This window comes from Castanea sativa, chromosome 7, assembly GCF_040712315.1.
Source record: "Castanea sativa cultivar Marrone di Chiusa Pesio chromosome 7, ASM4071231v1".
NCBI lineage: Eukaryota > Viridiplantae > Streptophyta > Magnoliopsida > Fagales > Fagaceae > Castanea > Castanea sativa.
In genome coordinates, this window is record NC_134019.1 from 5,798,188 (window position 1) to 5,859,135 (window position 60,948).

Genomic DNA, 60,948 nt, shown 5'->3' on the forward strand with positions numbered 1-60,948 from the left:
TAGTGTTCAAATCTCCATCCTCTATTGTTGTAACTTTTAAATTATCCTAAAAAAAAGGTTACATAAGGAGATCAATTTAATTTTTTGAATAAGATCACATAAATTAATCCCCAAAATCATTTATAAAATGAGGCATCTCAAGTTCCTCAGATGTCATTATTTTGTCACAAACCCATTTTATAACTTTTAACTTTTCGTATTTTACCGTGTAATCACTCTATGAATGTTTGATGTAAAATGATTGTCCCAATGTTGACTCTTTGTTATATAATAACCGACCTCTATTGTTGATTTCTGAAGGTGAATAAAAATGAACATGACAGATCTAGGTGGTTGATGTGACGGTACGAGGGTGACAGATTGATAATGACAGCCAAGGAGGTCGGATCCACAGTGGACGGACATATACAACGCGGTAGCCATTGGTTCCAAGAACCCCTAAATAGGATTTACACTTTATGATTATGTCTAATGTGGCTTTGATTGATCTCCACGCAAACGTGTATGAGAAGAATTCTTGCGTCACACGTTTGACCTTGTTCAAAGGATTCCTATAAGGAAAAGAACTCTAGAAGGTATGTAAAAGGAAAGAGTTCCAATTTTATAAGGAAAAGACTTCATGATCAAGACACGGATGTTAATCCTACACTACTATAAATACCCTAAAACCCTCATGAATCAAGGTATGCATTATTGACTTAACTCTGGTACTCTAGGGTTGTGAAAAATTCTAACTTGACCTTCGGAGGGTTTTTGGCCGGCACCATACCGGTGCTCTCTGTTAGGTCTTCTTTTTTCGTTTTGTAGGTATTGTTTCGATTTGAGAGTGCGTGTAGCTTATTGGGGATTTTTCGGCATCATCAATTTCCAAGAATCCAATTTGGTTAAGACATCTAATTCTAGGTAAGATTTAGAGAGTATAGGAGTTTGTTATAAAATTTTGATGGATGACATGCACAAAGTGATATTTTGTATATTTCTAAGGGCAAAACTTAGATACAATACACTTAGGTGTTGTTCATTAGGTTCCCATCTTAAAATTTAGTCACGTGACTGTACTTAACTAAAAATACACTTTCATCACATGAGAAAAAAGCCACATAACTAAATTTTAAAAGAAGAACTTAAGAAATAACACCTAAGTATTGTACCTAAATTTTCTCTTATTTCTAAATATATGTAATTTGTAATGTTTATGCTAGTAAATGGTGATAGAACCTATATTTTAGTCTTGAGGTAGAATTTTTATTTTTATTTTTATTGTTAAAAAGATAGAGCAAATATTTTTTTTTAAAAGAAAATTTATTTCATAACAAGAAGTGGGGGAGGGGTTTTTTAAATATCAGCATTAAATTACAAACTTTTTAGACTAATAAAATCTCTCGTCTTTGAGTAAAGTAAGAAAATAATAAAATAATAAAACAGCAAATCATAATGTGTGACTGTGAGTGAATGTTGAGTGTAAATTGAAAGACCTAGTAAGGCATAGAAGAAGGCTTAAAAAAGGAAGAAGCAGAAAGTGAAAACAAATATTTCTTTATTTTTTTTTTTGTTGAAAGTAAAATAAATAAAACTCAAAGTTAGCTGAAATAATACAATAAGACCTATGAATAGTACTAAATGTGCAATGAGATTTATAAATAGTAGTAAAAATAAGCTAAGTACCCGTTTGGGTACAGCTAAAATAGACCCAGCGTCTGCGTTTTGACGTTTCTTTTTTTTTTTTTTTTTTTTTTTTTGAGAACATGCACTGGCATTTTTTTGCTTTTCTAGTGAACCCGTACACTGTTCACGGGACGCACAAACTTTATTTTTTAACAAAAATTTCATTAAAAATGGGTTTCACGACACTATTCACACATTTAAAATTTATTTTGCTACAGTATTTTCAATTTTCAGTAAAATAAGCGGTATCCAAACACACCCTAAATAGTAAAAAAAAATTGCCCAAAATAAACTTGTGCCAAACGTAGCCTAAAAAGAAATTAACCATGATGTTCTTGTTGACCCAACCCGACCCATCACCTACTCATTCAATGAGTTGAGTACAAGTTTGACCCATTTTTCTTGGAGTCTAAATCTAGACCCATATCTATAATTTTTCCTTTGGGTTCAAAAAGCGAGTTAATGGATCTGGGTCCAATTTTGTCAGAGAGGAAAGAAATATTTGCTCCCAAGTCCCACCTCATTAAAGCACTTGCCTAGAGGTGAATTTTTTTTTTTATATTTTACAATTTACAATTGGATTAGGGAAAGAGCATTTACAGTGTGGATTTTAAATTTTAATTGGCCTCTGCAAATACAAGATTTAGTAAGCTCAAAGCATTCTATTGGGCCAAGTCTTAAAATTTCTAGGCATTGAGAGATTGCAAGTGATTTTATGCACAAATTATGCTTTTGATTTACGGTTCAACCGTTTGATAAAATGCTTCTTTGGAATATGCATGATAAATGTTTAATATGTGTGCGCTTTGGTGCATGTGTTTTGTCAACATTTCTTTGTCATCTTTTTGTTCCTTATCCTTGAGATCTATGTGAACAGATTTTTTTAGATGTTCCTAAAAAAACAGCCGTATAATGCTGAAATTCTAATTACAAAACCCTTATAAAATGATCCTCAAGCTGGTCTGCATTCCACCTAAATGAAACAATTGGACCTACACTTGGAATGGTGTCCTTTTGATTAACCAACATGCTACTTAAAATTTCGAGAGAAAAAAAAGAAAAAAAGAAAGCCCTTTCACACTTTGGTGTAACTCACAAAAACACTTAAATCATGTTACATCAGATTGAGTTAAACTTAGCTCACTAGTCGTAGAGTTTGGATACTTTTAACATTCTGTGTAGTCTAAAACTTAAGAGACTGATAATTTGCGACTTCGTATACCATTATACTTGATTGGCATAACTCTTACGTGTATGCGCATGCCATAAACAACAAATGCTGAAAATTTGAAGGTGTAGAGAAACCTAACCCAAGAAGAGGGCTGAAAATTTTGCACCAGAAGAAACCTTGCACAATGGGGACAGCATGGGCAAAGACTATTTGCCAGCAAAGAGTGTGGGGATGTGTGCATTACTATTAGACAGATTCATCATTCAAGACACCAGATGCTGATGAGTGGAGGCAACCTGGTGCCATTTTGCTTCCAGACTTGATGGCAGCAAAAGATTTGCTTACTTCAGAAAATTCAACTTGCTGAGAGGCATCTACCTCTCCCATTCATGATGTGCATATACAAGTTCTTCCCCATCATGTAGTTTAGAGTTTAGTGACAAATCTTTTTCAGCTGGTGTGCCCCCTAAATTTTGTTTCTGTAGCATGTTTTCACACACTACTATCATTTTTTTTGGGGGGGGCGGGGGGGGGGTGGGGCAGATTTGATGGGGGAGAAGTTAACACCAGTTACAAAGTTATATAATGAGCTCAATCATAAAAGACGAAAGATTTTATGTTTTCTACACTTTGTAGTGTTTTGCTTGTAATCTCCATCAACTTTTTCTTTTCTTTGATGATTATTGATTGATAGTTTTTTATTTTTTATTTTTTTTGTAGCTGCTAGTGCTGGCTGTGTTTTCTACGGAATACTCATTATATGTATCACTTTTGGATTGAATATAATTTTGCTTCATCCAATAAAATATATTTTGAGTGAATATAATTTCGGTTCATCCAATAAAAATATTTCGAGGATTTATTACATATGTTTGTATGAAGGTGTTAACAGGGACTGCTGTAAGTAGATATTCAGGTAGGCTTGCCTCAACATTCATAAAATAGCCCTGCGTTTTATGGTTTGATCAGGTTGGTCTCTCTGAAACTTAGTTTTGATTTGTAATATATTATGAATACAAATCTGAGTCCAATGTCTTTAGTCAAAAGTTTACATTTTCTTAAGTGAATAGACACTGAATTCAGAATACTAAGCTTAAGCATTGGCATGCAGGAATATATGTCTTGGTTGCTTTCTTCTGCTTCAAGTAAGTCAATGACAACATGATCATTGCCATTTTTTTTTTCTCCTTGATATATATGTGATCTAATCTGTTTTAGATGTTCCTAAATTCAACACTCAAACTATTCAAACAGCCTTAACAGCTCAAATTTTAATCTTGCAACAATGATCCCCAATACTCTTCCTGCTGAATGAACTTACTGTTAAATTACCGACTCTTTCAAAAGCTTAGAACTCAGGATCTCTTGCTCTGATACCATGTTCAATTACTGACTCTCCCAAAAGCTTAAGCTATCAGGAAATAATGAATTTAATCACTCAACCATAAGTCTAACACTTACTATAATGGCGTAGTTTAACAAAGAAGTGACATGAGTCTCCAATTTCTCTTTCCCACTAATTATATGTTAAATATTGCTTCTTTGCTGAGTTTCTATACCTACATTTCTAGGCCTAGTGTTTTTGCTGAACAACACCTCCATCTCTAAAATGATCCTTGATATTTTCGTGCATCATCAGTCCTCAAACTGGTCTACGTGACCAATTTCTACTGTAGTGCTAAATCTTAGAGAACTAATGCATCATGGGCTCTTCTTTTAAAGGTAGGGCAGATTGATGAACAACTAAGCAAGCTTTTCTTTATTAAAGAAATAAGCTGGTGCTGATTCAATTTTCATTTGAAAAGGAAATCAAATAGTTCCTTATAAATAAGGACAATGTTATTGTTTCCCATAAAGAAACAATTGAACCTATTTTCTCCTTCATGAGAACTTACATAAACCATTTTGCTTTATTAATTAAACCTATACCTGGACTATTGGAGTGGTGTCCTACTGATTCACTAATATGCCTTTCAAACCTTCCAGTAAAAAAGGAAAAAAAGAAGAAGCTCCTTTCACGCTCTGATGGAATTCACAAAACATTTAAATCTTGGGACATAAGATTGATTCTCAACTTAGTTCATAGTAGTAGAGTTTGGATACTTTAACATTCTGTATACTCTTATATTGAAGAGACTGATTTGCAACTTATTATACCAACATTCTTGATTAACATAACTAATATCTTTTAATGCTTCATTGCATTTTTAGAATATCCAAAACTCTTATCAGAAGTAGAGTCTGGATGCTTTTACATTCTATGTACTCTGATATTTAAGAGACTGATAATGTGCTACTTTGTATACCAACATTCTTGAGTGACACAACTTGTGTTTTTAATGCTTCATTGCATTTTTAGGACATCCAAAACTTTTGATCCAAATTTAGAACTATTAAATCCTTTGCTGACTATTAACACCACTGTAAGGATTGTAATCTCTCTCTCTATCTCTGGTTTAGGTTTCCACATAGATTTATATTTCTCAAGCCAAAGAATTCTAACTTAATGATGATACTATATTTAGTTTTAAATAACAGAATATGATTGAAAATGTAGACATTTTTAAGTGATGCTATTCTAATTTCATGGTAAAAGATATTAATAAAATGACAAATAAAATAGGCATGAATGAATTGATTGCAACTTTCCCATTTGTCATTGTAACGCAAAAGTTTTGGCCACCATTTGATAAATTTTGCGTTACATTCTTAATGGTGGACAGGTAGCATAGGCTGAGAACCAGTGATTGAAAACCAACTGGACTCAGGCATGCGTTTATCTCTATGACTAGCGTTGCAGAAATGTCTTAGGCAGGTATTATCACCTAAGTCTGTCGGTTACATGCAGCTTGCAGGGCTGTTTTGAACTGATGATTGAGACTGTAGACCAGACTCAGTCACGTGTTATCGCCATGTTTACTTTATAGAAACGTCTTTGGCTTGTGCTATCTCCTATGCCTGTCTGTTACATGATGCTTCCAGGGTCACCTCTATATAAAGTCAATTTGTTTTTGAATCTCTTCATAAATTCATCCATTGCAACTCAATCCTGCTGCTTTAGTTTCCTCTTCATTTTATCAAAACTATTTTTTTCCAGTACTCCTAGAAGTAGAAGCTCTCAATAGGAATGCAATTATTGTGAAAGATATCAGCTTGATTGATTAAGATGGAATGCTGTCCTCATCAGAGTGCCAAAAACAGAGAATTTATGGCTTTCTCGGTAAGTCATAGATACCAAAGCTACATAATAGGACCTCTATTTGATAAGGTTTCCTTTTCCTGAAGAATCTTCATTTTCACTATTAGTTGACAAATCAAGTTGCCTTTGAATTTTCGTCGTAAACATCATTATATGCTTAATTTCCTTCTTAAGTAGGCTGCATATTTTAATTTTGTCTAAAGGACTCAAGTTGCCATGCCTATTGTATGGATCTCTAGTTAATTTCGTGTGGTATTGAAATACTTTTGCATGCTAACATCATAAATAGATTATATCTAATGATAAGTCCTACAAACATGAGTTTCGTTTGGAACAAAAGCTTTATAAGGAAAATAAAGACTCAAAAAGAGAAGGAAAATAAAGGAGGTAAAAGAAAAACATATGGCCATGATTTTCACCCCTTCTGAAGTGAAAATGCGCGCAAAAGTATTCTGTTTGAAACTTAAAAGCATGCAAGATTTAATGGCAGCAGTGGCTTAGTTTTGTTTTGTAGGTACGCATAATGCAAAATTAAGTAGAGATGCAAGTTTACACCTTAGGAAGAGTAATTGCACAATGGCCAAGATCTTGACCCCATGTTTATTTGATGGAAATATTCGCTCATTTCAACTTATGGGCTTAATCGAAAAGCTGTGCATTTTTCTGTTGTTAGTTCTCACCTTAAGGGGCTGGTTCCTAATACATCTGCTTAAAGATCTAATATTAGGCTAACAATACAAGGAAAATGGTATTGTTGTCATTTCTCCCCCTGTAGCTCTCTCTCTGGCACAAGTGAAGATGGTTGTACCTCTTTTAATTTCTATTAATGATATGTTTATGCAATTTAGTTCTAATCACATTATTTCTTTATATTTCAAACTTCAAGCCCATGCTTCTAAAAGGGGCCAACTATATTCCTCCTTTAGCACTAAACCTGAAACTATATAATAAGGTCTCTGTGTAATTACATCAGAGAATCACCACCGACTTTTGATTAAAGATACACTTCTGGTTTTGCTTGTTGGTCTTTTGCTAAGCATGATTTATATATAACTTCCCATAATCCTATCAATTGTTTCCTTATATATGTGCATATGCATGTATTCACACTCTATATTGTGGACTATCATGATTATATATACAGCACTCTATTTTTTTTTTTCAAATGTTAACAAAGAGATGTGCTTTTGCAGGATGTACTAATGGAGAGCATCTTTGATCCTCATGTGGTTCAAACCAATAAGCCAATCACCATTGAAACACAAATTTCATCAATTGCAGCCTCTCGTATTTACTCACATTCCAAACATTACGAACCTCTTTTACTCACATTCCAAACATTATGCAAACCAAAATTCAAAACCTTTATATCACAAATTTTTTACCTCACAAAAAAAAAAGCAGCTTAGTTTTAATAAATTAAAACAAAGAAATTATGTTACTAAATTAAAATTAAATAAGCACAAGTCTGCCACACTTGATCCACAGGGGCTCAAAGTCTCTCTCACAAACACTCCCACCTTCATTAGTATTCTCACACTGATTCCCACCATCGAGAGCTATGCTCTTCCCCCATTTGTCCACTCTTAACCCTTCCCTCCTATCACTTTTTCTCGCTGCCACCCTCTTGGTTGATGAGTTTCCATGCCTGACCTATATATGCTATGTAGAGTAGCAACATTCCATCACCCACAACATTATAGTAATTTAGATATTTATTTATTATGTTGTTAAAATTAACACCAATCGAATTTGTTGTCACGCCAATTTATAAGTATTTTTTAGTAAAATTTGCAACGCATTTAACATTTTCTCTCATTTATTTGGCTGAAAATAAACGCTTGCAACCAACACAACTATGCCTCTCAACCATCACAACCTCTCCTTGGTTTGTCTTGACAATTGGGAGATCTTCTTCACTCCCATATACAACATATGAGGATCATTTACCAGCTGAGGCAATCAAACATGGATAATCCAAAAAATGGATAGTCTTGCAAGGCCAAACATCATGGCACTCTGCTGCTTGAACCACTGGTATCATCTTTTCACCCGAATAGACACAATAACCATTAACCTCTTTATTATACAAAACAGGATAAGCAACAAAAAACCAAACAATCAAGTTAGTAATTTTCTGTATTAGGCATAAATTATGTACAAGTCTATAACAGAGTAGAATCTAAATAAAAGGTAAGTATAGTTATTGTGGGCTCAATACTCCCAAAGTAGAGAAACCATGTTTTCTCATTCAACAACTATTAAATCGCACCATAAATGTACTTGTTAGTCAAACAATTACCAACTAATGTTACAAGTAAAAAACCAAGGAGTTTTGTAGAGTTTTATTTATCTTTTTTCCTTTAACATTCTCCTACATAAGTTTTATGATACCATACCACGTTATGTATTAAAAGTTCAGATTTGTTAAATTAATTTTATTTCAATTATAAGTTGAATTGACATCTCTCTATATACAGAGTGCTTGGGGGTCTAGTGGGGAAAGAGTTCGAATTGCGAGATTAGTAGCACGTTGTAATTATTTCTCAAAAAAAAAAAAAAAAAAGCTGAGCTTGAACACATCACCAAATAAGATTATATGTTCAAACTTAGCTTATTTTCTTGTCGAATAAACTTGAGTTTATTCACGAACTACGTAATTAACTTATTTTTTTTTTTCCTATAAAAAAAAAAACTTATTTTTTTCATATATATAAAGTAAAACAATGATTAAAATGTTTTTCTCCTGAACAAATCTATGAATTCGAGCAAAAATCGAGCTCTAAAAAAAAGGCTACATAACTAAATAACATGCTAAAGTGACTTTTCAATTATAAAATTCTGGAAAAGTTTTTCTTTAGCTAAAGAGGCCCATGAAATCATATTGAACTATATCCACGACTCAATGAAATTCGTAGCCCAAAGACCTTTGCGATAGGAAAAGAACATACAATATAATATTTTGTGGGTTTTTAATGGTGAATGGCATTTCGAAATGGTGGATATGAGAGGAGAATATAGAAGCGCTAAATTTACCACAATTATGGACAAATGTTTGAAGAGAAAGCCAACTATTGTAGTTTTTTTCTTTCATCCATATAGAAATATAAATGAATAAAATACGAAGAATCTCTCAAACGCCTAATTTGATTAATTATTTTTGATAATAGAGAAACATAAAATATTATGTTGATCCACATTATTCTAACGTAGTTATTGTTGTGGCCATTAGTCAAATGTAGTACATGAGTACATGTTGCCAAGAGAATCAATTAGGAGGACAATTCGGGGCAACCCAGTCACAAACACACTGACTAGGAATTCCAGGTGGAGGGAAAACAGTACAGTCTCCTATTCCTTTATGTCGTTTAGTGCATTCGGTGCCGCAACGGAGCCTAGTCGTGCAGGGCCAAGCAGTACGACACTCTGCTGCTTCGACCATGGGTATAACTTTCTCACCTGAACAAACACAACAACCACTAATTAATCGCTATATTATACAAAATTAGCCCAAAAAAACTATACGTAAATAATATGAAACAGTGCATTTATAATAATAATAAAAAAAAATAATCCTCAAAATCACTTGAATATTTTGTGTGTGTGTGTGTGGATTTTTTATAATAAATAATATAAATTATGAATATCTCCTTAAAAATACTTAAAGGTGTTGGTTGAGATACAAGGTTCCTGTTGGATATTTAAAGTGTCTTAAGCATGAATTTTGGTACAAGTCAATTGCAAAGAATTTTTTTTTTTTTTTGGTAGTCTACTATTCTTATTTCTTTAGAATGGAAAAAAAATTTAAATCAAAGGCACGTAAAGTAATCTGATAAGTAGGTTCAAAACTTCAAATTGAGAAACCATGTTTTCTGATTCAACAACTATTAAATCGCACCATAAATCAACTAGTTATTACTCAAACATTTACACACTTATATTACGAATGAAAACCAAAAAAATATCTAGCTTTTATTTATTTATTTATATACATCCACTAGCAAAAAAATATTGTGCTATCATACATAATCGAGAATCAAACACAGAATATCAAGTGAGATTCAAAAAGAAAATAACCAATTTAACTTAGGGTACAATATTCCTATTGTAACTATATAATAAGGACATTAGCCAACAACAATCTAGTGTTTTTTTTGTACAACAAGTGAAAGAGGAGGAATAAGAATCCAAATTCTCCTTAAAGAGATAGGAATAAAAAAAAAAAATTGATATGATTACCGCAGTTGATCACAAGGAAAGCAAGAAAGAAGCAAAGGATAGAAAGTTTGGCCATCTTTGCTATATGGCACCAATGTGCTGCCTATTCTCCTTTTAAAGGGGAATTTGTTTACAAGCCAAATTTATTTGAATTAGTGTTGGATGAATAATGGTAAAGATATATTTTATTTATAAAAATAAATTCGTTTTGATTAGGATTAGTTAGATTAGTTTGGATTAGGATTATTTTTTATTGATAGATTAGATGAAGTTAGAATTTATCTCAATTTACTTTTTATGTCTGTCTTGGATAAATTCAAATGATGACAATAAATAATAGACAACCATAATTCAATTTAAAACCCCCAAATAAATTATCAAATAGATCATTTAAAATACAAATACAATCATAATAAATGTTTATGAATAATTATCATAATTATCAAGATTCTTATTTAATATTTCATAAATAAAAAATAAAAGACAAACAAGATTTTATTTTAATTTAAAACCCCAAATAAATTATCAAATATATAGCTTAATATACAAATACAATCATTATAAATGTGGATTAATAATTATCAAGTTTTATATTTAATATTTCAAATAAAAATAAAAGATAGCCATAATTATGAAGTTATTGTGCCCAAAATAAGTATCTTTTACAAATCATTGTGTGACATTTAAAACCATTACAAAAAAATAATTAAGAAATTTATTTAATATTTTTTATTGTGGAACTGATCTTATATATTGTCACGTCAATTTCTATTGTTTTGTAGAAAATTGATACTTGTTTTATTTATTTTTTGGCGATGCTATATGTTCAAAACAAAAAAAAAAAGAAGTTAAAAGCCTCTCATAAATTAAACATCATTGAGACTTTTTTTTTTTGAGAAAAAAAAAACACATAATATCCACCACCTAAATACTCTAATGAAATTAATTAGAACGGGAGGAGAGATGTATGTGTGTGTGTTGATCTCACAAAACTAAACATTAATATAAATTAGTAAGTTTCCCGTGCAATGCACGGATAATGTTATAATGTTTTATGTAAATTTGTTTTTGGAAAATATTATACATATTATAGTATATTTATTATAAAATTTTGTTAGTAATGAGTTCATCATAAAAAGTAACAATTATAAATTACACACATATATCTATTATAATTATTTTGTTCAAGTAAAAGTAATAATGAAAACAACTTGGAGTATTATTGTATAATAAAAGTGGATAAAAGCATATTAATCCATTATATATTATTGATTTTTATTATGCGATTTTTTCTTCTTCAATGCTTTGTTATTGTGGTATGGTGACGCTTGTTGTCATTATCAGTTTCTCCATCTTCAACATTTGAAATTTAGTCTGTCCATATTTGTTCAATTTTTGAGCTTTCATCATTTTTTCCTTTTGTTGCATCATTTATGTTAATTACTAATGAATTGACACTGAGAGATTCTTGATTAGATCTTACAAAGTTTGGAATTTGTCACTAAGATTTTTCATTGGTATTTGCGTTTATATTAAATTTCAATGATGTGATAGTTGTTTGTAATTTTTTTTTTTTTTGTTAATTTTGGAATAGTGTAGCAAAAAGAATTAACATAGCATGTTATATTGTGTTTTTTTTTTCTTCCATACCTTTTTATCATTTGAATGCACATCAAAAATCTTAGCAACTATGTAATTTTCAAAACCATCTTTTAGATTGAATTCATTCAAATGAAGTAGAGAAATCCATTTTTTTCCACATTTTTTTTTCAAATCACGTGGGATTCCTTCTCCAATATCAATATTTTTACAATAATTTAAATAAGTTGTACCTTAGTTTATTTTTCAGCAAGATCTTGATCTTGTAGATTTATTTAGGATTTTCTCGGCATCTCGATCAAATATCTCAAACTTTGTTTTGTTAGTCGCATTAAAAACTTCAGTTTGAGTTTTGTATCTAAAGTAGTTTGTAATTGTATATATATACTAATTATAGTGAGATAAATATATTATAAATATTTGGAGAGTATGTAATTAATGTGAGTGCCTCTAACTTTGGGATAGAAAGATTTATTTTTGTTTTACATTTTGCACACCAAAATGATCATGTTTGTAATTTGACATTCCTTTCACAAAGTACGCACAAAATGTAATACCAACCCATTGTTATATCAATGTTACTTATTATTGCAATACCCTAACAATTCACATCTTGCAATAAACTTTAAAATTAATATGTATTAGTTTTTTAATGTAAATAATATGATCTATTATTATTTTTTTACATAAATTAATATGTATTAACAAACATTTTTTGTAGGATCTCATTCAATGCATTTTATCTTTACTGTCTTCATATTATTTAAAGATAAATCCTCCTATGAAAATTGTTTTGCATGTATTTTTGGTATTTCTTGTATAGGATCATGTTTTTAACCATTCCTATCATTGAATTTTTTAAAATAAAATATTAAGTTAATGACATTTTGTGAGATAGTATATGCTATTTATTATACTTTTTTGTTATTATAAATTTTAGAAATATGCACTTGTCAATTATTTCAGCAACTTAAGGGATCTCAAGATTTATATATATTTTTGTTGCATTGGTCGATGATAGAGAATTTGTCTGCATAAATTGCATAGAATATTATTAATAGACCAAAACATATTGAATTGAAATTGGGGAAAAATGAAGAGATATTTCATGAGAATGAGATTTTCTATAAGTATCATCTATACGTGGGGGAGGAAGAAGAGAGTTTGTAAGAGGGTAAGAGTTTTTGCTTTGATTTACATGTGGAAATTGTCAAACTTGGGTTATAATATGTAAGGTAAGAACCGAGCATGAGTTTTTCATAAGGTTTGGTCTACTTTTAAAAGGTAATCAATTTTATAGTGAATAAATTTTGGTTTAATTGGTCTAATTGTCAAGAACAGCTCATATCAATATAATAGTAAAAATAAGTTACTATGATCTATTGGGTAACAGTAAAAAAAACTTAATAAAAAGAGGTAAAAAATGCTAAATTTATATAATAATAAAAATAAGTTACTATAATTTATTGAGTAACTGTAAAAAAAACTTAATGAAAAAAGGTAAAAAATGTTAAATGCAATAAGTTACTATGATCTATAGAGTAATAGTAAAAAAAACTTAATAAAATGAGGTAAAAAATGCTAAATTTATATAATAGTAAAAATAAGTTACTATGATCTATTGGGTAACAGTAAAAAAAACTTAATAAAAAGAGGTAAAAAATGCTAAATTTATATAATAGTAAAAATAAGTTACCATAATTTATTGGGTAACAGTAAAAAAAACTTAATGAAAAAAGATAAAAAATGTTAAATGTAATAAGTTACTATGATCTATAGAGTAATAGTAAAAAAGAAAACTTAATAAAAAGAGGTAAAAAAAATGCTAAATTTATATAATAGTAAAAATAAGTTACTATGATTTATTGGGTAACAATAAAAAAACTTAATGAAAAAGGTAAAAAATGTTAAATGCAATATTAGAGTGCCACGTGGCAGGATCTCATGCACTCTCACATAGGTCTTTGCTTTTATATATATATATATATATATATATATATATATATATATATATATATATATATATATATTGATTCTTATGCACAAATGAGCAATCTCCTCCATTATTTAGACAACCAAAAAGTATGCTACAAAAAATTATCAACCCTTAATCTCAAAACTCGCCCAACGACGTAGCCATTTTTAGAGCATTCATATTAGTTCGTGCAAAATTTTATGTTTATTTTAGCATGAGAATTAAAAACCACATTTTTTTTCTTCTATTTTACATACTCACTTTATGTCTACACAACATTTTATTAAAATTTCAAAATTTCTTGATGTTTTTAATTGTTCTCTTCCTTTATATACAAAAATCACTATTCAATCTCTTTCTTCTTCCTCAAGATACATAATGAAAGAATACAAAACAAAATGCAAAATGAATAGTGCTATATATATATTTAAACTATTACTATAGTAATTTTGTATTTTCACACAAATTTACATGGCCTGATGTGGGTAATTCTTGGGTTGGTTGGCTAAATATGATATTTTTCTATTTTACAGACATTGACAGTTGTAAACTTATGGACTTAAAAAGCAAATCATGTAAAACACCTAGTAAAGAGAAAAAAGTAAAAAAATATGATAGAAGCAAAATACAGGAAGTTTTGCCATCTTTGACATATGACCACAGTGTTGTGCTTTATTCTCCTTTTATAGGAGATTTTTTTTTGGGAATAAGTTTCTTTCCTACCAAGATTTGAAATTAATGTATGGAATTAAAAAGCAAATTAAGTAAAACATCTAATAAAGAGATATTAGTAAGAAATCAAGAAATAAGCAAAAGACAGGAAGTTTTGCTATCTTTGACACATGACCACAATGTGGTGCTCTATTCTCCTTTTATGGGGGATTTTTTTATAGTAAGTTTCCTTTCTGCCAAGATTGTAAATTAATGTATTGATTTAAAAAGTAAATCAAGTAAGACATCTAAAAAAGAGATATTAGTCAAAGAGAAATGTTTTGCTGCATTCTTGTATGAAAGAAGCAAAAGACAAGAAGTTTTGCGATCTTTGATACATGACCACAATGTAGTGCTCTATTCTCCTTTTATAGGGGATTTAAAAAAATCATTGTTTGACATTTAAAAATATTACAAAAAAATAATTAAGAAAATTATTTAATATTTTCTTTTATTGTGGAACTAATCTTATATATTGTCACATCAATTTCTATTGTTTTGTAGAAAATTGATAGTTGTTTTATCTGTTTTTGTTTTTTTTAGTGATGCTATATATTAAAAAAAAAAAATGTTAAAAGCCTCTCATAAATTAACATCATTGAGACTTGAATGGCAGAGTTTCTTGCAAGAACAAAACACATAATATCCACCGCCTAAATACTCTAATGAAATTAATCAGAACGGGAGGAGAGATGTATGTTTGTGTGTTGATCTCACAAAACCACATGTTAATAAAAATTCTTATGCACAAATGAGCAATTTCCTCCTATATATAGACAACCGAAAAGTATGCCACAAAATATTATCAACACTTAATCTCAAAAGCTTGCTCAACTGCGTAGCCCTTTTTATAGCATTGGTATTAGTTCGTGCAAAATTTTATGTCTATTTTAGCATAAGAATTAAGAACTTCATTTTTTTTTCTTATTTTACATACTCACTTTTCTAATCATTCCGCGTCAATTTTATCTATTTTACACTACATTTTATTAAAATCAAATTTTCTTTATATAAAACAACCACTGTTCACTCTCTTTATTCTTCCTTGGGATACATAATGAAAGAATACAAATCAAAATGCAAAATGAATAGTGCCATATAAAGTTAAATTGTTACTAGGGGTGTCAATTTGATTTAGCTTGTCGGGTTCGTGTCAAGGTAGGGGTATTCATGGTGCAAAATTGTTATTAGGGGTATTCACCAAGCATGTTTACAATTATAGAAATTATTGGACAAATTTTACAAGGCTCGATCGATCGAAAATTAGATTTGATCGATCGAGGATCGTGCAGATTGTTTTTTCTAAAGAATTTCCAACTCAGGCCAAGCTTGTTTGATGTGTAGGGTTTTATGTTTTATGTCTCATATAAAAAGAAAAACCATAGCTACGTTTTAGAGGCTTTTGATATGCTATGTGTTTGAATCTCTTGTGAGATTTAGAGGTGTTTATCTTCATACACACTTAGGGTTATCAAGATCGAGATTGATATCAAGAGCTTGGTAATCGTTTTAGTTGCTGCACAAAGAACATTCAAGAAGATCAAGATTCACAAGTAGGAGAACTTGTGGTTGTAGTGGATAAAAGAAAGAAGTAGTCTGTGGATTCGGAGCTGTCACGTGGTCGTGGTAGTAAGTTTTCTACTCAAGGTAGCAATAGGATGTTAGTGGTCTAAGTCTTATTGTACAAACTTTAATTCTTTCATAGTGGATCTGTTTTAACTTGAGGATAGTTAGGTTTTTTTACCAGTTTAGTTTTCCTGGGTTATCAAATCTGTGTTCTTTATATTTTCCGCATTATATTTATGTTACACATATTGATTTAACCTAGTGTTTATTAACAAACCTGTTAATCAACTTGACTTAATATTATGTTAAACATATTGTGTTAAGGGGTCTAAAACTTTAGATTCATGACTCGGTGAAATTTGCAGCTCAAAGATCTTCACAAAAAGAAAAGAACATACAATACAATATTGTCTGGATTTTTAATGATGAATGACTTTTCAAAATGGTGGTTATGAGAAGAGAACATAGAAGAGCTAAATTGGTCAGCGAAATTTACGACAATAATGGACAAATGTTAGAAGTGAAAGCTAATTATTATCGTTTTGTTCTTTCATTGATCCAATTAGAAATATAAATGAATAAAATACAAAAATCTCTCAAATGTCTATTTTGAGTAATTATTTTTGTTAATAGAGAAACATAAAATATTATGCTGGCCCACATTATTCTAACGTAGTAGTTGTTGTGGCCATTATTCTAATGTAGTACATATTGCCAAGTGAATCAATTAGGAGGACAAATAGAGGCAGTCCAATCACAAACACACTGACTAGGAATTCCAGGTGGTGGGAAAACAGTACAGTCTCCTATTCCATTGTGTCGTTTTGTGCAATCGATGCCGCAACGAAGCCTAGTCGTGCAAGGCCAAGCAGTACGACACTCTGCAGCTTCGACCATGGGTATAACTTTCTCACCTGAACAAACACAACAGGCATTAACCACTATATTTCTAATAATGAAAATTATCATTAAAATCACGCTGTTAATTTCTCTATTAGGTTTGAATTTTTGTACAAGTCTATGACAAAGTTGAATCTAAATCAAAGGTAAGTATAGTTCTTGTGAGTTCAATACTTCAAGTAGAGAAACCATTTTAACAACTATTAAATCGATTAGTTATAGTCAAACAATTACAAACTAATGTTACAAGTAAAAACCAAAGAGTTTTGTAGCGTTTTTTTTTTCCTTTAACATTCTCCTGCATGAGTTTTGCGCTATCATACCAAAACAAGAATTAATATTCATAACGAAACAAAAATTTATCCTAATTAAGGTACAAATATTCATATTGTAACTACATAATTAGGACCTTAGCTACTAACAACCTTTTTTATTTTTATTTTTTTGACTTACAACAAGAGAGAGAGAGAGAGGAGGGATTTGAATCAAAATTCTCATTGGAGGAGACTAGATAATGACAATAAAGTCACAAAAGCTCCACCAACAACGTAGCACTCTTATGGACTTAGCAAATCAAGTAAAACACTTATAAAAGAGAAAGTAGTAAGAAAATATTAATATAATTACCGCAGTTGATCACAAGGAGGACAAGAAAGAAGAAGAAGACAGTAGGTTTTGCCATTGTCGATATATGATCGAGCACAATGTGGTGCCCTATTCTCCTTTTATAGGGGACTTGTTTTATTTTGGGGAGCAAGTTTTCTTTTCCACCAAGTTTAGAACGTAATTTATGCTACAAAAATTTAATTATAAATCAATTAAGTTATTGTATTTTGGGTTCATATGGAAAAAAAGAGTAATTGTATTTGTCGGTCACTAATGACGATGTAAGCTACGTACGAATATTTAGTTACATGCTTGTAAGCAACAAATATTTTACATACGAATATATATATTTTTTTGAGAAAGAATTTGGTGACTGAGAGTTGAAAAGGAAATATCATTGTAAATATACGTACCATAGATACATATATGCCTGTATATATAAATGTATTTTTACCAAATGGGGGAAGGAAAAAAGTCTTCTTTATAGTATGAAACTCAAATAATAATATTCCTATAATTTAGGAGTGTTTGGATTCTATTCTCTAAAGTTTTGGAGTGTTTAGATTTTATACTCTAAAGTTTCAAAATTTGGTTTGGGGGTGTAAAATCCAAACACCCCAAACTTCAGGGAGTAAAATCCAAATTCTAAAACTTCAGGATGTAAAATCCAATCACCTCCAAACTTTAGGGGTGTAATTTGTAATTTACCCTAATAATAATAATCACATTGTTTTATATATTTTAAATATAAAACACATTAAAAATGTTTTCTTGTATATGGCTTTATAAAAATACTAAAATATAAATCAACTTTATTTAAATTTCATAGACACAATAATTTATTTTGTCACATACTCACATTTTACACTTGTGAATTTGTTTTGAATTTTCTGCATTATGGCTTATCGTGGTACAATTTCAAAAAGGAACAATGATTGGTGCCTTACAAAACATCACAACAATGATTGGTCGAGAATCGAGATTCACCGATAAAGTTAGTATCTCGAATCACTTTCCAGCTTAAGAACTTTCCATTTTGGGGCAAGCATTATGAGGAATTCTCGAGCTTTTAATTGAGTAAACGAGCTGTCTTTGGAAAGCTTGAAACACAATTTTTTTTGTTGTTGAACTTTGAATTGATCAAAATGGCTTCTGTTCAAGGAGTTACAATCGCGAGAACATGCCCACATGCATATGTTCTAATGTTTTATTTTCATTATTTCGGGCACATTCTTTATAATTTTCTTGTACATGACCTCTTAGAATGAAGCTTGTTGTAAGTGCACAATTGCGCCTGGACCCAAAAACATACGTGAGCCCAATGAGCCTTAAACAATGAAATTTGTAGAGTGTGGGCTCGCAATCTAGTTCAAGGATATTTGAAGCTTGATGAACAGGCTAGTTGGTAACAGTATTTGCGAACAATGGATAGATAAGGCAAATGAGCCTCCTCGGACATAAGCCGATGACGATTTATGTATTATTTTTCTTTGTTTTCTCTCAAAGGTTACAGTTCTTAGGGTTTGTTTTGCCACCCCTTTTCCTTACTCTCTTCCCTCCTTAAATACCTCTCCTTCCTCTCTCTTTTTCCACGTGTAATGCAAATCACCCTATTAGACACCTGTCCAATCCACCACCCTCTAGAAGTCTTCAAATGATAGCAAGAAGGCTGACTTCTACTATTCAGGGGTCACTTCCCCATTAATGCGGCCAGGGAGGTAGGTGCAGGGCCTTTAATGTGGAGGTAGCAGCCTTTTTCTAAAATATTTTCCTTACATCGTTGCGTATGGAGGGTGCTTAAATCCCCCTCTTAACCAACGGTTTTTCCAAAACTTTGCCTTGATCTTTTTGGCGAATCCCAGGGTTATCGTGAGTCTTTCCGAGGAGGTATTCGTCCTCGGACGAATCCTCGGACTCTCAGCTCATGGGCCGAGCTACAGTTCTAAGAGGCTTTTAGTCTAAAACAAACTAGTGCCCATCAACAAAGCCCGAGGCCCAAATACTTACTTAGGTCCTTTTAGTCCCCACACTTGTCACACAAGCTTTCCAATGAGATGAGCGATTTTGATGTTGTTTTACCAAAGGTGGTTAAAATGGTGTGTTTGGATACCGCCTATTTGCTGAAAACTGTTAACTTATTGCTGAAAACACTAGCAAAATAATTTTTAAATATGTGAATAGTGCTGTGGAACCTAAAAAGAGAGAGCAAACTGTATTTTGCTTACTTTTGTGGGTCTGTGAACAGTATTCATGGACTCACAAATAAAACGCAGCCGCACGGATTTGCTGAAAAACGCCAATCCAAACGCATACTTAATCAAACTTTCCAACACTCAAAGCAAAATCAGTTTGCAAGTTGTGAAATTATATGTAATTTTGTGATATGAAATAAATACGTGTAGGTCGAATGTTCACTTCGATCAAACAATCAAATATTTTTGCTGAACTTGGGTTAAATTTCATATTTTGCAATAAAACTTCGGGGTTTAGCCTACAATCATATTTTACCTAGACACAATCATTTGTGACCTTGACTTACATTCCAATGTGACAAGGTCACAAAAGATTGTTCTGACACATTATTGTAACTATTGAATAATAGAAATAGAAGGGCTTAAATTTGTTTTTGATGGACTACAAGTTTGCTTTAAATGTTGCTGAAGTAGTTTTGAATTGAAGCCGCACATGGCACAAAATTAAAAATGTAAAATCTAACTGAACTAACACTTATAAAAAAAAAATAGAGTAAATTTAATATTTATAAATTAATTTTTTATTAAGTCCTCATTTTAAAATAATACAAATCGTTGTTTGTCATATCTCATATGGTATTTGTCAAATGATTGAAGCTCCAAATTTGACAAATAGCAAAGCCTCAAGAGAAAATTATTTTTTAACTATATATTTAATATGATGGAAGCTCCAAATTTGACAAATAGCAGAGTCCCAGGAGAAGATTATTTTTTAACTATATATATTTTAGATTTTAAATAAATAAATAAATAAATAAATAAATAAATAAATAAATAAATATATATATATATATATATATATATATATATATATATATATATATATATATATAGATTAGAATCCAGTTTAAATCTTTGGACCTTGCAACAAATAAACAAAGCCTTTGGACTTTTTTCTCAACCAACAAAAAAAAAAAAAAAAGAGCCTTTGGACCTTTCACTTCAACATACTATACAGATTCGGAGCCCTGCTCCACCTTTTCATTCTTATATGACTTCATTAATCTAGTTTTAAAAGCTCTACTTTTTGTTGGACCAAAGGAACCATTTTATTCTCCAATTTGCTGCTCATTAATTTTTTCAACTCTTGGCCCAAACAAAAAAATTGCCAAAGCATTGTCCAAATAAAGGCAATGTCAACCACAAGGTGTTGTTGAATAGTCTTTAAATATATGCAATCCTGTCATCAAACATAAGCTAATTACCAGAATGATCCCAAAGAATTGAAGAAGAAAAAATTCATGATAAAAGATTTTTTTTTCTTTGTCAATATATGTTGTTGAGGGATTTGTTTTTCTTATAAAATAAAGTGTAATTGAATTTTATGTGTTGATTTTCTTTGTTGTGCAGTGTAATAGATTTTTTGTGTGATTTTGTTGGTTGATACTTTTTTTTTTGAGAGAGTTTCAATCCATGGCCATAGACGGAGCTGTTGTTGGACTAGGGGGACAATGCCCCCCCTAAATTTAAAAAAAAAATTATATTAATAAGTATTAATTTTAGTAATTTTGTTCAATAAAATTACACTTTGCTCCTTTTAATAATGCCATCAATTTTTTGAGAGTAATATTATAGCCACAAACGTTTTTATAACGTTTGTACAAACTATTGAGGTAGCAAATTCTTATTGGTTCATACACTTGCATCACTTTTTACTTATCAATAACCACTTACAACATTACCAATTTGTACAAATTTTGTAGTTTTAGAATTTTTCACCTTTTAGAGAACATAAAAAAAATTAATAGATTAAATTTAAAACAAAATATACAAGCCCAAAAAAATTAGGTCAACAACAAAAATTACCAATAATAAAACAAAAAAATTAAGCCTAATCAATTTATTTTACCCAAAACAAACAACTTAGCCATTTAAAAAATTTTAAACAAAAATCTTTAGTAGTGAAGCAGCAAACTCAAAGGCCGGAGTCGCTGCATACAGCTAGTAGCAAAGTCACCCTCCTAACTCCAAGTCCTGGCTCCATCCCTACTTATAGTGTCTGCTTTATTGATTGTGACACTTGATAGTTGATACCCAACCGTGACCCATCCCAAATTTGCTCAATAATGTAATAAACCTTTGAAAGTTGAAACTGGTTTAAAAGAAGATAATGTAATATTATTAGAAGAGGTAAAAAAAAATGTCTTTGGTAAGTTTTTACTAATTTCTGAATTCGAATTAAAGTCCCAAGAAATTTTAAGTCCGGGATTTAGTGATCATATTTAGTGGTTACAATTGCAACTTTGCATAAATCAAACTTCCCAAAAAAAAAAAAAAAGCAGTTTTCCCACAAATAAAAAATAATAATAAAAATAAAGCATATATCCTTCACCAAACCCAACACGTGCTCAGTTCTACTTCAAAGTTCTAACATCTAATAGTCAATCTAACATTCAACGAGGCATCCTCAGCCTACCTCTTCCATGTCACCTCTTTGAAACGTTTATCTGCATAATGGTGATGAGACAAAAGGAGCAGAGCATTAGTAGCTATCTGCAGAGCTATTTAACACCAAGAACGAAAAATAAAAATGAAAAAAGAGGAAGAAGAAGAACATTGGTAGGCATTTAGAGAAAGAAGGATGGAGATTACAAGGTGTTTATTGACGGGGTTTGAGGCAAGCAAGGCATACTTGTTCCTGGCCTTGAACGAACTCTTCCTTGCTGTGTTCATGATTTTAATAGAATCAGTTACCTCAAGTGGAGTCAGTGCTCTTGTCATTGTGGTCTACGAGCATGTCATTGCCACCATTCTCTTGGCACTTCTCGCTTTCTTCCTTGAAAGGTCAGTGCTGCTTTCATCTTCATCTCTATGGAGACTGCCTCGAGAGATTTTGGTTAGAATTGTGTTTATTACATGCATAATTGTTTTGGTTCATCATAGAAATATGGTGTTTATGCAGTCACAATTTATACAGTTTTGGTTAAAATGGTGCTTAATTGTGTTTATACAGTTTTCCTCATGTCTCAAAAAGGCACAATTTAAACAATTTTGGTTCATCATAGAAATTAGAAATGGTATAACCCCTTTTCATTTCCTCACTCCAGAATGGGTCATCGGTGGACCTAGGCAGGTAGCATTGGAGACCCATTTGAATTGGGCCATGGGCTTGGCTACTTTGACGACCCTGCCCAATTTTGGTCATTGCCATTTGACCACATAAAAAGATTATATATATATATATATATATATATATATATATATATATATATATATATATATATATATATTCTTCTTTAGTGCTTACTGCTAGGAGCCTTTTTTTTTTTTTTTAAGAATAGGATAGAACCACAAAATAATGAAACTTGTATTATAGCAGTAATAATAAAATAAATATATAAGGTTTTTTTTTATTTTTTATTTTATAGAAAATAAATGAATAACTTAAAGATAAAAAATTAAGCCCAAAGTGCCTAGCTATTAAATTAAAAAAATGATGAGTAATTGTTCCACATTACTTAAGAGAGTGTGTTGTGTGTTATGATTCTCAATAAATAAATATATATATATATATATATATATATATATATATATATATATATGTTATACCCTCTAATTTCATAATTTTTTTATAAAAAAATTAGCCCAAAAGGTAGGAATTAAAATATAATTTTCCTTTATTTTTAATCTTTTATTTTCCTTGTGAAAAACATATTTAATCCATATCCAAAATTTATGCCTGGAGTTGTCCTTGGTTGCAGGAACGAAAGGCCTCCTCTCTCCTTCAAGATACTATGCTATGCATTCCTGTTGGGGTTGTTACAGTTAAGTATAAAGTTTCTTCTTGTTATAGAAACTTGAAGTAAATTCTCAATTCTCAAATTGGACTTGTTCAGAGGCACTTGATAATTTTTAAATTCTCGGTAAAGCCTAATTGTTCCATATATATAGATTCAGTTTAAACCAAGTCTATTCGACAATTTTTTTTATTTTATTTTTTATATTATATTAATTTTTGTAAATTGTTATGTAGGATTACACTTTGTCAGCTGCTAATGACAATAGCCCTGCAATTTGTATCATCGGGTTATGAAAGCATTGGAATCAACTTGGTCCCCTCTGTAGTGTTTGTAATGGCCCTCTTTTTCCGTCAAGAAAAACTCAAGTTTTGGAGCATCAATGGGCAGGGCAAGATATGGGGTCTAGTCCTATCGGCAGCTGGAGCATTGGTTTTAGTGTTGTGGGAGGGTCCAGTTTTGCTAACCTCTAGGTTGTCTAACATTCAAGCAATTAGTGATGGTGTTATTGGCCTCATAATGATCGTTGTTGGAGTGCTTGCAACAAGCTTTTGGAATATTATGGTGGTAAGAAAATTTCTCAAAAGTTTATCAATGATTTAACATGAACTTGGTATTGAGCCTATTGACTATAGAGCATTCATATAATAAGCCTGAGATTGTCATCCACAATGATCATGTCCATATTAGACTATTATTGTGTGTTCGAGTTTGCTAAAGTAGCCTAGTCTTTTACCTTTCAATAAAGGGATTGGCTTTGAATCTCATTCATATCAAAAACGAAATTTATTGCTGTTTTGGCTTAATGATATAATTATTATAATGCTGAATAGGATCGGCTTGGGATTGAGTTTGAATCTCATTCATATAAAAAAGAAAAATATTGTTGTTTTGGCTTGATAATATAATTATTATAGTGCTGAATAAGGTCGGCTTAGTATAATTTGTAACATGAGACGATAAATATTAAATGAACATTTTATTATTATTAATTATTAATTTTTCATCTCATTAGTCAATACAATATTTAAATGTTTATTGCTTCTTGAGAGTTGAGATACAAATTTATTAATTAAGCTGTTGCGATATAAATTTTTATCAACATTCCTTTTAATTTCAATTGATAATATGGCATTATGGCCACTCAATTAATCAATTTAAAGTAGGATTTTATCGATTTTAGTTAATAAAAATTATCTCTACCAAAAAAATTATAAGGAGGGTGCCTTTTTGAATTGAGATTGGACTTATTTTTTTTCCAAAAAAATTATTCAGCTACAAGATGGTCATTGATTTTTTTTTTTTAACTGGGAGCCTTTTTGGGGCCTTAAGCTGTCCTGAAGTGGACCTGATAAGTTTATCTATATATCAAAAATGTATATATATTGGACCATAATTTGGATGACATATTCATGTAATCTTGCAGAAGCATGTCACTCAATTTTACCCAGCAGAACTATCCTTAAGCGCAATGATGAGCTTCTTTGGCACCATCCAAACTGCTATAGTAACTGTATTTGTGATATCGTGGTCATCTTGGGAGCTAAAGTGGGATGGAGGGCTTGTCTTGGTTACCATATTACTTGGAGTAAGCCTAAATTTTATATCATCCCAAAAATCCAACACAAGTTTCATTCTTTCTCACAAATCACTGATCCATGTGTTGTGGAATTGCAGGGAATTGTGGTGACAGGATTATCATATTATGTGATGACTTGGTCCATTAAGAAGAATGGTCCTGTGTTCACATCGGCATTTAACCCACTTCTAGTCGTTTTCTCGTTTTTGTTACAAACATTTGTATTGGGAGATTCTGCACATTTGGGCAGGTATGTCTATATTCATATATTGATCCTATTTGGCATTAGCTTTTGCTCTTAGTTTTTATATACAACTTTTTTTAACCTCATTTTTTCTTGTTTTTTTTCACATTTTCAAAAAAAATTTAAGGTACATGTATATTTTAGCACACTTTTAGCAAAAAATTAGATAAATTATTTTCAAACGGACACAACGTGTCTCAAAAAAAAAAAAAAAAAAAATATATATATATATATATATATATATTTATATTGATGGCTACCCAGCACCCGCCATGCATGATGGATGGAGTTGGCCCATTAAACCCATGGGCCAGGGCCTTCACATATATCTCTTCTACTTTAACATGGTGCTAAATGCTAATTGAAGAATAAAGTCTAAAAAGGAAGTAATTCATGAAGAATGGTGCTCTTTTTTTTTTTTACATTTATAGTGAAGTTCACTTGTTAAATTCATAGTAATATCCACCACAAATATGAAGGGAAAGAGAACACTTTCTCTATACTCCAAAAGGAACGAAGAATTTTTAGAAAACCTTAGACTAATCTAAACCAAATATCTCACTAAAAATTACAAAATACCAATTAACTTGCTCCAAGACTACAAAGTCCAATCCCAATTAAAATAAAGGCATTATCCCTATTGACTTGCTTGGCGATAAAAGATGAATCTAGTTTTGACAAAGTACGTTGAGTAAGAAACTCTAAGGTGAAGACCATCTCTTATTTAACTTGTTTTGCTTATTCCTTGATCTGTAGCATTGTGGGAGCAGTTTCGGTTATATTTGGCCTGTACCTAATCTTATGGGCAAAAGCCAACGACATGGAGAAGAAAGAGATTGTTGCTGATGATTCTGTTTACCCTCCATTGATTCAAGCCTGAAAGAGGGAGGCAAGAATTCAATAAGAACTGTAATTCACATGGCAATTCTTCAGCTAAAAGTGACTCAAATCACTTGGCAATTTAAATGTCAAACAGTAGTATTGTTCCATTCATTCAGTCTAATAGTTGATGGGCTTCTTTGACTCCAAACAAAGCTAATTTTAGATTTTGGTTGAGCAATTCTGTTAAATAATGTCATGTAAATAATTTTTGATGTCAACGCATTGATATACTATGGTTTGACTGAATTAAGACTATATATGAATACATTTATTTTTTATGAAATGAATCATTTTTGGCTTTTTGCTTTATTGTATGCTAAATGGTTTGGAAATTTGTTTCACTCCTGTCCTTTATACGCTACATATATAACATTGTTAAATATTAGCATTTATACACCATGTTAAATATGCTAGTATAGATCCGAAAGTGAAAGCATAAAGTATAGAATACTATAACACACGAGGGTTACGTGGTTCAGCCTAACGGACTACATCCACAGAGGAAATCCTAAAGGGCTACATTAATAATGTATTAGAGTATAATACAAATCCTGTGTTACAATGAACCATAATATGTGTATATATAATAAACTAAACCCTAAACTAATAGACTTCTAGTATAAGTAGGAGACTTGTATTGCACACAAAGTAGAATTAGGCTTGGACTTATGCTAATTGGCTAATATATCTCTAACAAACACCATTCTTGTTTTAGACCTTTGGTCCAAGAAAGCAAGACAACAATCAAAGCAGTGAAACTGATATGGTGTTAAAAAGTATAGTAATACCTGGAATGTTATATACACCCGTCAATTGTATACCCATGAATTGAAAGCAGTGAATTAATTTTGCTTTTACCCATGAAAACAATTGACGGGTGAAGGTTCTAAAAATGATCCTAGAAAGAATGTCTTTATAAATGCATAGAATTTTACAAATGACTTTACAAATGCATAATTGGGCCAATACCTTAGTACTATTTTGCTTCTTTTTTTTAGTGAACCTAGTGCTATTTTGCTTATATTGTTTAATCCTAAAATAAATTCAAGTGATTATCTAAGTACATGAGGTGTTAAAAGTATAGTAATACCTGGAATCTTATATACAGTCTAGCTCCCTGCTTTGATTGTTTTTTTAAAAATTATGTATAATTCTTTTTCTATTCTTCCAACTATTTACATTTTAAGTTCATAGCAAAAATCAAAAGCTTGAAACAGCGAACAAGTCGAAATACTGAAGGAAAAAAGATTAGTGAAGACATTAAGGTAAGAATTTAGTGCCATAAGACATAACGGTTTTTTTTTTTTTTAATTAAAATTTTATTATTATTATTATTATTTTTTTAAGTTTAGCCAACTACTGTGAGTTAAAATGCCAAGAGAAAAATGAATTTGATTTGAACTTAAAAAGTGTCGAAATATGGGAAAATTGCATATTAAAAGAGAGAGTCACCCAAGAATGGAGCCAAAACTCCGAATTAAGGGGACAGTAGTGTTAGAGATATATTAGACATATTAGCCCAATGTAGTAGGCCCAAGCCCACTTCTATTTGTACTAATAATCTAGGGTTTAGTCACCTATATATGCTCATATTAAGATTTACTGTAACACAGGTTATTGTACTATACTCTTACATAATAAAGATGTAGCTATTAAGGGATTCCTTCGTAGATGTAGGTCGACAAGGCTGAATTGAATCACATAACCCTTGTGTTCTTGGTGTTTTCCCTTCCTCATCAACTCTAGCATATACAACATGGAATAATACATTACTTGTTACTAATATATTTAATAGGTAGTATAAAAAAATTATAAAATTCCAAATAAGCATTCATTTAGTATTAATGGACAGCCAACAAAGACAAAGACACAACTACTCACTATACTATTTATATATTTTGTATCATTTGTCACCTAAACAAATTCAATTTATATAGACATATTATGATAATAAAAAATCACCCACTATATAATCCTCACATTCAAACAAAACTTAAACAACTCTTAGAGCAACCACATCAGTGATTGCAAAAGATTCCTTCTATTTTACACAAAAAACCTACTTTTTCTATTTTGCACAGCCAATTTTACAAAACACCCACATCAATCCATCTATTATACACTATATTTTATATAAATAATATTTTTAATATTATTTTATCTACCCGTTTCTTTTTCCAATACTTCCTCTTCTTTCTTCTTTTTCTTTTTCTTTCTTTTTCCTTATCTCTGCCGTTTCCTCTTTCTTTTCTTCTTCTTTGGCTGCGTTTGTTTCGACGGTAAACGGTTTCAGGAAATGGTTTTCCGCGTTTTCGGGTGTTTGGCAGATGCTGAAAATATGGTCAAACAGAAAATATTTTCTGTTGACTGTAAAACTTAGGCCTCTGACCCGGAAATTCGTTTCCACTTGTATTTTACCTTCAAATGGGAATTTTCCAGAAAATTGAGAGACAGAGCACGAAGAGAGAGAGAGAGAGAGAGAGAGAGAGAGAGAGAGAGCACGAAGAGAGAGTAGAGAGAGCGAGTCACGCCCCAACCCGCGCCGGCGAGTCGCGCCGTCGCTTCTCTCTTCGTCGAACCCAGTCCCGGCGAGATCGCGCCTTCGCCTTTCTCTTCGTTGAACCCAGTCGCCATCGCCGATCACGATCTCGCCTTCGCCATCGCCGATCACGATCTCGCCTTCGCCTTCCCCGCGCCGCGCCGCGCCGGCACGATCTCCCCTTCGCCATCGCCAGTCGCCTCTCTCTCTCTCTGTCTTCGTTCTTCGTAGATCACCGATTTGGGTTTTGTTGATTTGTTAGAGAAAAATTGATGATGAGATTTTTTTATTTTTGGGTTTTGTTGAGCTGTATCGTAAGAATTTGATGAGTTTTTTTTTGTTTTGGGTTTTGTTGTTCATGATATTTGTTTGGAAGCCGAGAAAATGTGAGAAAATGTGAGCAACAAATACAAAATGCATTTTCTATAATATTTTCAAGATGACAACCAAACACCAGAAAATATTTTCCAAAATATTTTTTAAAATGTTACCAAACACCTAAAAATATTTTCTTTTCCCGAAAATATTTTCTTTTCCTGAAAACATTTTCCAGAATTGCTTTACTGTTGAAACAAACGCACCCTTTATCTCACAATCAATACCCAGAAGCACCAGAGCAAGAACTTCATCAATACCACAACCATCACAAGCACCACAACGCATCTCCAATCCACCGATCTCTGTCAACCCAAAAGCACCATCACAAGCACTCTATCAACACCGATCTCCGTCAACCCACAAAACTAATCTCCATCAACATTGATCTCCGTCAACCCATCACAAGCACATCATCAACACCGATCTCCATCAACACTGATCTCCGTCAACCCATCATCGATTTCCATCAACACCAATCTCCATCAACACCGATCCACATCGCCTTTCCAATCCATGATCCACAATCACCGATCACCGATCCAACGATTTTGTTCTAGTGGTTGATTTTGTGTTTGATTTTTTATGTTTGTAGTTGATTTTTGATTTTGTGTCTATGGGAGTGTGTGTATCAAAGGAAGAAAGAACATGATGAGGGAGGGTTAGTTTTGCAGATGGAGAAGAGAGAGAAAAAGGAGCAAATAAGAAATTATTAAAATATTATATGCACATGCTACAATAACCGTGTATATATGCACGGTTACTGTTCATTTGCAAGACTATTGTATATATTTAGACATTTTTACAAAGACTAATGTAGAAGGTTTTTGGGTTAAAATGTGCAAAATTGAGCACTTTTTGTATTTTACACATCAGTGGTTGCTCTTATGTATCAAACAGTAGTGGGCCCATCTAAACTCATAATTTTTGTAATATAAAAAATAATTGTTTATTGCTATACTTAGAGCATTCACATCAGTCCTTCTAATTTTTTTTTGTTTATTTTAGCATAAGAACTTTATTTTTCTATTTTACTCGAGCATTTTACAAAAAAAAAAAAAACCTACATCAGATTGTCTATTATACACTTTTTATTATTATAGAATACTAAGTTTTTAACACACACGCACACGGAGAGAGGAGAGAAGGTCTTATAGAAACTAACATTGGTATATATCCAAAATAGTCCAACTCTGGATACACAACATAAACTTTAAAACCTCTTTAACTCATACTCATTTTCCAATGTGGGGTTAACCCTCCATTTTTTTTTAAAGAATACTAAGTATTTAACACACACACACACACATATACGGGGAGAGGAGAAAAGGTCTTAAAGAAACTAACAGTGACGTATATCCAAAAAGGTCTAACTCTCTTTTCTTTAAATAAATATTTTATATTCTTTTTTATTATTTCAATAGCCCACCTTAAAAGCACACTTTCTCTCTCTTTATATTAATTTTTTGAACACTACTCTCTCTCTCTCTCTCTCTCTGACTTTTTGAAATTTCTTTCTATTTCTCTACTGGTTAGTTTCTTCTTTCTCCCCTCTTTCTTCACCAGAAAACCTCATAAACAAACTGAGAAAACCCATAGACAAACCTCCAAACTTCACTTCAACACAAAACTCATATGAATCCCAGTCCATTTTCAGTATTTTTAGACAAATCTAAGGTCTAACTCTTCACTTTCTCTCTCATGGAAGTGGTGAGCACTCCACCAGAACCTTCATGGCAGCAGTGACGACAACATCAAACTAGGTTTGGGGCTATTGTGGGTTTTTTGAATCGGTTTTATGTTGGGTTGATTTTGAGTTGGATTTATGATGAATTTTCAGGTTTTTTTGAGTTGGTTTGTTTTGGGTTGATTTCTCCTTTTTCTAGATTGAATTGAGTTAGGGAAGCGAGAGAGTCAGAGTAGTCAGGTGGAGAGAGAGAGAGAGAGAGAGAGAGAGAGAGAGGAGAGAGAAATTATATTTAAATAATCAAATGCAAAGCTACAGTAACTGTATATATTTACACGAGTATTGTAAGATTTTTGTATATGAACAGTATTATAGACCTATTGATGTGGGTAGTTTTTTTATAGCAAAAATGTGTAAAATTTAACACTTTTTCTATTTTCCAAGGACTGATGCAATTGCTCTTAGATGGAATTTTGGACCCATTTGATTTACTAGATATATTTTTTTTATAAATTTATTGTAGAACAAAGCAAATATCTTTCAATGTCACTCATGACTACTGCATAATGCACATGGATCATTATTAAAATAGAGAAAGGGAGAAAGATAGAGGCATAAAGCGTGTTTGGTCATCTATTTTAACTCAGCATATTCTTCTTTCACCAGCCCATCTGAAATTTCAAAGTTCAAACTCTCATCTCCAAGGATTTTCTCTCTCCATCCCACGGTCCTCACCATCGCCGGTGCCACCATATTCTTTTCTCTCCCAGCCCATCTGAAATTTCAAAGTTCAAACTCTCATCTCCAAGGATTTTCTCTCTCCATCCCACGGTCCTCATCGTCACCAGTGCCACCAGCCATCGTGCCAAGCCACAGTTGTTGCGAGGGCTATGTCTCACACCACCCTAGCATCATCGGAAAGTGCTACCCACCTGCAGGCATAGGCACTACCTAGTAAGTTTTCTCTCTCTGCCTAGTTTGATCTGCCAGAAGTTGCTTTGTGATTGTGCTTTTTTGGGGTTTTTGATTTTCTTTTGAATTGGGATTAGTTTATACCCAAACACAGTGCTCCGCTGTCACTGTTGCTTTGTTTTTCTTTGTGATAGTGCTTTCTTGGGGGTTTTTGATTTTATTTTGAATTGGGATTAGTTTATACGCTTAAAATTTTTATATATTATCTGTGTGTGTATGTTTTATGCTGTGGTTATTAGAATGTTTGGTTCCATTTTTTTGGTTTGTGGGTATTTTTTTTGGTCTCACTGTTATGCAAATGTTTGTGCTTTTGCATAGATTTTGATTTTATTTTTAATTGTTCACTTTATTATGAAAGATTTTAGGAAATGTATTGTGAATGTCTCTTTGTTTTCCCTGTCATGCCACTGATTGCAGAATTGGGTGTGTGTAAATTGTCCTTTGTAGGAATGGGATGCACATAATTGTATTTGATGATGAACTGTAAAAGAAAACATTCAGCCTATGGCTAGATTTTTGTTTACTGGCTGCTAGCTGCTGATATACACTAGCTTTTATGGTAAGGCAGATGAATTTTCGATTTTCAAAAATCTGAACTGTTGAGAACCCTTTTGTAGTTTACATTTGAACTTTAAAGCTCTTATAGGAAGAATAATTGAATTTTCTGACTGTTTTTTGTTCCTCTCTTTTTGTAGATTGGTTCTTGTATTGGCCTTTTGGTTATTCATTTAGAAAGTTTGCATAATTTTTGGACAGGTTCTGTTATTGGTTTCTCTATAATTCTGAAGGATTGAGATTTGTTAATATTGCTTGTAGGTTTCATTGATTCTAATTATCAATAATTTGGAAGGGCATTTGGAGCTATGATACATCCCAAAGCTTTAATACCAAAAGAACTTACATAACAAAGAAGCATCATACATTCATACCAAGAGATGGGGCAAGTTGTTTAACACAAGGCAAGTCGAAGTGATCAAGCTAAGATTGAAAATTGTAGACTTTGGATGGAATGTATAATCAAGAAGCAAGAAGTGGAATGTATAGTCAAGCAATAAGCACACCATTTGTAGAAGTTTCATGTTATTATAATCAAAGTGTTTATTTCAATGGAATTCTTGTTATGTGATTAAAGTGTACATTTTAATAAAATTTGTTCATTTTTTTATATTAATTTATCTTATTGTTTACTCTGTTGGATTGAATTTTGATTGGAATGCCAAGTAACTCATAGGGGTGCCCAAGTACATAGATTAGCTGAGCAATGTAAAAGAAAGTGATTAACTGGCTTCTTTACCAATTTGCAATGCAAGTACACAAAGTTCACATAAATGTGCATTTAACCAAAAACCAAGTGATTTGCATTTTGGCCTTAAACAACAACACTTACATATAAAAAAAATAACTCTTGCTTAGACAAAAACTGAACACTATCTATAGCAAAGAGGGAAACTGATCCACTCCTAATACATCTGAAACCTTCTGCAGAAAAAAACTATGCAGAAAAAAATAATGCAGAAACAGTATGCAGAAACAAATAATTATGTAGAAATAGTAAGTAGAAACAAATAATTATGCAGAAACAGTATGCAGAAAAAAATAATTATGCAGAAAAAAATAATTATGCAGAAACAGTAATTATGCAGAAACAATAATTATGCAGAAACAGTAATTATGTAGAAAAACATAAAATTTTTGCAACAATAAATAATTATGCAGATATTAACACCATGCAGAGATACATCAGACATGTAGATCATTGTCAGTTGGTAACAAAAGGAAATTTATGGATCATCATAACTTCAATCTTAAAGTAAGAAAATTACAAAAAACTAGAACACTTGGTCACAAATGTGACTAAGTTTGAACATTTGAATGTGACCAAATGTGACTAAGTTTGGGACCATCAAAACTCTAGTCCTAAACTAGGAAAATTACAAAACAAGAGCATGCGTCATTGATTATAAAAGATGTTCCTAAACTAGAAAAATGGCTTGACTTTATGAACCATCTCATTCCATCCATTTGTAACACTTTCTTGAGTCAAGGGACCTCCATTTGCAACAATTCCTTGAGTCAAGAGACCTCCTGCACCATCAATTTTGTCGTTGGAGCCCACAACACTTGATATACTCTCTAAATGTGATGCTAATGCAACACTTGCTGATGAGCATCCCTGATGTGATGCAGAACTTGTAGAAGTCGACTACAAAAAAACCAATTACACATTACACATATCACAAGCTTAGCATTAAAATTATCAAATCATGCATCTAAACTATTATTAATATCAAAGTAAAATATATAATTGTAAATATCTTTACCATTAAAAGTTGTGTAAAACAAGTAATATTTCCAGAAGAGATATCCCTAGTTTTCTTTTGTGCCATGATGTCATGTGCATATATTTCCTGTAAAAATTGTACTAGTTTAGCAACAATAATAGTATACTATATTAATCTGTAAAAATAAAATAGAATGGTGAAAATAAGGATAATTTAGAAGATTACCTCCTGCACTTTTCTTTTCTTTGTTTGCTTCTTTGATGTGCCTTCCTTTGGTTTCGGCATCTTTTCTATCCATGATTTCGTCCTATGCTTTTTATTATGATAAATCTCCCTTTTCTTTATCCCTTTTGGTACAATCGTAATCAAGCACATAATTGATCTTCTTTGTCTGCAAAATCGGTGGAAGGCCTAATGATGTCTTCTTCTACATTAGCTTTGCAATTTCTAAGGTCACAAAGTTTTTTTTTTTTTTTTTTTGCAATTTCTAAGCTTAGAATATTATGGCCTTCTTTAGTTTCACATGTCTTATTCACCAATTGAATATATTTTGGACATAAAGCTTGATACTGATCTACATATTCCAGTCGAGTATCCGGCTTAATGTTATGTGTTATGCAATTTTTTCTGCTCCCGTCTTTTGTATCTCTTATCCAACTCTTCATGATATATCTATTAGGAATCAACTTGATATCAAATACATCTAGAACTTTCAAACCATGCCTACATAAAATACCAAATGACTCCAACTTTCTGCAACTACAAGATAGAGTATCATCTAATGGAAATAAATCTAGTGCTATTACCTCTTCAACTTCTATCTGAAATAAATCAAACAACGTAGGCGTGTACATTGTTGCTACTTGGTTAAGTATAGGAGAGCTTTTGAGCTTCAATTTTGGAAATTTATGTCTAGAGTTGTATTCTGCTTCTAACTCCTTATCCCGCTTTTGGTTGACAATTCTTTCAAAATGAGTGAAAAACTCTACTATATTGAGATTGGTACGCAAGCAATCCTTCAAGTTAGCATTGAAACTCTCACTAAGCTGGGTTGTCTTCATTCCTACAGTGAAAGTTCTCTTAACATATGCTTGGGCCCATTTTTCCTTCAATTTAAATAGATCAATTAGTCATTTATTTTCACGAACATCGTACTTATCCAACATTTCATTCCAAGCTGTAAGAAACTCATCTTCACCATCATACTCATAGATACATGCTAAGAAATCATCGTTAAATTGAGACTCATTTTTGAGTAAACGACCCACGTGTTTCTCACCATTCTGCCACATATGCCAACTACACAATGCATGATATGTCTTAGGCATGACTACTTTTATTGCAGCTGGCATTGCTGCATCTTGATCTGTGAAAATAGTGATTGGCTTCTTTTCAGACATTGCTTCTAAGAAGGTCTCAAATAACCATACAAAAGATTCAATCGTTTCATCATATAAAAGTGCACCTCCAAATACAATAGTTTCTCTATGGTGATTGAGACCCAAAAATACTCCAAGTGGCCTTGCATCTCTATTTGTACTATACGTTGTATCAAACATTATTACATCACCGAAGTGGCTATAGTCAATGATTATTCTTGCATTGGCCCAAAAGATATTAGTAATAAACTCTTCATAGTCCAATTGGGTAGCGAAATAATATGAAGGATTTTCCTTAAGTTGACGACTGAAATATCTTCCCAAGCTAGCAGCTTCCCCATGCTCCATGTCTCTCTGTCGCTTAGTGCGTAAATAGTTTTTATGATCTTGCTTGGTAAAACCAAGATTATCATATCCACCAACTTGCTTACTAAGAAGCTCATAAGATTGCTTTAATCTTAATCCCGATTCATGTGCCAAATCAATTTCAATAGCATGAGTTGCAGCCACTTTCCGTTGTGATGGCATCATGTGCACAGTTGATGCGAGGTGGAGATAGTGGTTATGCTCAGCAATAAATTCATTCACCACATATGTTTTACTATCTCGATTAAGTACAATAACCAAACGTGCTTCACAACCACATCTTGTTTATGCTCGTGGATTCTTTATATTATGATCTCTCTTATCTTTGCCTCGAACTCCCTCCTTCGCGCACACAAATCTCCTTGAAGTAACCACTCCAGTCTTTAACATTTATTTACATACTCTTTTCTAATACTAAAACCAGCCTTTATACCATATTCATTATAAAAATCATATGCAATCTCATATGCTTCAAACACCATCCCTTTAAATGGGGTAGATTCCATGGGCAAATTAGAAGGAACATGTATTCCCATCATTATCCCTAGAAAAAATTGACCATAAATTTATTATAACTTTCACCTATGAGTAGTAGCCAAAGAAAAAATTGACCAAAACAGAGATGATGTAAAAAAATGAGACAGTAAAAATGAAAGAGTAACCAGAGTAAAAATGAAAGAGTCATTGGAAGCAAGGGAAAATTTGGCTGCTGAATGAGCAGTAGAGTTATGGCATCTACTAATCCAACTAAAATTGCAAGAAACAAAAGACATAGCCAAGTCTTGAATGTCAGCAATCAAATGGGAAATAGACCAAGCAGAGTAGGGACCATTGGTGTGGATAGACTAGGCAATCAAATATGCCATATACTAATAAAGATTCAATCTTTATCTCAAAAAAATAAAGAAGATACTCCAAGAATCATCCAGCCATTATAAAGATTCAATCTTTATCTCAAAAAATTAAAAATAAAAGTTCAGATAGACTCTAACTTGCATCCAACGATCAAAACAACAATATAAACTCACCAAGACAACAGAATAAATACAGAAAAATGAGATGGACTCCAAGAATCATCCAGCCATTATAAAGATTCAATTTTTATCTCAAAAAATAAAAATAAAAATTCAGATAGACTCTAAATTGCATCCAGCCACCAAAACAACAATATAAACTCACTAAGACAACAATATAAATGCAAACATCAAATAAGATAAGCATAAACAAGTTTTGTAGATATACCTCTGTTTTTGCAAGATACAAACAAGGTGTGTTCTAAACTTTTTCTTTGAACCAATCTACAAAAAATAGAGATGCGGTTACAGAGATGTGGTTGTTCTCTGAACCTCCGTTTTGTGCACATTTGGTTTTCACTTTTCCCTCCTAAAAGGTTTTTTTTTTGTTTTTTTTTTTTTTTGTTTTCCAGTAGCTTTTGTCCGGTTGAGTTAATAGAGACGTGGTTACAGAGCCTCTGTTTTGTGCACGGACAGGTTTTCACTTTTCCCTCCTAAAAGGTTTTATTTTTTTTTTGGTTTTCTGGTAGCTTTTGTACGGTTGAGTTAAACAACCCTCTAGTTTAAGTGTTTAACCATAGTTAAGTGTGTGTTTACATTTTAATTGATGTGGCAGAATTTTGACCCTTGATAATTTTCAAACAAATCCTGTCCGTGAACTAGACACTCTCCATTTCAAAGGAAAATGGAGAGGATCCGGATCCCTCCTTCACAACACTCAATTTTTTTTAACCAAACAAAACAAGTCAATTAAAAGTTAAAAGAATATATATATATATATATATATATATATATATATATATATATATATTATAAATAAAAAAATTGTACCATCCCCCAATTTTTTAGTATAATAATAAAAGAACTACTTACTATCTTTGTAATACACAAAACCTCTAAAGCCTCCACTACATATTTTCTCTTCCATGATCCATCTCTTTTTTTCTTTTTTCTTTTATTTTTTATTTTTTATTTTTAAGTTTCACACTCTAGGTTTTTCCTATCAACCCAAAATTTCAATACCTAGAAGAACATAGAAAGAAATACTGAATTCTATCTTGTTTGAAAGCAAGCAAGGCATTAAGACATATATACAAATTTTCAAGTATATTCAAGATTATTGGGAATGAAGGAATCATGGAATAATTTAATTTGAGTAAATTAAACTCGGTTGGAAAAATTAATAACAATTTACATGTATATTAGATTTTGTATGACAATTACATTAGTTTAGAATGGTTTATTTATTATTATTTTTATTAATATCGATAATATTTTTTTATATTAATTTTTCTTTTAATCTTGTCTCTTGAATTGAAATTCTGACTTTGCCATTAGTTGTTGTACATATATAGAGGATGTGCTCATATTGTGTGAAAAAAAGAAAAATGTAAAATATTTTATGTTTACAAGTCCATACCAAACACTTATAAGATGATCAAAATATCTTCTAAAACTTTTAAAATCTCCTAAAACTTTTAAAAATACAAATACCTTATAAAGCTCCAAATGATTCAAAATATACATCTGAAACGCACCTAAAATATATGACCAAAATAAAGCTTCAAATGAGAGGTGGGTTGTCACGACTCTTTTGGCTCAATATTGTGAAAATTAGAGTTATTTGGATTTATGTGTACTGTGCAAAGTTTTTTAGCAAAATGAGGAGAGATGCAAATTTCGGTATTGGTGTTGCCGAAATTCAGTGGTCATTTTGCTTCTGTTAGATTCTTTTTTTTCCGTTAGTTTTCCGTTTGGTTCTTCATAGTTTATTTTTGTTTATAAAATAAAGATAAGCAACCCAGGGGTATTGAACCCTTGAACAAGGAATACTCCACATAAGAAGCAGCCAGTACACTACCCTACAACATGGTTATTCTATACAGAAACTAAATTAACTTATTCCAAAATTGATAGATATTTCGGGGGTGTTTGGTAGAGTAGTTTGAGATGGAATTTTTATAGTTTTTTTTTGGGTAGTTTTTTGAAAATATGCGTGGGTGAAAAAGTGTGTAATGTTGTTTAAAATGTGAAAATGTGAGTCTGGGATTACTCACCAAACATGCCCTTCAAGTTTTCAAAAACACAAAAAAACACAAGCATTTTTTTTTTATATACTTTCCGAAAATTGATAGTTATGATAAAAAGAATGGTAAATTCAAATTATAGGTCATCCACAATGATGTCAAAATTAATTAATATTAACCAAATAAAAATAACAATTTTGTAAAAACTAATAACCTTAATTAAAAATGACAAAGTTTAGTTACAAAAGGGGTTGCAGACTAAGGTTATAACCTTACTCAATAAATTTTTATTGGATACGAATTTTGACATGTGTATTAAAAGCATAAAAGACATACAATTCAATGATTAGATTATCAAAATATGTAGTAATATTTATTTTATTGAATAAGACTATAACCAATTTTGTAACTAAACTTTGTCCAATTAAAAAATTGTCGAAAAAAATTTGAATATTTTACAAACATATTACATGAATTAAAAAAGAAGATGATATTGTTAATATTTTTCAATTTAAGATAAATTTTGTTATTTATTTTAATAGTATATCATAAGAATATTTTTAGTAATCAAAGTTGGCAATACAAGTCATACTTGCATGATGTGTCTTGAGTTGAAAATTCATATGGCTCGTTATAAATAGATTAAAATTGGTAATATAGTTTATATTTTTGGAAAATAATATTTTATTTCAAGAGTAAAAATTAAAAAAATACATTTTTTTTAATATGTATTAATTTACATCTATTATAATTTGGGATTACGATTGTAGGGGCACGATTTGTACCTAAACCCAAAATAGTGATGAAATAGACCCAAAGAGCCCAAAACAATGAATTTGTAGAGAGTGAGTTTGAAATCTAGGTTCTAATAAGTTTGTATACCAATTATGATGGGCCAAGATCACAATAGAAATAAGTTTATGTAAGGTAAATTTTCTTCAGACTCAATCCGAGGAGGCTAACTCCTCCTTATATGTCTTTCTCCTAGATATTTCATAGCATTTTTCTGTTTTGTGCTCTAACAATGTATATCCTTACCTACAGGATCTCCTAGAACGTCGCTTCTAGGTGGCAGGCTGTATCTTTCGATCTCGACTTTGCTCAGCCAAGGAAGTATTCCTCCTCAGACCACTTTCTTGGACGATCATGATTAGAATATTTCTTAACTTACCAACACAAATTCTTAAGAAGATATTTATCCGTCCTCGGACTACTTAATGCCCTTGGATTGGGCCTCTGACCCAATATATACTCCTGGACCTATCACCCCCACATCTGTATTTTTCAATCACAAAAAATACCCAGGGGTATGATGAGTGTTATCCCCTAAGTATTTTTGTGATTGAAAAATGTAATAATTCTAAATTATAATTAATGTAAATTATAAATATTTACCAAAAAAAGAAGAAAAAAGCTCTAAGCACGTGCACGAGGGCGTGCTCAAAGGCTAGTATTCCATAATTATCATGCGCTTCTCAGAGGCTTTCTATTTTTTTTTTAAGAGATTACTACATTTTGTAATCATAAAATACATATGATGAATATTATGCGTTTGTGGGTAAAATAATTTTTTTTTTATCACATCTCTAGGTATTTTTACAGTGTTATCCTCAAGTTTTGTATGGTTGGGATTATTAATACTTATCACGCGCGTACTTAGAGACCCTTTTATTTTTTTTTTCCTGAAGGCTAATGATTTACATTCATTATAATTTGGAATTTCTACATTTTCCAATCACAAAAATAACTAGGGTGTGATGAGAATTATGCAAAAAAAAAATTTTATTTCACCCATAAATACCTAAATCTCATCACACCCTGGGTATTTGGAAAATGTAGAAATTACGAATTATGATGAATGTAAATCATTAACCTTCAGAAAAAGAAAAAAAAATCAGTTTCAATTGTTTTTTTTATTTAGTTAATATTAATTAATTTTGACATCATGGTGGATGAACTATAATTTGAATTTACCATTCTTGTTATCATAACTATTAATTTTTGGAAAGTAAATAAAAAAAAAAAGTGTGTTTTTTGCATTTTTGAAAACTTGAAATATCTAACAGTTTTAGAATAAGTTAATTTAGTTTCCAAAGAGAATAAACATGTTGTGCGGTAGTCTACTGGCTGCTTCTTATCTGGAATAACCCTTGCTCAAGGGTTCAATACCCCCCCAGCCTTGGGTTGCAAATCTTTATTTTTTAAACAAAAATAAACTATGAAGAAACCAACCACAAGCGGAAAACATTTCGGCAATCCAATTGATGTCAGTTTCTCTCTCCACATTTTTCTTGAATTTCGGCAACACCTATACAAAATACCAAAATTATTTGTCAATTTCTCTCTCTCTTTTTCTTGTATTCCGGCAACAACAATACCAAAATTTGCATTTCTCCTTATTTCCCTAATAAACTTTGCACAGTATACATAAATTCAATAAACTCAAATTTTTACAATATTGAGCCTAAAGACTCTGAAATGATGGGTCCTTTCATCAAAAAAGAAAAAGAAATGATGGATCCAACTTTAGCTTTGTATCTTTGTGTGACGCTTTTTTTCTTCCACTGAATTTTACGTTTAGTGGTCTCAAACTTTTTTGAGATGAAACTTTCATGTCGTCGTGGCAAAAAGTAGTTCTCATATTTGATTATAATGCTTGTCCCACAGTTCACCGAACCCAACACGTGCTTCCAATAATTCTGGTAGTTAATCTAACATGCATGGTGAAACAAAAAGTCCATCTGTCAGGATTGATGGGGTGTCACCTCTCTTTTTTTTTTTTTCTTTTTTTTTTTAATATTTTGGTTAAATGACAAAGGTTGTAATCTTTTATATTTGTAAGAACTAGTCGCTAACCCGTGCGATGTATGGAAAAACTATCGACTAAAAAAAAAAAATCCAACAATGAGTAAATAAATCATGATATGAGAAAGACACACCAAGTTTTAAATTTGAGTAGCAATATGACTTTCTTATAGTAATAATAATATAGACAATTCAAAATATGGAACAATATCAAAATTATAATACCTAATTCCATTATCTTTTATGTTGAATCCCAATAGTTATATATATACGTGAGTCTCATCCTTAGAAAAATTATCTCTTGTACTTTGTATGATATGGTAATTTTCATTCAAACATTAAAATAGATTATGCGTCTTACCTTAATGTTTTCCTTGTGGTGAGGACAAATAGAATGAAATAGGTGCTTCATGCTAAAACACCCTCTTCTAGTCAAATACCAAACCTGATAAAATTTTAGTGAAAAGGAAAAACTCATCAAGAGGAGTAAGAGAGAAAGAAATTACTCAATGAAAAACCACAATGAATGAAGAAAAGATTTCAAATTTGAACTTCTAAAGAACAACATATATTTCAGCCATAGGTTCAAAATGCCAAGTTAAACTTGTTGCTGAAAACCTAGCAAATACAGCCAAAAAAATATAACTTTATTAATCTCGATGGTAGTGATCTAATTCATGAACCCTAAATTGCAATTTTTGAATTAGATCACAAACGAAATATATAGCTTTATTATAACGAAATAAGATCACTACCTAGCAAATATATAACGAAATAAGACCACTACCTAGCAAATACAACCAAGAAATATAACTTTATTAATCTCTAGCAGCCAAGAAATATAACTTTATTAATCTTGATTAGTTGAATTTGATCACAAACGAAAACCTAGAAAATATATTTTCTTTTCTTTTTTTCTTTCAAGGATCTGATATGGTAGTGATCTAATTCATGAACCCTAAACTGTGATTTTTGAATTAGATCACAAACGAAATATATAACTTTATTCTAACGAAATAAAATCACTACCTAGCAAATATATAACAAAATAAGATCATTACCAATTCATTTTAAAGAATAGCAATTCATAAAGAATGACTATTCCCTATAATAAAAACATAACTAAGCTACTGAATAGCTAAATCATATGAATAACTATTGCATTAAAGTGCCTATTACAGTCTACCAAACATACCTTAAATGCATAAACCAAAAAAAAGTAAGTCTTTAAAAAAAAAAGAGAAGAAAAGAAAAGTGGTTCTCATCTATTCTCCTTTCCTTTAAAGTAAGTCTTTTTTTAAAAGGGAAAAGAAAAGAAGCATTATGTTTAGTTTTCAATGTAATTTCATTTTCTAGATAATATTGGAAAAGCTAACCAAAGCATGCAAAAAATAGATGATGCCCTGTCAATGTTAGTGCAACACTTCCCCATCATGGATTGTCCCTAATTAGATATGGGTTGTGTTAACGGGCACCTCAAGGTATTAGATCTTTCTCCCAGTCAATGATCATGGATCGCGGATTGGAAGGAAGAAAAGTGATAGGGCCTGATAGTTTCTCTCGGGGCCCATCGAAATTGAATCACCCAATTTGGAGTTAAAATGTCTACTAATGAAAAAAAATTTTATTTGGAATTATATTAATTTTATAAATTAATACACCTAATAAGGAATAGTTATTACAACCCTTTTAGAGACTAATAGTTATTTTTTATTTTGAAGAATAACTATTCATAAGGAATTATTATTTCCTGTATTAAAAACATAATCAAACTATTGAATAGCTAAACTATAGGAAAAACTATTACATTACATTGTCTATTACAGTCTACCAAACCTACCTCTAATGTTTTAGTAGGACGGAGAAGAGTGGATTGCAATGGGGAAGTACCTCATTTACTCTGGTTCATGTTGACTCAGATACTAATGTTGGATGGAAGTTTTGGAAATATTTTCTAAATTAAATGAAGTTTAATTCAAAAATTAATAATAAGCACAAAATAAATATTCCAAAATCAAAAACCTTAAATTAAAGTTTACGAACAATCTTACTGTTAGGATTATAAAATATGTGAGTTTTCAATTAATTATATATATAATTGTAACATTGAAATGGTATATGGATATTAATCAATTTTGAAATGTTTCATTCTTCTGGCAAAACAAAAATGGCCCAAGGTTGTTAAACCCAGACCGGACCGTACAGTCCGATCGGATTAATTGAAAACCGTTCATCAAGAGGGTTCTTTAAACTCCAAGCATCGGCCTATGCAAGAAAGTCAGTGAACCATGCCAACCGCAATTGAACCTTCCGAATTTCAAAATCGTAAACAGTTCTTACAGGTCAGACCGTTAAAGGTTTTTTTCTGAAAGTTTTTTGGTACTTACAGGCTTACCACCATTATTGAAGGCTGAAACTTCAATCACCATGAGATGCTATCAGACTTGTGATCGCACCCCATCTTCCTATTCTCCTTCTTTGTCTTGCTTGCACTCTTTCTACTCTCTCCCTCTTAGTGGCAGAGCCACACACAAGAGTGGCCCCCCAAAATTTTTAAAAAATATTTTATAGTATATATATTATTTACATTTTAAAAAATGTAGCATGTAAAAATTGAAGTTGGCCCTCCCAAACTTTGAGTCATTTCAATGGTGCTCTTAAAAGAAAAATAAATTATATTAAAATCATATAATTTAAGAGGTATAACAAATTAAACTATGTAAAAAATAATAAATTTTTGTACGTGTCTAATAAAAGAAATACATGACTTTTATATACTCATTAAAATTTAAAAGATAAATTCTCTTTGTAAATTAATTTATGTGTGTGTATATGATGAGGTTTATCTTAACTAATATATCAATATCACAACTTACTCCCAAACCAAAATTTCTGGCTCCACCTTGATTACCTCTGTCATTTTGACAATGCTATTTCTGCATTTTTTCCGCTAGAGTCATCTTCTTTTTTGGTAAATGGAGTCTCCTTTTTTGCTGCTTCAACTCAGCCACTAATATTTGCTTTACTGTCAAGCACTTCTAGCTTTTGTATTTAGTCCATTTTTAAATAGGCGGGCATCCTAGCTAGATTTGTTGAGCTGTATTTCAATGGTGTATGACTTGTCCACGGGACATGGCTAGAGCTGAAGGAAAAGACATGGCTAGAGCTGAAGCAACAGGTTAAAAATTGTCTAAGTTGTGGTCTCGGTTGTTGCTGTGTACCCCCTTTTGCTATGCTCTGTTCTGTAGCTTGTCCTCTGTTTTTCAGTGTAACTTCACTTAACTGCTTTGAATGAGAGTTTCAGTTTGGTTTTAAAAAAAATGTCTTGTCCACGAGCTCAGGCGAGCTGATCAGCCTATTGTAGCTCATGCACCCTCTTGTACTTATATTACTTTTTCTTTTAATAAAATAATTCTACCTGTTTCAGTAAAAAAAAAAAAAAAAGAGGCGGGCATCCTATAGGATTCCTCTATATATATATTTTAATTCATAAATGGTGGACTATTTAAATGGGCTTGGGCATAAAACTTTTTTTGATTAGGTTGTCAAATAGGCTTGGCCATGGGCAGACACACCAATTTTTACCTTAACCATTTTATGGGTCTCATAAAATTAAAAATAAAAATGATTGGGTACTCAAATAAGATTTGTCATGACTTAAGAGCTCTAACAAAAATGATAAGTGTATATACATATAAAATTATTTATTCTTACTTTAGTTAAAATTTTAAATTTTTACTAATTTAAATTTTTTTAAAAAATAATTATTAAATTAATGATGATGTCACCATGGTTCGACTTCGGTCTAACTTAAAAAACCTTAAACCTTTTTTTTTTACAGTTCATTGAACAGTTCGGGTTTTAAAATCATGAAATGACCACATGCATGAAGTTGACTCCCTCTCCCAAAACACTAGTATCCAAACCTATCTACTACACATTTTCACCACCTCTTAAAGAAAAAAATTGATGTGCTAAAATACTTAAATATTAGTTAGGGAATCGATTTTTGAATTAAAAGTCCTTATTAGTTTCCTCTCAACAATTTCACTACGACTCAAAAGATAAAACTTAGCAATACACCCCTTTATTCTTTTTGGTAAAAGTAATACATCCCTTTCATTCAGTGAAGTTAATACCGTACCGTACCGCACGGTATTTCTCGTTTCGGTGGATAAAAAGGTACCGAAACACCCTTAAATAGTACCGCTCAAAATACCGGTCTATACCGGATTATGCTGGACGTACCGGTGAATATCGGCCATTTCAGGCAGAAAGTAGAAACCGGCCGGTACAAAAAGCTTCTTAAAAAAAAACACACACAGACAAAATACAAAACAAAACATAAAAGTACCAAATGGGTCATGTCGCCTTCAAGCCCAACACCACTTTGTTGGTCGTTGTTAACATTTAGCTGATTATCCCTTCCTCTTCCTCCTTCAGTTTCATTCCTTTCACTTCCCTTCTTTTTTTTTTCTTTTTCTTTTTCCACTTCTTCTTATCTGATGTTTAGAGTACAGCTGCATCCCTCTTAGTCCTTTTGTTTTGTGTGGTTCCTGTAGTCTTATTTAGTGGTGTGTTTTGTGTGGTTGTGGTCTTATAATGTGTGTACTGACACCACACGTATGACATTGAAATTTGAAAAAGTTTGAAATTTCAATTACATCATTTAATTCAAATTTTCAACTATTGTGTTTTCTTTTTATTTTTTTGCTGAATATTCAACTAACGTCACCCACTAGTTTTATATTTTTATTAATGAATAAGCTGATATGTGAGCTAGAGATAAACAATAAATGAAATATTATATGTTTATAAACATGGTTTTAGAGGTTGTGTATGTATATATATATAATATATATAAAATAGCGGTAAACCCGAAACGGTACACCGGTATTGACCGGTATCCGAAATATATTGTACCACTGGCTAAACCGGTACAGCTTCCGGTACGGTATTGACTTCCTTGCTTTCGTTAACTTGAAGGCTGCAAAATAAATTTCCTTGCCATTATCTGCCTCCTGCATCTTATCCACCGGCCCACCACCTTAACTTCTTCCTCCCACATTAGTGAAGCATATTTTTTCATTAATTGTCTTCTTTACTCAGTCAAGCTGGCTTGCTTGTTCTTTAGTGCAGTCTGGGTCCATAGTTTATGACTTAGGGTCCGTTTGGATAGAACTTATTGCTGAAAACTGAAAACTGAAAACACTGTACCAAAATAATTTTTAAATGTGTGAATAGTACCGTGGGACCCATTTTTAATAAAAAAAATTCTGTAAAGTGAAGTTTGTGGGTCTTGTGAACAGTACACGGGACCCACAGATGGGCTGAAAAGTCAGCAAATGCGGCTACTGTTCATGCATAGTAGCATGAACAGTAGCCGCTGTCCCCCTGACCCGTGCATCAGCAGGAAAAAAAAAAAAAAAAAAAAACACAGCAGTAGCAGACGCAAACGCCGATAAGCTGTATCCAAACTCCACCTTAATGTCCATATTTGAGAAATTGCACATTAGTCCTGAACCCCACCTCTAAACGTGCATTCTCCTTTGATCGAATCACTGCAAATATTCTGTTCTCTAGGGCCACTGGCAAGTGGGAACGCATCGCGATATTCTTCCATGGAAACCCCTCACGGTTCCTTTAATTAGTGCTGCTGTGGTCAATAAATTCACATATATTGTAACGTTCACAGCTCTTTCAGATTTTTCATTTTTGATAGCGTCAACATCTTATGGCAACTTCTCCTCCTAGAATTTAATGTTATTGCTACTATATATAAACATAAATTAATAAAGGAATATGTTTATTATGAGTGCTTGATAGCTTCAACATGAATTTGCTCAGTAAAATTTATGTGAAGTGTGAACAATAAGCTCTTTTTATCTTGCCCTATTTGATTATAAATATATAATCCGTGTGAACAGTAAAAAGTATGTAAACTGAAGGGGATAAAAATAGGAGACGGGTATTTCCATTGAACTTGAAGGGACGGATAGTCTGAAGACGGATCAACACCGTAGGTGACGTGAATATGACGGTTCAATTTGCTGAGTATCCGTCGTATATGAATTAGTTGCAGATCCCAGGTTGCGTGTCACTTGATATGTTTGAGTCGACTTTTGCTTTATCTCCACGCAAGCGTGAACACTTGGACTTCTTGCGGCACACGTTTGAGAAGACTCCTATATAGAAAGGAACTTGAAAAAGAAGTTGTACCCCAAAAGGAAAAGCAATTCTACCCAATATAAATACCCCGGAAACCCTAAATACCAAGGTACGCACATTTGACTCAACTTTGGCATTCTAGGGTTGTAAAGAAATTCTAACTTGACCTTCGGAGGGTTTTTGGCCGGCACCACACCGGTGCTCTCTTTGAGGTCTCTTTGTTTTCTTTTTGCAGGTTTGACTCGAGTTGGAAAGTGCTTGCAACTTATTGGTGATTTTTTCAGGCATCATCAGTTGGCGCCGTCTGTGGGAAATGAGAGCATAGGGAAGACTATTTAGCCTTTGCTCTATTCCTAAGACAGAAAGTTGCATGGTACTCATCAGATCGATGGCGAAAATCAACAATCAAGGTGAAGAACCGCATGCTACAACGCTAGAAAGGCAAGTCCAAACACTTGCTGCGGCTGTTGAACGCCTCACTAAGCAGAATCATGATTTAGAAGAGCAACTGCGACAAAGGAATGCACATCAAAGTGCACCAGAGGAAGACCAGGAAGTCGCGAGCCCGGAGGGGAGGAACGCTGTCGGGCCTGAAGGTAGCACTGCACCAACTAGACCGGAGCGGTCAGAGACAAACCCGCCGTCCGTCTCGGACTCCCTACCACCTCACATCGCAGCTGAGATGCAGCAGATGAGGGAGCGTATGGATGTGATGATGAGCGCCTTGAGGGGATGAATATCTAGCGACTTGGACGACCTAGTCCATAGAACAGATTCGCTATTCACAACACCCGTGACTTCGTGCCCCCTTCCTGCAAAATTTCGCATGCCAAACATCGAAAACTATGACGGATCCAAGGACCCTTTGGATCACTTGGAATCTTTCAAGACCCTGATGCACCTACAGGGCGTACTGGACGAAGTCATATGCAGGGCTTTCCTCACCACGTTGAAAGGGCCTGCAAGGGACTGGTACAGTAGGCTAGCGCCTAACTCCATCAGCACTTTCAAGGAACTAGGCGCACAGTTTGTATCCCACTTCATTGGGAGTCACCGGCATAAGAAATCCACTGCGTGTTTGTTGAACATCAGGCAGCGGGAGGGTGAGACCTTGAGATCATACCTCGACCAATTCAACAGAGAATCCATCCAGATAGACGAGGCCGATGACAAGCTACTCGTGGCAGCATTTACGAACGGGCTATGGAAGGGTAAGTTCCTGTTCTCTTTATACAAGAATGACCCAAAGACTATGTCCGACGTGTATTACAGGGTGACAAAGTATATGAATGCAAAGGACGCCTTGCTCTCTAGAGAAGACAAGCCCAAAAAGAGGGAAAGGCCGGAAGATATGCAACCAGACAAGGGGCACAAAAGGGCAAGAACCGTGGAACGACGGGAGGATCGGCGACCCAAGCTGCCTACAGGAAGGTTTACAAACTTCACCCCCCTCACAGCCCCAATTAACCAAGTGTTGATGCAGATTAAAGATGAAGGAACTTTGACGTTCCCTGGTAAGCTAAAGGGAGATCCTAATAAGAGGCCAAGAGACAGGTACTGCCGCTTTCATGGCGATCATGGTCATGATACGGCAGACTGCTATGACTTGAAACAGCAAATTGAAGCCCTCATTAGGCAGGGTAGATTGCAGAGGTTCGTCAGGAAGGAAAGAACAGATCAAAACCAGGAGCTGAACCCTAGACGGGAACATGAACGTCCCAGACCACCAGTAGTGGACATATGAATGATAATAGAAGGCACTGCTTTAGTAGGGTCGTCCAAAAAGGCCCGAAGGACCTATTTAAGGAAGGTGCATAACGTCCAGTCGACATGTTCCTCGCTAAGAGGAACACGACAAGATAGCCCTAGCATCGGGTTTTCAGAAGAAGAAGTGCGACGCCTTCACCACCCCCATGACGACGCGCTTGTAGTTAGCATACAAGCAGGGGACTTTAACATCCACCGAGTGTTGGTGGACAACGGGAGCTCGGCGGATATCCTTTTCTACCCCACGTTTCAGCAAATGGGAATTGCTAAAGAGCGCCTGGTCCCGACAAGCACGCCCCTCGTTGGCTTTAGAGGAACCCGGGTCTATCCTTTAGGGTCCGTCACGATGGCGGTGACGGTAGGAGATTACCCGCAGCAAATAATCAAGGATATTTCTTTTCTCGTGGTTGATTGCTCCTCAGCATATAATGCCATACTCGGACGACCCACTCTCAATGCATGGAAGGCCATCACCTCTATCTACCATCTGATGATCAAGTTTCCCACCGAATACGGAGTTGGAGAACTGCGCAAAAATCAGGTGGCTGCACGGTATGTTGCTATGATGGAGATGGATGACCATGTACAGGCAATGAACATCGAGGAACAAAGAACAGTAGCAGAACCTGTGGAGGAGTTAGAGGAGGTACGGCTGGATGATTCTAGGCCAGATCGGACCACCAGGATCGGAACCTCAGTCGACCAAATGGTTCGACATGCACTTCTGCTATTCCTCAAAGAGAACCAAGACGTGTTTGCATGGAGCCATGACGACATGCCAGGAATAGACCCAACCATCATGGTTCACAAATTGAACGTATCACCTTCTTTCTCTCCAGTTCGACAAAAGAAGCGTGAGTTCGCCCCCGAACGGGATCGAGCCGTAGCAGAGGAAGTGCAGAAGCTACGAGAAGCAAACTTCATAAGGGAGGTGTACTACCCTGATTGGCTGGCAAATGTGGTAATGGTCAAGAAATCAAACGGGAAGTGGAGAATGTGTGTTGACTTCACGGATCTAAATAGGGCATGTCCTAAAGACAGTTACCCGCTCCCGCGCATTGACGCCTTAGTGGATTCCACCGCAAGACATGGATTGTTGAGCTTCATGGACGCCTTCTCAGGGTATAATCAAATTAAACTGGAGAAAACAGATCAAGAAAAGACATCATTTGTGACGAGCCAGGGACTTTTTTGCTACAAGGTAATGCCGTTCGAGCTCAAGAACGCAGGAGCCACGTATCAACGACTAATGAACACAATGTTCGCGCACCAAATTGGTAGGAACGTCCAGGTTTACGTAGATGATATGCTGGTGAAAAGCACAAAGGTGTCTGATCATTTGAAGGATCTCCAGGAGACATTCAACACTCTTCGGACGTATAAAATGAAGCTGAATCCAAGCAAATGCGCATTCAGAGTAACTGCTGGAAAATTCTTAGGATTCATGGTGTCCCAGAGGGGCATTGAAGTCAACCCCGAGAAAGTCAAAGCGATCATGGAACTTTCTCCTCCGAGGACCGTGAAGGAAGTGCAAAGCTTGACAGGGAAGATAGCAGCCTTGAACAGGTTCGTATCGAGAACAACGGACAAATGTCTCCCTTTCTTCAGAACACTAAGGAGATCTTTTGAATGGACGGACGAATGCCAAAGGGCATTTGAAGAGTTGAAGGCATATCTTTCTGCCCCGCCATTACTTAGCCCGTCCATGCCAGGGGAGGAATTATTCCTATACCTGGCCGTCTCATCAGCAACGGTAAGTGCAGCCCTAATCAGAGAGGAAGGGAATATACAAAAGCCCGTATACTTTATTAGCCAGGCGCTGAGAGGAGCAGAAGAAAGATACCCACGGATGGAGAAACTCGCTTTCGCTCTTGTGACCACAGCTCGAAAACTCAAACCCTATTTTCAAGCACATACCATAAAAGTCCTGACGGATCAGCCCTTGCGGAGAGCAATGAGCAATCCTGAAATTGCAGGGCGAATGGCTTTATGGGCTATCGAGCTAAGTGAATACGATATCCAATACCAGCCACGAACGGCTGTGAAAGGACAGATACTGGCAGACTTCATTGCGGAATTTATTGCAATTGAGAAGCAGGAGGTAGAAGAGACACCTGCATGGAGTATCCACATGGACGGGTCATCCAACAAACATGCGGGAGGAATAGGGGTCGTACTTCACACCCCGGAAGGAGATAAGATTGAATGCATGATCCGTCTGGAGTTCCCTACTACAAATAATGAAGCAGAATATGAGGCCCTGGTGGCAGGATTGGAGCTTGCAATAGCGGCTGGGGCTAGGAAGGCGGTAGTCTACTCTGATTCTCAAATCGTAGCCAGCCAAGTTAATGGGAGCTATGATTGTAGGAATGAACGAATGAGAGGGTACCTCGGGGAGGTGAAGGGTCGAATGAATGACCTCCAATTCACAATAGTTCAGGTCCCAAGAGAAGAGAACCAAGAGGCGGATCGACTCGCAAAGGCTGCTTCGGCCGAACCTATGATCGTCCCAGAGCAGGTATTGTCCTTCGTCCAACATTCATCGCTATTAGATAACGTTCGAATGCAGGAAGTAAGCACTAAAGACGATTGGACGTCTCCAGTTGTTACGTACCTCAAGGACGGCAAGCTGCCAGATAGCAAAGAAGGCGCGAGGAAATTGAAGGTTAAGGCTGCCCGATTCATCCTGATTAAAGACGTCCTCTACAAAAGAGGATTCTCCCGACCATATCTAAGATGCCTTGGCCGTGAGGAAGCAGACTACGTGATGAGGGAAGTCCATGAAGGAATTTGTGGAAACCACTCTGGATCAAGGTCTTTGGTGCACAAGCTACTCCGAACAGGATACTACTGGCCGACAATGCAAAAGGATGCCCATATGTACGTTAGAGCCTGCGATAAGTGTCAACGGTTTGGCAATCTCATTAGACGGCCAACGGAGGAACTCACACCTATGACGGCTCCGTGGCCGTTCGCACAATGGGGATTAGACATCATAGGTCCATTTCCAATAACGATAAGACAACTGAAGTTCTTGGTGGTTGGTATTGACTACTTCACCAAGTGGGTGGAGGCAGAAGTTCTTGCTACTATCACAGAGAAAAACATTCGCAGCTTTGTATGGAGAAGTATTATTTGCCGATATGGGATCCCAAGAGTGCTCGTTTCAGACAATGGGAAGCGATTCGACAACGATGCATTCCGAGACTTTTGTTCTCAACTGGGAATCAAGAATCACTACTCGTCACCCGCCCACCCACAGGCCAACGGACAAGTTGAAGTCACGAACCGGTCCTTGTTAAAGATTATCAAGACCTGACTCGAGGGGGCAAAGGGCATATGGCCGGACGAACTACCAAGTGTACTATGGGCGTACAGGACAATGGCAAGAACGCCAACAGGAGAGACACCTTTTCGATTGGCATATGGTGCTGAGGCCCTCATACCGGCATAAGTGGGATTAACGAGCTACCGCGTGGAAAGCTATGACGAGAGCAAGAATAATGAAGCATTGCGGCTAGAACTTGACCTTGTAGATGAAGTCAGGGCAGCAGCAGCACAGAGACTGGCATGGTACCAAGGCATGATGGCAAAACACTACAACTCCAAGGTCCGGCACCAGGACTTCAAGGTGGGAGATCTTGTACAACGAAAAGTGCTGGGCGCTGCGAAGGATGCATCCCTGGGAAAGCTGGGTCCTAACTGGGAGGGCCCGTACAGGATTATCTCATGGCATAGGAAAGGGACGTACTACTTGAAGACGTTAGACGGAAGGAAATTGAGCCATCCGTGGAATACGGAGCACCTGAAGAAGTACTACCAGTAGTGCAGTGGTCAAAAGACGATATCTACCGCCTTATTTTCAGTTTAATTTTTAATAGTCTAGGTTTTTACTTATTAGAACCCAAGTTTTCTTTTCCATGAACAATTTGGTTTGTTGAACTAACATAATGAGAGGAATTTTTATTTTAAAAATATGAAATGCATGCTGTTGAAAATCTACAAGTCCACAAAGTGGACGGATCATCCAAAGGATGAAAATCTACAATTCCACAAAGTGGACGGGTCATCCAAAGGATGAAAACCCGACAATTCCACAAAGTGGACGGATCATCCAAAGGATGAAAATCTACAAGTCCACAAAGTGGACGGATCATCCAAAGGATGAGAAACCCTACAAGTCCACAAAAGTGGACGGATCATCCAAAGGATGAATACCTACGAGTCCATAAAGTGGACGGATCATCACAAACAATGAAAACCTTCAAGTCCATAAAGTGGACGGGTCTCGAAAATGCATCTAAAAGTAAAGACCAAAGACACAACGGACATATATAGTTCTTCACAGCAGACGGGTTATCTAACTAAGATAAATATGCATATAATGTGCGACGGCTAATAAGCAAGCAAATAGGAAAATAAAAGATTAAATAGGTTAAATTGTATGAATACATACGACGGTTCAACAAGTTTGCTTACAACGGTTAGAATTCTAAAAAAAAAAAAAACTTCTCATTCTTTGCAGAAGGGTTCTCAATCATCTGGCCGTCGTTTGGTTGACTTTGAGTAAGAGCTTCACCCCCGTCAGCTGGAGCAGTGACGGCAAACACTTCGTCCGTGCTTTCTGAACGGACGGACTGTGCAAGTGTTTGCCCTTGAGCTTCAATTGAGATATGGGATACGTCCAGATCAGGATACAATGACTTCACCTGACGGATGGCGTCGTCGAATCCGTCAGCAAAGGAGCTCCCAAGCTCTGTCAGAAGGAGGTTGGAGTCGCGATATTCCTGGACAGCTATCTCTTTTACATCATGGAGTTTAGCCTTTGTGTCCGTCAGTTCCTTCTCCTTGTCCTTCAAAATTTTGCGCAATTGCTCATTCTCCTTTTCAACCTCACCCCTAACCTGCTCCGAGCATTTGAGCTTTCTGTCCATGTTAATCTTATGGGTCTTCAGGTCGTGAAGCTCATCCTCCATCGTCTTGTTCTTCTTCCTTAGACGGTCCATGGTCGTCTCGTGATTGAGACAACGGCCAAATAACCCTTTCATCATCAGCATTGCCTGGGAATACAAACATCATTTTAATGACGGGTGAAAAAGAACTCGACGGAACTAGAGGATGGATTTAAAATTACCTGTGCAATGGTGAAGAGGCCCATTTCTCCCATCGCCTCCGTCGCATGGTTGCTGAGGTCCTCGTAATCATCGGCCGTCAGGATAGACGATAGCTTCTCAAGGGCATAACTTGAATCCTCTCGAAAGACAACGGGTGGTTTCTCCCCGGTGGGTACTGGACCTTTCATCAAGCCTTTGCCCTTTCCATGCTTGACGTGCGTTTTCTCTGCCTCCAATGCCACGACGGGTTCAGGCGTGGTCTTTTGCTTCTTCGGAGGACGGTCCGTTTTCTCTTGTTGAGTTTGTTTTGACGGTACAGGCGGGACTGTCCCCTTTGTTTGACCCACCTCCTGCTTTTTCTTTGCTGCCTGCTGTTTAATGAAGGCCCTCCTCTTGGCAGCGTCCATCTCTGTAAATTAAAGACGGATAAAAAAGGTAATAAAAAAATACACTTAAGGAAGACAGATAAAGTTTCGACGAGCTTACGTTTTCGAACTCTGTTATCGTATCGACGGGCGGCGGATGAAGGTTCGGGCTCGTCACAATACCAGTGTAGAGTATCGAGGGTGACGAGTTGAGCCCAAGTCATCTCTTGCAGTTTAGTCTTGTTAAAAAATTTCTCTAAAAAACTCCACTACTCTATGTCAACTTGTGGACGGTCCCGAGCTGCAACAAAAGACGGTTAGACCTTAAAGAATAAACCAATTTTCAAAGATCAACTGGATGAAAACAAAAGGAATGCATACCCGACGGAGGCATTATGCCCCATGTAGTGTCGACGGGCATGTAAGTTCTATCCCCTAGACGACACATCCATTCGTCTCCTTCCAAAAAGAAATAACGACTCTTCTAGTCTCTATTTGAGTCTGGGGTATCACTGACGAGCCTCAATAATGGGCTTCTAGCAACAAGACTATACATCCCCTTTGATTTGACGATCTCTGTTGGACGATAACAGTGGAAGAATTCTTCCACCGTCAACCTTCGGGCACCGTCAGATATTGCCCCATACAAAACTTCTACCCCAATGAACACCCTCCAGGCGTTTGGGGAGATTTGGGTGACGGACAGGCCGAGGTACTGAAGAAGACGACGGTGTAGAGAACTTAAGGGAAATCTGAGCCCTGCCTTTAAGGCTTGCTCATAGATCCCAACACCGTCTACCCCCCTGTAATAACATTTTTCGGATTTTTCGGGAAGACGTAGACGAATGTTATCTGGTATTTGATACTTGGTCCTAAGCGTGTTGAGATGGGACTCAGTCATTGACGACCTAAAATCATTTACCGTCCAAAGGGGCAGCATGACGAACTCCCTAAGACCATCTGGGCCAATCACTGACTGAACGGGGGGATCCACACCGTCTAAGCTACTACTGGACGACTCTGAACTCTCCGTCTCCAGACCTCCATCTAGGGAAGAAGAGGTACTGGACGGATTCCTCTCCTCACTCGAAGTGTCAGGATCTCCCGGACCTGACGGGAACCTTTCATCGTAGCCCGCCCCCTCGCGGACAAACGACTGGTTACTTGACGCACTAGACATTACCTACATTTATGACGGTATAACCTAAGACACCGACGGATCTAAAGAAAGCGTATATATGTAAAACAATGAAATAAAAAGAAAGACGGAGAAGGGTTTGGAGTACATACCGGATCGAGATGGCTTCTAATGAGAGACGATGGATAGATTAGCTGAACGACAAGGGTGTACGGTAGTTATAACAGTTGCGCTCTGCTCACAAATTTTTGATAGGAAGAGAAAATGAAGGGAGAAATGGCTGGCTTTTATAGAATGGGGGGCATGGAATACGAAGCGACGCCTTGTTTTGGGGAAACAGCCAATCCATGAGGACCACGTGTCCTTCGCCAGAAATGCAGGCCACGTGTCCTCCGTCATGGTATATTAAGACCGTCCCATCTCAATACATTGCTTTATGAGTCATTCCATGAATCCGTCAGATTTCAAAGACGGATCCAAGGACTGAAGGGGGCAACTGAAGGGGATAAAAATAGGAGACGGGTATTTCCATTGGACTTGAAGGGACGGATAGTCTGAAGACGGATCAACACCGTAGGTGACGTGAATATGACGGTTCAATTTGCTGAGTATCCGTCGTATATGAATTAGTTGCAGATCCCAGGTTGCGTGTCACTTGATATGTTTGAGTCGACTTTTGCTTTATCTCCACGCAAGTGTGAACACTTGGACTTCTTGCGACACACGTTTGAGGAGACTCCTATATGGAAAGGAACTTGAAAAGGAAGTTGTATCCCAAAAGGAAAAGCAATTCTACCCAATATAAATACCCCGGAAACCCTAGATACCAAGGTACGCATATTTGACTCAACTCTGGTATTCTAGGGTTGTAAAGAAATTCTAACTTGACTTTCGGAGGGTTTTTGACCGGCACCACACCGGTGCTCTCTTTGAGGTCTTTTTATTTTCTTTTTGCAGGTTTGACTCGAGTTGGAAAGTGCTTGATATGTTTGAGTCGACTTTTGCTTTATCTCCACGCAAGTGTGAACACTTGGACTTCTTGCGGCACACGTTCGAGAAGACTCCTATATAGAAAGGAACTTGAAAAGGAAGTTGTATCCCAAAAGGAAAAGCAATTCTACCCAATATAAATACCCCGGAAACCCTAGATACCAAGGTACGCATATTTGACTCAACTCTGGTATTCTAGGGTTGTAAAGAAATTCTAACTTGACCTTCGGAGGGTTTTTGACCGGCACCACACCGGTGCTCTCTTTGAGGTCTTTTTATTTTCTTTTTGCAGGTTTGACTCGAGTTGGAAAGTGCTTGCAACTTATTGGTGATTTTTTCAGGCATCATCATAAACACAAAGAGAGGTGCTGCTGTTTTTAATTTTGAGGGCCTAAAGAGTTTCAAAGAGTTAAAAGATCTTATTACCTGTGAGGGTTTTTTCCTTTACGTAAATACTTTGTAATTTCTATTTGATACAGTAGATTTATCCTCACTGTCCTTGGACATGATTTATCACTAAACCAGATAAATGTTTGATGTTATTCTCTTGTTTATAACTAACAGACCTCTCGTATACGCGAATACATTATAAGTTTTATATAAAATATTTTGTAAATTTTTTTTTTAGTTGCATAATATTCATTACGTAGTATTATATTTGACAATTAGTTATATTGTCATTAAAAAAGAGAGGAAATATAATTTATTATAATTGATAAAATTCCGGAAAAGAATATATTATTTGAATGAACTTACAAATATTTAATTATATTGACTAACTTAACCACATAATTATTTTCCTATTCTTTATTGCATGCGTATATCATTTAATTTTCTCCTGTGTACTTTTTTTTCTTTCTTTCAATTGTTGCTATAATAACTAAAGTAGATCTCCCATCAAAAAAAAAAAAAGAAAAGAAAAGAAAAAAACTAAAGTTGATCAAGAATGTCATATTCCAAATTAATTGGTTTTAGTATAAATAATAGAGAAATATCCATATAAATTATAAGCACTCTAGTGGCATTGCTTTGGAAAAACCCACATTTAAATCCTCCCTCCCAAGTCCCAACTATTTTAAGCAAAAAAAAAAAAAAAACATATAAATTACCTTTATATTAATAATTAGAATATCACTTATAAAAAATTAATACTTAAAATGAATAAATGTGCTTCATTAAACACATTAAAATAGATTAATACTTTCTCAAAAAATGAAAAAAAAAGAACTATTATTTCTGCTTAATAGAAAAGAATACTAAATATAACTAAAGCAACAATTAATTTTTTTTTTTTTTGGTTTGAGGTAGAAGGTTAAATGAAGAGTATTCTATTTCCTTCTCAAGGAATACACATCACATGGAAAAACCTTATAGGTTGGTTTAGGACACAATCAGAAGTTGAATTGGCTTGAGAAGTGTTAACATGAAAAATATAACTTTTAATGAGCAAATAAATCAATTTTCGAAAGATAAGAGTAAAAGAAACCCTCTCTATGCATACGCATGAATTAGCTTGTATACGCGGCTTTTTGCATGCGTACGCAAGCTTGATCTTGCGCATGCATAGTGATTTCTAAAAACCTAAACAACACAAGTTTTCTACATTTATGTTGAGGTTTGAAATGAATCCCATATCGTCTGGGGATCATTCAAAATCCTTTTTTTTCACACTATAAAAGGCCTTACATGGTATATTTTCGAAAACACACAGAAATCCCATGAGAAAACACTAAGATGTAATAGAAATAGTGAATTAAAAGGGAGTTTTTCACAAAACACCCTCAAGTTAATTTTCTTTTAATTAGGACATTTTGTGGCCTTGATCTTTGAGTTTAATATTTACTAATCACTTTTTTTATTGAATAGTGAATAGATTTGACTGAGAGGAATGGTCAAAAATTAAGCTTGAAAAGCTTTTCTTTGAAGTATTAGTTTTAAACCTTTCTTTTTCTTTTCTTTTATTTTTAGTTTTTAATTCTTCTGTTTGTCTTTTTTTTTTGTTATAACATGTTTCAATATGCTTTTCTAGTATAGGTTTGCATTTTTGTATGTTTAAAATGCATGTTAGGTTGCTAGAGTTTTTGTTTTAAGGTTCTGCTCTGTTTTTGTGTTTTTAGGGTTTCCGAGCAAGAACATGCCAGCATACGCATAATCTTGCCTATGTACGTAGGCTTGATTATGCATACGCAAGCTTGTTCTTGCATACGCAAGTTGCTGCCTAGAAGCCATAATTTTTGTTTTTCTGTTTGTTTTATTTCTACTTTCACATGTTTGTTTGTTTAACTTCCTTTTTCATGTTTTTATGCTCTTAATGTCTATGCTTCACATGTTTAATTTCTTGTTTGTTCTCACATGTTAGAATTAAGGTTTATTTAGTGTTTTCTTTGTTTCAATGTCATAATCATGCATTCACATGCTCATGCATAATGCCATAGGTGCTAAGTTGCTGCAAGGTAAGTAAAGGTAAGTCATGCATTGGGAATGCTTATGCATTGTAATATGATGTTGCTTAGGTTTCATGTTTATGCTGGTGATCTTGATGCCTTGGATGATGACATGCTTTTTTTAGCTTTGTTTCTCCATTTGATCTTTAGTGCTCACATGTTTCTACCTTGGTTCAATTATGTTGCTACCTTGTTTTGTTGTTGTCTAGTTTGATATGCTTTGATGCCTTGTGTAAAGTTGAATTTATTTAACTATGTGTTGGCTTTATTCCGTGTCATATTTGCTTGTAATTCAGCATTTAGAAACTCTGTATTTAGGTGAGAATAATGTAAGGGTTGTGTGTGAGAGAGTGTGAAGATTTGATCAAGAGTGTGTAACAAGAAGGTGACTCACGACTAGACTCGTGACTGACTCGCGAATGGTAACTCGCCAAAATGAAGCACATGTGTAAAGCATGCAGGAAGATGAAGAATCATGCCAGCTAGATTACTACATGACAAAAAGTACAGTCTAGCCTAGTATGGTAACTAGGGATTGAAACTCGCGACTCATCCTAGTCGCGAGTGACTCGCAAGTGCACCTTGTTTTGCTGAAAAGTAACTTTTCACATTCCATCTCATACCCTACTATAAATACTCTTATACCCACGAAATATAGAGAGCTTCTATAGAGAATATTGAGAGGGAAACCCTAGAGAAAACAAGATTGATTCATCCACAATCTTATACACTTGATTTTCAAAATTCCTATACTCTCACCCTCTCCATTGTCATACCCATGAGAGGATCATAAACCAAATCCTTACCTTACCAAATTCAGAGTAGTGAGGAGGTTCGTGGTGTTTGGGAAGCAGTTCAAGAGAGAAATAATTCATATTGGTCAATGCAATGGGCTAATTGCGGGATCCAAAAAGTTAGAGAAGACACGGTTCGGCGTAACCTTGTTGGAGCAAGAAGCTTGGAGGGCTTAGGTGCATTGGGTAGATTAGGCTTGGAGGATCTATTGCTATTCATGTATCCCAACTGATTTTCTAGTGGATCATTTACCGCTTGAAGGGCGGCAAAGAGGTTTTTTGTCGAATTCTTTGGTTTCCTCTTCAATAACACATGCCGATGTTATCTTGTGTTTGCATCTCTCTTTCCCTTACTCTTAACTTTATTTTTTGCTGGTTGTGATTAATTAATGGCTTAGAGTAGTTTGTTAATTTGGGTA

At 34.1% G+C, this 60,948-nt stretch overlaps 2 protein-coding genes across 2 annotated transcripts; one reads left to right on the top strand and one right to left on the bottom strand.

The window, feature by feature from the left end:
- The first annotated feature begins 22,291 nt into the window (after nt 1-22,291).
- Nucleotides 22,292-26,613, top strand: LOC142642490 (WAT1-related protein At3g30340-like). The gene is made up of 6 exons (XM_075816847.1): nt 22,292-22,646; nt 23,564-23,626; nt 23,836-24,166; nt 25,026-25,187; nt 25,277-25,428; nt 26,179-26,613. Exons 1-6 carry the CDS (start codon nt 22,444-22,446, stop codon nt 26,300-26,302), a joined length of 1,035 nt encoding a protein of 344 aa, XP_075672962.1. The 5' UTR covers nt 22,292-22,443; the 3' UTR covers nt 26,303-26,613.
- A 7,242-nt stretch (nt 26,614-33,855) lies between these two features.
- On the bottom strand, nt 33,856-36,069 carry LOC142643895 (protein FAR1-RELATED SEQUENCE 5-like). Its single transcript, XM_075818616.1, has 4 exons — nt 35,308-36,069; nt 34,966-35,265; nt 34,199-34,285; nt 33,856-34,080 (listed from the first exon to the last, which is right to left on the bottom strand). The coding sequence occupies exons 1-4, from the start codon at nt 36,067-36,069 to the stop codon at nt 33,856-33,858; spliced, it is 1,374 nt and encodes a 457-aa protein (XP_075674731.1).
- Nucleotides 36,070-60,948: the final 24,879 nt, after the last annotated feature.

Bases quoted from the DNA above. Each gene is read 5' to 3' on its own strand.
- LOC142642490 (XM_075816847.1), top strand. From the start codon at position 22,444: ATGGAGATTACAAGGTGTTTATTGACGGGGTTTGAGGCAAGCAAGGCA. The intron at 24,167-25,025 runs GTAAGAAAATTT...GTAATCTTGCAG, and splicing joins GCTTTTGGAATATTATGGTG to AAGCATGTCACTCAATTTTA. The intron at 25,188-25,276 runs GTAAGCCTAAAT...GTGGAATTGCAG, and splicing joins TGGTTACCATATTACTTGGA to GGAATTGTGGTGACAGGATT.
- LOC142643895 (XM_075818616.1), bottom strand. From the start codon at position 36,069: ATGATGCCATCACAACGGAAAGTGGCTGCAACTCATGCTATTGAAATT. The intron at 35,266-35,307 runs GTTCGTGAAAAT...TTTAAATTGAAG, and splicing joins AAATGTTGGATAAGTACGAT to GAAAAATGGGCCCAAGCATA. The intron at 34,286-34,965 runs GTAATAGCACTA...CAATTTTTACAG, and splicing joins TTCAGATAGAAGTTGAAGAG to GAAATATATGCACATGACAT.